The sequence below is a fragment of the Pipra filicauda genome, unplaced genomic scaffold (assembly GCF_003945595.2).
Source record: "Pipra filicauda isolate LSUMZ 115617 unplaced genomic scaffold, ASM394559v2 scaffold282_size1924045_pilon, whole genome shotgun sequence".
NCBI classification, from domain to species: domain Eukaryota; kingdom Metazoa; phylum Chordata; class Aves; order Passeriformes; family Pipridae; genus Pipra; species Pipra filicauda.
In genome coordinates this window covers 213,849-274,796 of record NW_024104401.1, presented here as the reverse complement: position 1 = coordinate 274,796, position 60,948 = coordinate 213,849, and the positions used below count along the sequence as shown (strand labels likewise).

Here is a 60,948-nt window from a genome sequence, read left to right as displayed (position 1 = left end):
GGTTTGTTGTCCCAAAAGAAGAAGTTTGGCCCTTGGATTATTTCCTTTAACCCAACCCAGGCCAACAGGAAAAGCCTGGTGGGAAGGGAAGATGAGGATGAATGAGCCTTTAGATGGGAAAAGGTGGAAATCACCTGGAAAGAAGAAAAAAAAATATATATGTATTTTTATATATATATATATATTATAGATAAACACATATAAAAGTCTGACCCAGCCCTGAACTTTTCTGGCAGGGAAGTGAAATTCATGAGGAATTTCCTCAATTCCAGCCTGCGATTCCACATTATATCAGTGGGAGCCACGTTGCTGGGGCCAGTCAAAGTGCCAGATGGCAACAGGGGGGTGAGGAGGGAAGGTGGGCCCCGCAGGAGGGTGTGGTGTCTTCCCTGCCCCACCTTCTTCCCTAAGGAATGTTAATCATCCCAGCTCCCAGAGAGCTCTGGGAGGTCTGTTTATAATAAAATCTTTATGGTGCTTGGAAGTTCGGGGGGTTTGTCCTTTCCCTGTGGCGTGGAAAGTTTGGGAGCGCTGGCAGCTCCAGAGAAGTTGTGGGTGTCCCACCCCTGGAAGAGCTCAAGGTTGGCCAGGGCTTGGAACCTGGGCTGGTGGAAGGTGTCCCTGCCCGTGGCTTTGGGATGAACTTTAAGGTGCCTTCCAGCCCAAACCATGGCATGAAAAACGGGGTGAGGTGGGGGTCCCCAGAAGGCACAGGCTGTGGGGGAGGTGGTGGAGCATCCTCCCAGCCTGACACCTCTCCCGTAAAAACCCCATTCCTGGAAGTGTCCAAGGCCAGGCAGGACAGGGCTTGGAGCCACCAGAGCCAGTGGAAGGTGTCCCTGCCCCTTTGCAAGAAACATTTCGGGATTTAATGTTTCCCAGATCACTACCCTCGCTGAGATTAGTCTGGGAACAAGGAATGGGCTTGGAATTTCTCCAGAGTGCAGGGAGAAGGAAAGGAGCAGACAGATCCATCTCCTTAATCCCCAAAGCCTCGTTTGCTTGAGCAACCAGCCCAAGCTGCCAGGTTTGGGTCGGGCCCAGCTGGGTGTTGCTCTGCAAAACCTGTGACACATCAAGGAAAAGCCTTTTCAACGAGCAGAGCAAAAGAAAAGATTCCAAAAAAAAAAAAAACCCAAAAAATCAAGTGGCTGGCAGAGAACCCAGCTGGCTCCTCCATCCATGGGTTTGTTTGTTTTCCATAGTTATCCGGGTCATCCTCGTTGCTCCAACGTGCCAGGAAAAACCCAACCTTCCTCCTGCTTTCCCTTCAGCCTCCGTTTCCTCCTCTACCTCCCCGAGCTGGGAAATACGAGCGATGGAGGATGAGGGATGAGGGATGAGGGATGAAGGAAGAGGGATTGAAGGATGGGCTGTTTCTCTGAAGGGGAGGAGGCAAAAAGAAGTGTTTTCCCCCAGGCCCTGCTGCAATTCCTTGGGAGCGTTTACAGGATCCATCCTGGCAGGAAGCAAACAGGCAGGGGCTGTGCCAAGGGATGATATCACGGGAATGATGGACTCCAGAGCCACTTGGACAGATCAGGGAGAGATAAAAGGGGCAACTGTCTGATTAGAGCAGAGCCCCAGCCCATCACCTTGAGAAGATATGCAGGGGCATATTTTGGGGAGGGGGAGGAGATAATAAATGAAATGTTGTAGTGACCCGAGGGCATCACAGAATCCGGGATGGTTGGGGATGGAACTTAAAGCTCATCCAGTCCCACCCCCTGCCATGGGCAGGGACACCTTCCACTAGCCCAGGTTGCTCCAAGCCCTGTCCAACCTGACCTTGGACACTTCCAGGGATGGGGCAGCCACAACTTCTCGGGGAATTCCATCCCAGCCCCTCCCCACTCTCCCAGCCAAGAATTCCTTCCCAATATCCCATCTAAACTTTTTTTCTTGACCTTGAGTCAAGTAGTTTCATCCCCTGCTCCGTTTGGAGCCTCCAGTGATGCCATTTTTGGGCACCAGAGATGCCCCCTCAGGCCCTGGGGCAGCTGCACCCCCCACTTACAACCTGGGCTGACTCTTTCCAAAGTTTATCCTGCTTTTCCCACCCAGGTGAGCTCAGCCATAGAAATACTGCCCCTAAAGAGGTCCCAAGATTTTTAGCCAGAACCAGAAGGGCTTATTCCTATCACTGAATAATTTCTATCCATGGATCAATCAACAGTGAGCAGCAAATTTGTCCATCCCTTGAGGCCACAGCCAGAAATATCCTATTTTCTTCATTCAGCTGGATTTTTATCATGATTTTTGTAATTTTTTACTCAAAAAGTAAAAGAAATGGGCTGGGGACTCAGGGTAGTAAACTGTAGTTTTTCCCAACAGTAAACCCAGGAATATTCCTTGTGTCCTAGGCCTGGCACTAAATTCCCTGTCTATAATATCCATCTCCACCATGCCCAGCATTTCCTGCTGACTGTGCTCCAAGAGGAATACTTGGACACATGGACACACACCAAATTATTTGGAGAGGGAAATAAAAAGCACCTCAAGGACTTGAAGACTGAAAAATATAAAATGTTCAGCCCTTTCTCCCTGTTTTCTCCACATGGAAATTTACCCCAACCATCAGGAGGTTTTTCCATGGGGATTGTTCGAGCTCTCTTGCTCCTGCATTTTTGTGATGCCCACAGGACAAGGAGAAGCCCTGATGCCCAACTCTGCCTGTGGGAATACAGCAGGGAAGATCCTACCGGGTGAATCCCACTCCAAGGGGTGCTGGGATGAGCTTTATGTCACCTCTGAGGAGGGACCACAGAGACCTGGGAGCATGGTGAGGCCAAGGTGGACCCCGGTGAACTGATCCAAACATCCATTATCTCCCGCGCATCCCTCGGGGAATTTCAGGAATTACTGAACAAGGTAAGTCCAGTCTGGATTTCTCATCCAGGCCTGGGCACAGGTTGCCCAGAGAAGCTGTGGCTGCCCCATCCCTGGAAGTGTCCAAGGGCAGGTTGGACTTGGAGCAAAGGAAGGGAGGAAGGAAGGAAGGAAAGGGAAGGAAAAGGAAGGAAAAGGAGCCCCAAAAGGCTTCATTCCCCATCCAACATCTCTACAGTTCTCTCTGGACCTGGTCTTGCCATCCCAAGTGTCTCTTCCATGCCAAAGGTTTCCTCAGCATCCTACTGGTGCTGGGGTCGATGGGAAAACCTTCCCACATGGCTGCTCTGACCCTGCAGCGTGGGGGACATCCGTCCCCTGCCTGGAGCTGCAGAGCCCCCCAACCCCATGCTGGCTGTGCTGGCCAGGAGGACACAACCATCCCCTCAGCTCGTGACCTTCCACTCCCCTCTAGTGGCTGTGGAGGCCGAGAGGAGCACAGAAAGGACTTGGCAGTGCCTCTTTTCCCCAGGGATGCCATTGAAGGGACAAAGACAGGGCTCTTCGGGTCCAGAGAGACCTCGTATGCCCACGTGCCACATCCCTGCAGGCTGGGCCGGGGTGGTGGAGGTGTGGGTCACAACCTGCAGCTTCCTCACGTTCAAAAAAATACAAAAATAAATTAAAAAACAAAAAAAAGTAATTATTTTTTTTCTCCCTATAGAGACAAGCTGAAAATAATGTGACTACAACTGGCTGCAAGGCATGAAATCTGTCATCTCCTTCTCCCCCACCCTTGTCTGGAGCCTGTAAGATTCCGGGCTTTCCGTTTTATTCGTGAGCTGAACTAATCCAAACGTGGCCCAAAGCCTGGAGAAGAAAGATGATGTTAATCTGATGCTCTGGCTGCAGTTCCCAGTGCTGTCAGCTCCTCACAGAGTTAAAAACGAGTGGATGAGAAGGGGGCTGGGCTGGGATAACAAACATCAGGACCCCCCTTGGTTTCTCCGCTGTCATCCCAAGAGGTCCTTTGGAGCTGGCTGGGATCCTTGCTGAGCAAACATCTCTGAGTGGACATCTTTCCCAAGCAGAGGGGTGGGAACAGGGCACCTGAGGCTTCCCGGGGGCTCTGGGGCCGGGTTTTTCCCTGTGTGATCCCTTGGGACTGGTGGGGTGCCTGGGTGAGGCCGTGCTCCCGGCACCAGAGCTGCTCCAGGCGCTGGTGGAGGGACAAGGAGCGACCCCCCAGCTCCTGCCCTCCTGGGTTCCACCTCCTGGCAGCAGGTTCTTTGCCAGGTGTCCTCCCTGATGGCCTCCCAAGGGCACATCTGCTGGGATGGCAGCATTCCTGCCTCCAGGTGGGGGGGAGCAGCTGTCCTGCCTGCACAGGGAAATGTTGGGAAAAACCCAACCCTGGAGGGGCACCTCCAGCTCTCCCCATGCCCCCCATCCTCCTCTGCCTTGGAAACAGCCATCCAAGATCCATTCTCCTTGGGAACATCCCATCCCAGGCTCCTTGCCCAGCACCCTGACCTTTCCCCCAGCGCAGATCCGGGGACCTTTGTCGGAGCACTGAGATTCCTCTTTTTTTTGTTCCTTCTTTTCCCCCTCTGGAAGTTGGGAAGTTTCCAAGATGAGTCAGTGTCCGCCTCTTCTCCGTAATTAGCACCCTGGGATTTGGGAGTAGGACTTCGGTGTAGTCCACCAGAATTAATCAAAGTGTATCTTGCATTAAATGAATGTTAAATGCAGCAAAACGGTCATCCGGCCAAATCCCTCCTGACTGGCACATCCTTATCCCGAGTCTTTTCTCCCTCTGCTCTTTCCTCCTCCTTTTTTTCCCTGTTTTTGGTCTCTTTTATCCTTCCCTTTTATCAGCATTTCCCACAGATCTCACAGCCTCTTTTCCTCTTAAAGTTGGCCCTTCTGAGGAAGGTTCCTTTTTTTTTCCACATTTTTTATTCCCAGCCCTTTTTCCTTGCGTCCATGAATCCATGGACGTGTCCTGTGCTGTTGGGAAGCTTTGGGCTTTGTCTGTTTGCTGCTTCACAAGCTTTTGACATCTGAAATCAGAGAATTATTTTACCATTTGTCAACAGGAATAAAACCCCAGTGACCCACCCTAGTGCTGCTTTCCAGTTCCCAGGAAAACCTCCTCAGTTTTAAGGGATTTCAGGAGCAAACAAACCCTTGTAATGATGAAATGTTTCTTCCCTGGAAGCAGATTCCCTGCCTTTGGATACCTGTGGTGTCTTGGATCCCTCCTGGATGACTGGCAAGTTCTTAAAGACCAACTTTAGAGTTGGAATTTCACATTCCCTCTTCATTTCAGCTCTGTTTTCAGCTCTGACTTTTCTAAAGCAGCAAAGCTCCAAAAACACTGATTTGGGATGAAAAATGAAATCATGGAAATGTCTGGTGAGCCAAAATTAATTAAAAAAATTACATTCTTTGTAAAGAGATATTTGTCAGCCTGAAATTAAATATTTACTTGAGCACTGAAGTATTATAAAACTTAAAAAAAAAAATTAAAATCAGAATAATTCCAAAGTTTTCATTTAGAAACACTTGAAATGGGCCTTCCTGATTTTTTTTTTGGTCAGATTTTTGTTGTTGTTAAAACCAACCTCCTCCTTCACGAAAATTCTTCGAATTATTGTATTGTTAAAATGTAAAAATATTTAAAATTTTTATCTAATAATAAATAAAGAAAAAAAAAAAACAACCGCCCACCTCTACTTACTCAGGCTTTTTCCATCTTCCCAAGGCCGCAGGAATGAGCTGCTCCCTGTGCAAGGCAAATGTCACCTGGAGATGAAGAAATCGAGGGCAGAATCTGAGAGCTGAGGAGTTAATGACGAGGAAGATGTTTTTTGGCATCAATTTGGGAAACATCTCAGTCCAGCCCAGGCCTGTAACATGTGCTGGGATACAAGTGTGAGCCTGAGTCCCACTTGGCACGTGCTGGAAGTGCTTTCCTGAGTCGAGGCCTGGAGTTTTAACCTCCTCAAAAGTTCTGGCAAAGCATAAAATGTGTTTAAAGCCCAGAAATGAAAACATGTCGTCGTTGGCAATAACCTTCCAGTTTTGAGGGATGTTCCTTTTATAGGCCAGAGACATATGGGAAAAATTCCTGCGTTTCCCAAATAACAACACACAGGGTTGGGAACGGTTTAATCTGAACCAGCACCGTGGGGTTGGGTCCTTAATGAGGTTTGGATGGAGTCGTGCACATGCTGCTGACCCTGGCTGGGATAGGGAGAGCCCTGGATGTGCCCTGATGGACCATGGAATGACATCCCACCTGCACCTACAGGTGTTCCAGCCTGCAGCAACCAGCCCGGGGCTGTCCAGGGGCTTGTGGTTGAGTGTTGACCTCGTGCCTCACCCAGGGAGGTCCTCAGTGTCCAGCTCTTCCCGAGCCAAGATCCAGGGCCATCCTGGCAGAGAGAGTGGGATTCTGAAGGAGAAGTCGCTCTGCTCCAAGGCTGCAGATGCTCTGCAAAGGCCTTGGCAGAGAGAGCTCGGGGGCAGCCAAAGGCATGATGGGGGTGCAGGCAGTGTGGGAGCTGTGGGGACACAGCTGAGCAGGGCCTGGACAGGATCCTCAAGGAATGCCTCCCCTCCTTGTGGGAACCAAGCTCATCCTCCCCTCCACATCTCAGAATGCTGAGGGGGCAGCTTCGGATGGGGCTTGGGAAGGAGCCCATTGGAGTTGGGAAGATAACGGGAACGCCCCAGCCAGCAGGACTTGGCTTGGGATTTTGAGTGTCCAGAGGAAAGCCCAGGCTCACAGTTCCTTATCCCCCTGCTCATCCCTTGGCTGCATTCCCACTCCAGGCTGTAACAGGCAGTGGAGCAGTGCCTTGGAGGAACTCCATTGCACGTGGAGCGACAGGGCCCCACAGAGCCTGTGCTTCCATCCTGGGCTGGGACTGCTCTGTCACTGGGAGGTTGGGCACTGTGTGACTTCCAGGACAGGATGCAAGCCCCGAGTGAAGAACTCACCCTCTGCCAGTGGCCAAAATCCACAGCCTGCTCTTCCTTCAGGCTCGAGAGTGTTGGTAGACCAGCCAGTCCCGGAGATCCTGCAGGGCATGATCCATGCAAGGCTTGTGTTCCAGCCCCATTTCAGGTGTGAAAGCCACAGTAAAAGTCGAGTGGTTTCAACTGCTGAGCCTTTGGAGCAGGGCAGAGATCTGAACCTCAACCAATCCTGCTTTCCTAAGGCATCACTTGGGAAAACTTCCCCTGAAGATCTGCTGTGGCACCAGGAGGTGTCCTAGGGCAGGAAAGGTGCAGGTGCTCAGTCCTTTTATGTCCTTTTGCTGTTGTTATATTTATCCAACGTGCTGGTTGGATAAACCCCCTTAAGCTCTCACTTAGGAGGGAACTAGGCTTCGACCCTGACTTGGACAATGCCTTGTCCTTTTCCCAGCACTCTGCCCCCCACCTCTCCTCCTCCTCCTCCTCCTTGCAGCTGTATCCACACGATGGCACCAGTCCCCAGGCACTGTCCTTCGTGCTGAGCTGGGCTGGGGAGGTGAGGATGATCTTGTGGGGAGGAAATTTTCCTTGACAGTAACCCAAGTGGGCTGCAGAAGCACTTTGGTTCCTGGCCAGGGGGATGCAGGAAGATCATGGAATGGTTTGGTTGGAAAGGACCTTAAAACCTATCCCACCCCCTGCCATGGGCAGGGACACCTTCCACTAGACCAGACTGCTCCAAACCCTGTCCAACCTGGCTTTAGATATGAATCCCAGAGCTCAGAAATCACCCACTGGCAGGACTGGAGCAGCCAAATCTCTTCACCTATTTTGGGCTGATCTAAATCACCTCTCCTTTGCATGGCAGAAGCCAAATTCTTTCCCCACAGCAGCTGAGCTCTGAAACTTCTCTGGAAACAGGAGGGTGAGCAGTGAGCACCACCACTGGCTAAGTTCCTTAAGAGATTGCAGGGTTGGTAAAGGAATACTGGGGCTCAGAGGCAATTTCCCAAGGAGAAACGCAGATGATGCTGAGCATTTCGGTTTGCTCTCTGATCCCAAGCTTTAGCCCACCTGAAACAAGCTGTGTTTCCTGCTTTTCCCCTTGTTTTCGCTCCAAAACCAAGCAAACACATGTGTTTTGGACAGCAGGGTTTGGTTTTGCACTTCCCAGCCCCTGGCATGTCAAACAGGGCCCTGCTGCTGTGGGAACACAGGTGGCAGAGCCATTAAAACCAGGCAGTGGCACTGAGGGACAACCCGGAGGTTTCCCATCTCTGCCACGTTTATTTTTCCAGCACTGGGAAATCGGAGCACGGGGAAGGATCCTGGTCAAAGCTTCCCAAACACCTTGGGGTAATCAGGAGTTGGTTCTGGGGAGATGAACTATCTCCCTTGTTAAAGGGAATGTAAAGGTGGTGGTGGGGGAAGTCATCCTGTTGGTACTAAATGGGAATTTATGAGCCGAGCTCCTTGAGGAGGAAGGGAGAGGGAGGCGGTGGCATCGTTTGGAAGTGAAATCATGGGCTTCAAGCCTGACCTTTGGCTCCTCCTGACCCCAACAGTAATAAAGGGGAAAGGGTCTGGCCATATAAACACATCCCAGCATGAGGCTGGGTGGGGTAAGATCTGATTCCAGCCCAGCAGAGCTGGACCAGAGGTAGCTGCTCCCAGTCCAAGTGTTGCTGGGGCTGGACTTCCCCATCCTGCCCCTCCCAGGGCTGGGATGTGTGTCCTGCAGCCACCTCTCAGAATGGGGCTTTTGCCTTCCTGTGTCTTTCTCACCTCCTTCCCTCGTGTCATCCCGTGGGAGGGATGGGATGGACACAGAGGAGCACCCAGGGCCTTGCACAGGATGGGAGCAGGGACACATCCACCTGGGGCTTTGCTCCCATCATCCTGGCTGGTTGTGGGGTGTGTGGAGTGAGAGCTCTGCAGATCTGATGGACATTTGGAGGAATGGAATGGGGAGGTACACTGGAAAATGTTTGTGTCCAAGGTCAGCTTGGACGGGGCTTGGAGCAACCTGGGATAGGGAAGGTGTCCCTGCCCATGGCAGGGGGTGGCACTGGATGAGCTTTAAGGTGCCTCCCAACCCAACCCATCCTGTGATTTTCTGAGAAGGGCTGTGGCCATGGAGCTCCCTGCCCAGGATTTTGGGTCCACTCTCCCCAGGAACTGCCCTTCCTGCCCCTTGGATGGAGATTCCCTCTCCCACGGCTCTGCAGCAGCTGCCTCCCTCGCCCGGTTCCTGCGGAGTTTCCACCAGATCCCGAATTTGGGAAAGCAAACCGCTGTCTGGCAGGGCCCTTCCTGCAGGAGGCTTTCTGAAAGCAGGGATGTGAGGAAATTCCATACTGGATCTCCCGGCCACGTGCGAGGCAGGAATGTTTTCCTTCAAACCACCGCCCGGGGCAGCCCCAAAGCCGTGATGAGCCGCAAACGACCCGCCGAGCGCACCGTCTGCGGGAGCTGGGGACACGGCCACGGCCCCGGGCAGGGGTGTCACCCCCCAGCCAGGGATGTCACACTCCAGGCAGGGATGTCACCAGGCAGGGATGTCACACTCCAGGTAGGGATGTCACCAGGCAGGGATGTCTCACCCGGGCTGGAAACAATGAGCCTTGGAATGGGGCGACAGTCCCCTCCCACAGCCTGGAGCGGGGAGAACGGTGCCCCCAAAGGGGTCCCTGAGGGTGTCCCCATATCCCCAAGGATGTCCCTATGGCCGCCTCTGTGTCCTCACCCCCCACCCCGTGTCCCCCAGGTTGTCCCCATGCCCCCCCTCCATGTCCTCAATCAGCCCAGACCTCAATCAGGTGAGGGGTTTCATTGGGTTTATTTATCCACGATGTCCTTGGGGTTGTCCCCAAGGGTGTCCCCAGGGATGTCCCCCAGGTTGTCCACAGTCAGCCCAGGCAGCTGAGGGACCATCTCATGTTTACTGGGGGGTACCCACGATGTCCCCAAGATTGCCCCCGGGGTGTCCCCATGTCCCTCCCAGTGTCCCCATTCGGCCCAGGCAGCTGAGGGTCAGTCTCAGGTTTATTGAGGGGATGCCAAGATGTCCCCAAGGTTGTCCTCAAGGGTGTCCCTGTGTCCCCAGGGGTGTCCCCCTGTCCCTCACAGTGTCCTCCTGACCATATCCAGGTTGCCCCCATGTCCCCCAGGTTGTCCCCAGTGAGCCCTAACAGGTGAAGGACCGTCTCATGTTTGCTGGGGGGTACCCACAGTGTCCCCAGGATTGTCCCCAGGGGTGTCCCCCTGGATGTCCCCATGTCTCCATGGGAGTGCTTTCTCCCTATAGAATATAATGGGGACAACAGTGACAATTAGGAAAAGCCAGAGTGATCCATGCAAGTCCCCACCCCAAACTCCCTTCGCACGAGAGCAAATCCCCGCTGATTTTCCACTGGAAGCACGAGCTCCAAGTGTATCCACGATCCAGGCTGGAGCAGGGATAAGGGAGGGATCCCTTTTGTAAGTGTTGGCCAGAGGAAATGGGACTTATCTCCCAGAAATGAATCATGTTCCAGCAAAAGCTTCCTGCCGAAAGATTGTTCTCCCAGCCTTTGTTTGGGGTTTGGCAGCTCGGGAGTTGCTGGAGTTTGCAAAACCAGCCCTTCCCACCCTCTGATCCTGGGGCTGGAATGGGAAATAGGGAATAAAGGCAGAGGGAATGTGGAAGGTTAAATCCATCAGTACTTCTGCTCTGAACTGCTGCAGGATGTGGAGCTTAAGGAGGAATTTCAAAGGGAAGCCACAGATAAAGTGCAGGAGAACTGTGTGTTCTTGGCAAACATACTTGTGCCACCTTGGAATTCTGGCATTGCCAGCTTGGAATTCCAGCATTGTCAGCTTTGAATTCTGGCTTTGCCAACTTGGAATTCCAGCGTTGCCAGCTTGGAATTCTGGCATTAGCAGCTTGGAATTCTGACATGGCCAGCTTGAGATTCTGGCATTGCCAGCTTGGAATTCCGGCTTTGCCAGCTTGGAATTCTAGCATTATCGTCTTGGAATTCTGGCTTTACCAGCTTGGAGTTCTGGCTTTGCCAAGTTGGAATTCTGGCATCGCCTCAGAGAAATCCCTGCCAGGTGCTCATGTTTCTTAGAAACCAGCCTCTAGTTCCTTTTTCTTCCCTGGAAAACCAGCCTTTTGGGATGGGGAAAGGACAATATCTCCTGTTCATGTTGCAGGAAATGTGGGGTGAATCCAGAAAATAAAAATAATTAAAGGAAAATCCATGGATTGACTGGAAAATCAATCCTTAGTTTCCTTCTCCAAAGGTTCCTTTGACAAGGTCTTTGCACCATTCCCATCGTTCTGTTCCCACAGTTCAGGAGGGGAGGGAGGAGAAAGCCCCCCCTTGCTTCCGGAGAATTTCAAATTCTTTTCTTCCCAACGGCAGGGAATTTTTCCTGGGAAGGCAATTCCATTCCTGGCCTGGTGGACTCCTTGCTCATTCCCAAACAGAGCCCTGAGGGGAAGCTCCATTGGCCCCCAGCAACCCAAGCTGAGGTGAAAGAGCTTTGTTGGAATATGAATTAAGCTCCAGCCTGACCCCTTCCGGGGATATTTTCATTTGAAAAAGCTTTAGGAGGCAACTGAAGTCTTTCAGTGAGGGGACAGGACATCAGAAAAGGGCTGAGTGCACTTTACCATGCCCCAGACAAATCCTGGGACTGCAAAGGAGGGGGGAATGGCCTCAAAACCACAAAACTCATGGAGATACAGCTCAGAAACCTCCACAGCCCTGAATTGTTCCGTTAAAATTGGTTTAAATGCTGGTAACAATGGAATCACGGAATCACAGGATGGTTTGAGTTGGAAGGGACCTTAAAGACCATCTGGTTCCACCCCTCCCACTAGCCCAGGTTGCTCCAACCTGGCCTTGGACCCTTCCAGGGAGGGAGCAACCTGTGCCAGGGCCTCTATTCTAATCGGGGTTTAGGGGAGCAGCTTAAGCCCAGCTTTGGTCCTAGAAGTGGGAGAAAGGGTTAAAGATGAGACCACAAACTTGGGATTTTTAATTCCTTGAGAAGAGAGCTCGTTGGAGTGTGAAGGGATGGGTTGTGGAAGAGGGTCTTCTGCGGGGATTGACCTTTCCTCCTGCTGGGATTGACCTCTCCTCCTGCTGGGATTGACCTCTCCTCCTGCTTTCCTTTGCTTCCAACCACCCCTCTGCTGCTGAAGCAGCTACTGGAAGAGGTTTTATCTGCCTGAAGAATCGCAGAGTCATTAAGGTTGGATAAGCCCTCTAAGATCATCCAGTCCAACCATCCCCCAGCACTGCCAAGGCCACCACTCACCCATTTTCCCAGATGCCACATCCACAGGGCTTGGAAATTCCTCCAGGAGTGGTGAGGTGATTTCACAGCACTTGGGATTTCTGGGTGTGCTTTTTCTCTGGATGTCCAACCCTGATTCAAGTCCCTTTGTCACTGCACTCAGTAAAGAGATTTATCCTTGTCCTGACTCCATAAGTTACTCCTGACAGCTCCCAGCTCCCTCCTGTCCCAGGTTTCTGTGGGATTTAGGTTTCCCTCACCAAGATCTCAGTGCTGAGGTGACCCCGACCTCTTACCTTTCCAGGGGGGTTGAATTTGCCACCCCAGAATGCTGCCCAGGTGGTCCCAGCCAATCCAACATTCCATATCTCCAAGTATCCCTGGGAAAAATTGTCAGCACTCCCCCTTTTCCTGATGCCTCCTTGCTGTCAGTGTGTGAAAACAGGGTGGCCTCAGAGGAAAAGAGATCCCAAGGGGTGACACTTGGGATTTGGATTTGTTTGGGGTTTCTTTTAATTGTTGTTATTATTATTTCATATGATCTGTACCAAGGACTGGCTGAAAATCCAAAAAGCTGAAGGTTTCCCCCCCCCCCCTTTTGAAAATGAGGGAGTTCTCTGTGCTAAACTGAGCTGGGGTTGAGTAAAAACTGACTCAAAACCCCCTAAATCAGTACATTTTACATCCCCACCTCAGTGCTTGGCTACTTTCCAGTGAATATTTTGCATGTTATGGGTGTTTTCTGTCACCTTTCAAGGGCACAGAGACCAAGTGATCCAGGACTGATGTTTATCCAGGTTCCACATGTGTGTAGGTGCTTCCATGGAGGAGCATTCCCATTTTTGGGATCTATCTGAGCCTGCTGCATCAAGGGATTTCTTGATTTCATCCTCTTTTGCACAAAAGTTTGTCCCTTCTCTTGGTCCCATAAATATAAATTAAATAAAAGTTAACATGTGTAAAACATATAAAATAAAAGTAAAATATAGATATTATGTATGATAGAATTATAGTTAAAATTTAAATATAAATATAAACATAAATGTAAATAAATATAAATAGTTATAAATATTATATAATTATTTATATTTATATAATAGAATATAAATAAAATATAAAAGTAAAAATAAAACAAAAATAAAACTATTTAAAATAAATTAAATATATAAAATAAAAATAAAATATAGATATTATATGTTATATAAATAAATTAAAAATAAAACAAAAATAAAACAATTTAAAATAAATAAAATATATAAAATAAAAATAAAATACAGATATTATATATTATATAAATAAATTAAAAATAAAACAAAAAAACTATTTAAAATAAATAAAATATATAAAATAAAAATAAAATACGGATATTATATATTATATAAATAAAATAAATATAAATATAAATAAAATAAAATAGAATATAAATATAGAATCAAATATAAATATACTACACATATTAAAAATAGAAATGTCAGACCCCTGGTAGCTGCATGACATCTTTATTTTTATTGGCAAGAGAAGCAGTATACACAGCAACATTGCAGTCTCTTAGCTCGTTAAAAATATCTCAATAAATAAAACAAATAAGCCACATATACACTGGAACAGAAAAAAAAAAGAAAAATAATAAAAATAAAAACAAAACAAAAAAAGGGGGCAGGATGAGCTGTAGCAAATCATGGAGCTATAAGGGAGAGGTGGCAGAGTGTGGAGGGCAGTCTGTGATCCAGGCTTTATTGTCACAAATCATGCAGGGAGCTGGGCACACCGTGGGCTTTTGTCCTTCTTTTCCTGTTTTTTCTGAGAGCCTTGGTCCTGTTTTGCCACGACTGTACAAGAAATCAGGGTCTGACTTTCAAAAAATAGCTCAAAAAAAAAAGAAAAAAAAAACAACACAAACCCAAACCCGCTACAGTTCAGGGGGAGTAAAACCAAACCCAAAGATGTCTCATCAATGCGTTCCTGAATTAAGATTTCTCTTGGTTTGTTGTTTTTTTTTCAGAAAAAAAAAAAATAAAAATTGGTGCTAAAACCCCAAAGCCGGGGACAGACGGACACGAAACCCGGCGGCAATGGACAGCCAGGAATGTCACTTCTCCTCTTCCCGCTGGTCAGCGGCTTTGGGGGGAGAGGTTGCAAACTTTCAGCCCGTTTGGTGCTGTTTTCTGCTCAGTCCGAGTGCTCCACCGAGAGTTCAGAGCCAGGGAGGTCAAGAGGGGTCTTTTGGACCAGTTGACTTGAGGTTTTTAAGGTTTCAGAAGCTACAAACTTGGATAAATCCCAATTCCACTTCAGTTGCAGACGCTGGACACTCTGGAGAGAAGGGAAAAAAGAAGAGAAGAAAAATAAACACACTGGACATCTTTCTGAGATGTGTTGTCTGGGAAGTTCTTTTCCCCTAGAAATCCAGCTGTGGTTCATATCCACCTGTTCAATCCTGCCCCTCATCCCAGAACGTGGTGAATCCGTGCTGGGAGAGATCCAGTTCACCAGGAGCATCTCCTAAGCCTGGGGATGGGAAATGCCTTAAGGAATGGGGAGATGGGATGCTCAGCCTCCTGAGATGGGCTTTAGAAAGCCCATCCATAGCTCTTCCCGCACAATCAGGCAAATCCTGCTGGAAAGGAGTGTTTTCTTTCCATACAATATCCAAACTCAAAAGCAACAACGAAAGAACAGCATAAACTTCCCAATTCCTTTGGCTTTGGGATGTGCAGCCCAAGTTTAGAGTCAAAAACCAGATATAATTTCCACCCACTGAGGAAAGCTTCCATTTAGCTGATTTCCATTTCCCTTTCTATTTCCCTTCCCTTCCTTTCTTTTTCCCAAACCTTCCCAAACCCCTCCTTCCATCTCCAAGTCATTAATTATCTAATTACATTCTGCAGACGAGCTCGGGGACCTGACAGGCTGCCCAGGACCACTTAGAACTGAGCTCAACTGCTGAGCTCAACTGCTTGGGGTGGTGGGTTGGGGATGCCCAGTCTGGCAGATGACAGGCTGGCCCTTTCCTAAGGCTGGCCAGGGAGGGATTCAGGGCAGGAAAATAAAATCCAGGGAGGAGGAAGATACCACAGAGCAATTTTCTGATGGGCTTTTCTGTTTTTGCAATGATTTTCTCCAGCAGGCAGAGGGAGGGTGAGCCCTACCAGCTACACGAGGCTTTGCTGTGCCCTGCTCTTCTCTGAGCTGTGAAAATGAGGTAAAACCTGGCAAAAAGCAATCCTGGGCTTCTCTATTCCCATGGATTTTTTCAATCCTGCCCAGGGGTGCAGAGGTGAGCACAAAGTTGCCCTTGGAGCAGAGCTGTGATGTGGGAGCTGATGATTTGAACCCCGGGACAAACACCTTGCTCTGCTGCTGCTGCCCTGAGGCATCTCGTTTCCAGTGGTTCTTTCTGGTTCACAGCAGCTCTTTTGGCTCTGGACTTCTGGAGAATTGGGAATTTCCCAGCAGTTCAGAGCTAGGAGGTGTTGTGGCTTCCCTGTTCTGGTGTGGTGATGCTCCACCCTGTGAGCAGTGGCCCCCGAGCTCTGGAATGGCTCTGCCATGTCCCCTCCCGTGCTCCCAGGGGGTTGTTTTGGAGGTCCTTTCCAACTCAAAACACTCTGTGGTTCTGTGACATTATCCTCTGACTCTGGCTTGAGATCCTCACGTCAGGAATCTGCTCCTTGAGTCCCGTCAGGGGGAACCTCCTGGCTGAGGAAGAGGGAAAATGCCCCCAAACCATCTGTGGGCTGCTCTTTCCTCCTCTTGTCCACACCACACCACAGCCAAAGGCTTCCTGGAGCTCCCTCTTCCTGCCCCTTGGTCCTGGAGAGCCCATCTGGAAGTGTCCCAGTAAACCCAGTGCCTTCTGCTGGCCCCGATCCCCCACTCCTCACACACCAGGAGGGGAAGCACGACCCCAGTTGCCTTCTGGAGCTGGAAAACGAGGCAATAGGACCCTCCTGGCTCCTTCCCCTCTTTAATTACAGAGATCAACGGAGATGTGGCACCTGGGGACATGGAGTGGGACCTGGCAGTGCTGGGTTAAGGGCTGGACTCGAAGATCTTAAAGGTCTTTTCCAACCCAAAAGATTTCATGGGGCCTACTCTGGAAAGAAGCAGCTGTGGATTTTCCAAGGAGGGGGCAGAGTTTTTTCCCAGCACTAAGGTGGTGTGGTAACAGCTTTCCAGAGCTTGGTTTTAATCCCAGCTCATGCACAGCTGGGATTGCCCTCCCTGCGTGTGCCTCAGTTGGGAAACCCCACTTCACCCCTTCCTGTCTCCCAGTGCCTGCGGGATTTGAGCCGGTGGTGCCCGTAAGGCACCTTGGGATCCTCCAAGGCATAGCTGGATGCCATAATTCCATATTATAATAATTAGGATTGCAGTATCTGGACTGAGAAGTGATGTACAGTGACAGCCTCTGCTGAAAACACATCTCACAGAATTCCAGGATGGATTGGAAGGGACATTAAAGCCCATCTCGTTGCCATGGGCAGGGACACCTTCCACTAGCCCAGGTTGCTCTGAGCCCTGTCCAACCCGGCCTGGAACACTTCCAGGGATGGGAACTACTTTCTTCTGGGATTTCCAAACATTTTTCAGGGATTTCCAAGCATTTCTTCGGGCTTTCCAAGCATTTCTCCCACCCTGTAGCTCGCTCAGACCCGATGCAGCTCCCTCGAATGGAGGGTTTCCTGCTCTAGTTTTCCCTGCTTTAGGAGCACTTCCCAGCCACATAAGGAGCATTCCACAGCCTGGAAAACCCAAGGGCTTCTGGCTTGATGGAAGGTGGCAGCAAAACACAGCCCTAGTTGCAGGAAATTTCACAACAAGTCCCCAAGGCCTTTGCTTATATAGGATTGGGGTGGTTTGGGTTACAAAAGGAGTGAAATCATTTCCATGACGTGGCCAAGAGTGCAAATGAAATGGGAAATGCAGGGAAACTGTTGGAGTTTGTTTGTTAGTTGGTTTTGGTGGGATTTGGTGTGGTTTTGTTGTTGTTGTTGTGTTTTGTTTTTGGTTTTGGTTTGTTTTTTTTTTTTAAGGTTTTTCAGCTTCTTTGAAAGTTGAGAATGTAAAACAAAGGTTCTGCCCCCAGGGCTCAACCTCTCTCCTTCCATGGGGGCTTCTTCCAGCCCAAATTCCTCCCAGGAAGGTTCTGGTCCACCTTCCTGCCCTGTTTTTGGGGGGTGGGAAGGGGCTCAGGGGGTGGGGGGGGTGAGGGGTGTGAGCACAGCAGCGGGGAGGATTTCAGCAGTCACTGAGAAGTTTATAAACCGTTTCCTCCTCCCTTTCCCTTCACCTTGGGGAAGGAAAAAACAGTGTGGTTTAGCCCAGCCCTGCTCAGTGGGACAGCACAGGGCACTTCCCATGGGAGCTGCCTTTGGGAACCTCTGGAGTTGACATAAGCATTGAGGTTACTGGTCCTCATCCGTGCTGTTAATTCAGAAGGATTTAGTACTCCAGGTGCTGCATAAAAACTGGTAAGATATTCCAAACCTGTTATAGGGTGAATGGGGAAGGAGTAAGTCTTGTGTTATTTCTGCTTGGAAATAATGCCTGGACAAGGCAGAGCAAGTGCCTCAGGCAGTGACCTCTCTGGGTGTCACCCAGGGCTGGAGAGAATCTACTTAGTCATCGAGACGAGGAAAATGGAATAGAGAGGAGCTCATGGAACCCCAGATTGGTTTGGGTTGGAAGGACCTTAAAGCTCATCCAGGGGCACCTTCCACTAGCCCAGGTTGCTCCACCTGGCCTTGGACACTTCAGGGATGGGGCAGCCACAGCTTCTCTGGGAATTCCATCCCAGCCCTTCCCCACCCTCACAGCCAAGACTTTCTTCCTAATATCCCATCCAAATCTCTCCTCTTTTAGTTTAAAAATTTATTCTGGAATAGCCCGAGCAGTGCTGGGTTGGGACACAGAAGGGGACTCTCCTGCTGTAGAAAATCAGCCCAATCTTTCATTCTGTGCTAAGCAGCAGCTGCCTTTAATATTATTTTTCAAAATAAATGAATAAATAGGAGCAGTTCAGTTATTGCATGATGTCACCCCCCTGGTGCCTCCTTCTCTGTGGGCACAGGGACAGGCTAAAACCACAGGGAACAATGTGGAGCGTGACTTGGGGGACACATGTGGGCCTTCCCAGGGAAAAGGGCTGGCATGGAACTCTGAAATGCCAAAGCAAGCGGCTCCAGGAAGAGGATTGTGCTTTTTTAAGCTTGGAAATGCCAAACTGGAGAGGAGGATGGATCTCTGTGTCTTGTTTCCCAGGCTGGAAGTCTGAGTTTGGGTCATGGTGAGCGGGAGAGCCCTGTGTCACCTGGGAGAGTGGGATGGATGGAATCACTGCAGGTTCCTGGCTCCTACAGCCATCCCATCCTCCTCTGCCCCCACTGCCATCCCATCCTCCTCTCTCCATAACCATCCCATCCTCCTCTGCCCCCACAGCCATCCCATCCTCCTCTCTCCATAACCATCCCATCCTCCTCTCTCCATAACCATCCCATCCTCCTCTGTCCCCACAGTCATCCCATCCTCCTCTCTCCATAACCATCCCATCCTCCTCTGCCCCCACAACCATCCCATCCTCCTCTCTCCCCACAGCCATCCCATCCTCCTCTCTCCCCCCCTCAGTTATCCAACCCATCCCCAGGTTTGCCAGCCAAAGGATGGACATTCAGACCTTTGTGGCAGCTTGAAGTGCAGAGGTCTGGGATCCCCAGGAGGGTCTTGCTGGGGACACAGAAATCCCCTAATCCCCAGGTTTTCCTCACCTACAGGAGGTGCTCCCTGCCAAACCCCCCTAATTCAACCCTTCATCCCATGCCCATGAAGCAGAGACCAGCATTCCCAGCTGTTTTGGGAATGACTGCTCTAAAAAAGCACATGGCATGGACCAGTGGGAATATCCCCGCTCAGGTTTGTCCACTTTCCCTTCCAGCATCCCGGGGTGTTCTGATCCGCTCCAAAACCTCCTGAAACTCATGCTGCTCCAGCTGAAAATCTTCCATGCCCGACAATGATTCCTCTTTTTTTGCCATTGTTTTTGTTTTCTGGAGCTGGGTAAAAAAAAAAATGTTCCAGCTGTTTTGGTGTATGGGAAGAGTGGAAAAGAGCCGTGCTCCGAAAACACCGACGGCATCCCCGGGACGGGGTGTTGGAGGCTGGAAAGCTGGAAGGCAGCATTCCCAGTTTGCAAAGCAGAATCCCACCTCGACCTGGAGGGAATTAAGGTCGTTTTGACCTAACTGTGAGCCTCCCAAAATCTCCTTTCCAGCTCTGCACGGGGCTGAGTGCTCCTGGGAGCTGGACGATCCAAACCGAAGGCAGGAGTCACAGGGAGTTGCTTTGGCTTGGCTTTTATCTCTGGGAAGCAGCAGGGATGTGTTAGGATGGAGGAGAGGTGGTGGCTGGTAGGAGCTGGAATCACAGGATCATGGAATCATGGAGTGGTTTGGGTTGGAAGGGACCTTAGGGATCACCTAATTCCAACCCCCCCCGCCAAAAAGGGCTCCAACCCGACCTAAACCACATGGAGAACTTCAGCTGAATCCCCCATGGATTCCATGGGGATGGAAAACACAGGGCTGTGTTGTGTTTAAGGCTGGGAAAACCCCATCTGCAGGTGTTGTATTCCTGTTTAATGTTTTGATGTATTCCCAGAGATTTTTATAGCAAAGTTGAAGGAAGAAGGGATGTGCTGGTCTGTGGATTGCTGCAGGATCACCAAAGGGATATTCCAGAATTCCAGACTGGTTTGGGTTGGAAAGGATCTTAAAGCCCATCTCATTCCATGGGCAGAGACACCTTCCACTAGACCAGGTCCTGGTCTAGGACCAAGCCCTGTCCAGCCCGGCCTTGTTTAAATTTAAATTGATCAAATTTGTTTAAATTGGAGCTTGTTGAATTGAAATATATATTCGTTTAAATTTAAGACTGGCCTTTTTTAAATTTAAAATATTTCTGTGAGTTGCATGGTGCAAAAAATGTAACTTTTTAGGAAAAATACCACCTTGCTCAGCAGCAGGACCTTGATTTTTGGGGGGTTTCCCACCACGAAAGCATATACCCAGCAGAAATCCCTGGATTTTTGGGGTGTTTCCCCTCATAAAACACTAAACTCAGCAGAAATCCTAGGATTTTTGGGAGGTTTCCCCTCCCAGAAGGCTAAACCTAGCAGAAATTCCTGGATTTTTGGGGTCTTGCCCCTTATAAAACACTAAACCCAGGCGAAATCCCTGGATTTTTGGGGGGTTTCCCCTCATGAAAGATTAAACCCAACAGAAATCTCTGGATTTTTGGGGTGTTTCTCCCACAAAAGGCTAAACCCAGCAGAAATCCCTGGACTTTTGGGGTTTTTCCCCTTATAAAACACTAAACACAGGAGAAATCCCAGGATTTTTGGGGTGTTTCCCTTCATGAAAGGCTAAACTCAACAGAAATCCCTGGATTTTTGGAGGGTTTCCCCCCACACTGGATTTCTGGGGTGTTTGCCCCACAGAAGGCTAAACCCAGCAGAAATCCCTGCATTTTTGGGGTGTTTCTCATCAAAATCCAGGCTTTTAAGAGCTTGGTGGATGGCTGGAGGTAAAACATCCTCCCTGCATCCAGCAACTCCTCAGTTTTTATTGGGATTCCTCCTCTCTGGGGATGTGGAATAAGGAACTGGAGATTGAAGCCTTTCCCTCTTGCCCTGAGACTGTTTCTCCCTCTCCAGAGCATCTTGTGCATCCTTGAGGAAGGTCAGGCCTCACAATCTGGGGAAAATTGAGGCAACGAAGGATCCTGGTGCCTCCTGCCCATGTGTGATCCCAGCCTTTGGAGCAGGATGGAGCCCAGGCTGCTGGAGCACAGCCACGAGGTTGGGACTGACCAAAAAGTGCCTCACCCACCCTGAAAGAAATCCAGGGCACGGAGAAGTGGAGTGATTATAGGTTGGACTCCAACTCAGAGGTCTTTTCCAACCTAATTGATCCTGTGATTCCTTTTTTTTTCCCCAAATAAGTCCAATATCAGGAAGCAACCAATGTTGACTGAAATGACTCAATAATATTGCTTTAAATCTTTTTTTTTTCTTTCCTTCTACTGCTGCAGAAAAAGTTACTGGTGCCCACAGCCAGCCAGAGAATTCCAGGATGGTTTGGGCTGGGAGAGACCCTACAGCTCATCTCATTCCACTCCCTGCCATGGGCAGGGACACCTTCCACTAGCCTAGGTTTCTCCAACCTGGCCTGGAATGAATGGATGGATGGATGGATGGATGGAATGAACCCTTGAGAAGCAGACATCAAGAGAAGAAAGCCAAGGTGGCCTCCATCATGCCTAGGGACCTGCCAAACACTTCCCACGGGAAAACTTACATTTTGGGACCCAAAACCCCTAGAAAAGGCCAGTTCTTCACCATTCCAGCTCAAATCAGTCACCTGGAGCTGGAGAGGAGGAGGGAATGCTGAGCAAGGAAGCATTTTGCTGCTGGGATGCTCTGAGTTCCTGTGTTGTGTCCTTCCCTCCTGCACAACCTCTGTACAGTCAGGAATGTTTGCTCCAAGGTGTCCCTCCCTCACCAGAGAATTCAAACAAATATAAAGCCAGCTCTAAAATGGGGGGAGGGGAGGGGGAAGCTTTAGACAGGAAGGACCCTCCTCCAAAGGCAAATTTCCCTCATCCCAACACTCCTCCACAGCCTGAGGGGGGCTGGGGGTAGCTGGGAGGGGAGGAGGCAGGTCAGTGGGAGCCCCTTGTTAAAACCTTGGCAGCACATGACTGGAAAAGCAAGGAATTGCCAAGAGGAGGAAGCTGCTAACGAGAAGTTGGAAAAAGGCAGGAAAAAGCAGTTTGGAAGGACTGTGGAACCTCCGGCTGCCTCACGGGAGCGACCACCAGCATCTCCCGAGCCACGGGAGGGTGAGGGGACAGGGAGAGCCACCACCAGCCCTCCCGGCTAGAAGAGCTCATAATGTCTCCCCTTGGCTCATCTCCACCCCCTGAGCCAAACAAACACCAGGCACAGAAGGTGTGGAATAAGCAGCAGGGAGTGGAAAAAAAGGCAGGGAACGGGATGTTCTTCTTGGGAAGTACACGGGGTTGAGGTGGAGAACCTGCACTGACACAGAGGTGGCCCTAAAGGGAGGCTCTGGGGCTGAGGAGGCTCAGGCCAAGGATGAGGGCACTCAAATCAAGGTTCTGGGTGGGCCTGACACTTCCTAGGAAAAGCCTCCTTCAGATCTCATCCTGCACAAAGACAGATTAAGCTGAGGGGGGTTTAGTTTAGGATGTGAAATGTGCCCGAGGTCCTGGCCTGTCCTTTCGGGGATAAACACAACCAGGATAAGAAGTGGACTCTAAAAACACCCCTTTGGGAAGAGCAGGGAGTTTTCCAAAGGCAAACCTCCTCCCCCTCTGCCTTCCTGCCAAAATAACACAAATTCGGGGACAAACACCTTCCCTGAAAACAAATCTATCCATCTGGGGCTTTACTCTTTTTCCAAGGGAACTCTTTGTCTCTGGCCTGCTCAGCCAGAAGCTTCCCTGCTCTCCCAGTTTTCCTGGGTGCAGCAAACCTCAGGAGCAGCAGAATCCCTGTGGGATGCTCCAGGACTGGACCTGCACCATGGATGAGACTTGGATTTCCCCATTTTACCAATCCCTGGATAGATTAAATTCTTTAGGAGCAAGTCTTGCTCTGTCCAGACATAGGAGGAGCACAAGGAGGAACAATTTTCATCTCCAGCTAATTTTCAATTATCCAAAATTCCAAATCTGCCTAATTTTCATCTGGGCAGCACAAAGACTCTGTAGTAACATGTACTCCTGGGAGTAAATCAGGGAGAGGATGATACCTGTGACTCAGTGGATTAACGCCAGTGGAATTAATAACAAGGAAAAATCCTGCTTTTAACAGAATTTATGGTTTAAACTGCTCAATTTAAATAAAATAATGATTTAAAGAAACTGAACAAAAAACCTTAGGGCCACCCACTAACAAGCAGAGCCATAAAATCCATGGAATGTTGAGGGCTTCTGGGAACGATCCCTGGGACAGGTAGGATTGCCTCCCGAACTTGGGGGGCTTTTTCATGTTCCACACAGTCCCTGACAAAGAGCAGCTGGAACACCTGGAGGCCAGATGTGCACAGCTGGACGTGGGCTGCTGCTGCCCATCAAGCCTCAGATTACATCACATTCCAGGTGCTGGGCTTCAGGAACGCTTGGAAGGCCGGGCTGGAGCCAGGGAAGTGCAAGCCCAGGGGTTTCTTCCCCATGGAAATGTCGTGTCCCCTCTGCTTGCAACACCAGCCCTCACAGTCCCCGTGACCTGTTTGATGCCAAATTTTGGGAGAGACACCCCCAGAGCAAATCTGGGGAGAGATACTGGCACCCTGGAGCCAGGGAAGTGCAAATCCAGGGATTTCTTCACCGTGTCTCCTCTGCATGCAACACCCAGCCCTCATAGTCCTCTTGGCCTGTGCGGTGCCAAATTTGGGGAGAGAGACCCCCCCGAGCAACTTTGGAGAGAGAGACTCCCAGAGCAAATCTAGGGAGAGAGAATCCCAGAATAAATCTGGGGAGTGAGATCCCCAGAGCAAATTTGGAGAGAGAGACCCCCAGAGCAAATCTGGGGAGAGACATTGGTATCCCATAGCCAGGAATAATTCCTCTGCATGATTGACATGATGGGAAGATGAGGTAGGTCCCCTCCACTCTGTGTTTGTACCACCTGAGACCCCAAAAAACCCACCAGCACCCGCCTTGGAATTGGTTTATTTTGGGATTTCTCCTCATGGTGCAGCTTCACTGTCTCTCTCCGTGTAAAGGAGCTCAAGGGATTTTAGTTTTCAGCAGATTCATTCCCTGCAAAACATGTGGTCCTTGAGGATAGGACTCTGGAAGCAAAATGCTGAGTGAGCCTTGGAGATGACTGCTGAAAAAAAAAGACCCTTTTTGTGGGCATTTGGAGTAGGAAGGAAAGTTTTCCCTTTGTTGCCTCCGGGGCAGCTTCCCTGAGGCATGGATGGATTTAATCCTGCTTTTACAGGTATGGAGCTTCACAGAGCATCACAAAAAGCCCTCAGTGGGAAGAATCCCCTGGATTCCCTATCTCCTTGCCCAGTGTCACCATGCCCAGGTTTTGGACTCCCATCCCAGGTGACATTCCCAGGTGTTTGCAGAGGAAAGGATGTTACTCCAGCATCATCCCAGTGGTCTTTGAAAAACATGCCCCTGAGTTCCTTGAAGGCCTTGATCCCAATGCATCCTCCTTTCCTACGACAGCAGGTGATGGTTTTTTAGGATACCCCCCAGGCTCTGAGCAAAGGTGGTGTTTAATCTCCCAGGACTTTGGGAAGGGATTGGACCAGGCCATGTCTCCATCTGGGATTAATCACCACAGCGTCATTAAAGTCAGGGGGCCAAATTCCCACTTGGAATAACCCACCTTCACTCTGCTACAGTCGATAAAGCTGCTCTGATCCTGTTTTATGACAAGAGGAGCCCAACTCCTTAAAATATATGGGATTGCCCTTGTGCACAGGGATTTATATTTTTATAGGATGAACAATCCTCCTGGGATAAGGAGCACTTGGCATGGAGTGAGGCTCTCTGGGGTGTGTGGGGCTGGGGAGAGCATCTCAGGTCATCTCCACTGGCACTTTGGGCACCCTGGATGGGACTGATGCCAGACTTTGTCTCTGGGAATGCTGCTGGTGACTTGGAATTTGAATAGTTTGCATTGGTTGTCTGCTAGTGCCCTGGGGCTCTTTCCCTCTGTTTTCCATGCTCTGGCAGCCACATCAGCAGGACACAAGCCTGGCAAAAGCCATCCTGGGTCCTGCATCTCTCCTGGGCCATTTCTTCCAGCCTTTACTCCAAGTACCACATACCCTTCTCAGGAAACTTAGAGAACTCCCCACCCATGCAGATGGAATGGCCATGCTTAGAATCACAGGCTATCCTGAGCTGGAAGGGACTCCCAAGGATCATCCAGTCCAGCTCCTGGCCCTGCCCAGGACACCCCAACAATCCCACCCTGTCCATCAGAGCATTGTCCAAACACTCCCTGAGCTCTGGCACCGCTGCCCTGGGGAGCCTGGTCAGTGCCCGACCACCCTCTGGGGGAAGAACCTTTCCCTGAGATCCAGCCTGAGCCTTAAACCAGGTTTCAAAACCTTAAACCAAGCTCCTTAAAGCCAGGCCTTCAGATTTCAGCCTCAACCCTTTCAGTTGTCGTTCAGGGTAACGAGCCCCTTCCTGCCCCGCCTCGGTGTTTGTGAGCCGCTCTCCCTCCTCTTTCCTTCCTCTCCTCCTTCCCTCACCAGCCTTTTCCCGAGGCTGCCTCTGCTTCCTGGGGGTGTCCAAGCACCTCCTGTGCCGGGCCAGGGGTTGGACTTGATGATCCTTCCAGCTCCGGGTGTTCTCTGCAGGCAGCTTTGCCTCGGGAGCCCTCGGCAGGACGAGGAGAGGCTGGCAGAGGTTTTGGAGTGTGCAGAGCACTGGTTTTGTTGTTGTTTTGTTTGGTTATGCTGTTCTTCAGAGTGGTTTTGTTCGTTTTGCTTCAAATCCGTCAGGATTCTGGGCTCAGTCAAGGATCTGCACATATTTGATATCAGAATTATTTAATGCTTTCCCATAGAAGAGAACTTAGACTTGACCTTCCAGAAGGGTCACCCCGCTGGCTCTGGGTTTGACATTTCCATGTGAAGGTGGAGCAGTTTGTTCCCTGCTCCAACCTTTTGAGAGTTGGCTTTTTCTTGAGCAAAACTGATGGAGAGGAGCCAACATTGGGGAAAAACGTGCTTCTGGTCAAGCTCTGGTGTGTGTTATGACATCCAGGACAAGAGGACATGGCCTCAAGCTGCACCAGGGGAGGTTTAGGCCGGACATCAGGAGGAATTTCATCATGGAAAGGGTTGTCAGGCTCTGGAATGGGCTGCCAAGGGGCAGTGGGGGTGGAGTCCCCATCCCTGGAGGTGTTCAGGAAACAACTGGAAGTGCCCTCAGTGCTCTGATCTAGTGACTAGCCAAAGGCTGGACTTGATGATCTCAGAGGTCTTTTCCAGCCTAAAGGATCCTGTGATTGTGGGAAATTCCTCGGCAGGCTCTGACTGAACAAGTGCTTGGATGTTTGTGCTGGTTTCCAGCTCTGCTTGGGCACCTTGGGCTGTGGTGGCTCCTGGGGGTGGGGGGAGAGGAAGGCAACAGCAGAGGGGCTGAGCTGGCCATGGCTGAGACATTTGGTCTGGATTTTTGTGGGTTTGGATGTTGCCATCAGGATCCTGGTCTCCTGAGGAGATGGGAATATCCCACAGGTCCCTGTGCAGGCTCTGAGCAACCCTGAATCACTCCTTTTTCCAAGACTCATCAGCCCATCAGCGTGAGCTTGGCCAGCTGCTTTATGGGCTTTCCTGAAAGTATTCCGGGGCTGATGCCTGATGCCGGGCAGGGGAGTGGGAGAGGGATCCAGCCCTTACTCACAACCTTTTCAGCAACACATTTCCAGCTGGGATGGTGCTCCGAGCTCCCCAGGATGAGTTTCCCAACCCACTGCTCTGCTCCATAAACCACCCCCCTGCAGCTTTTAATTCCCAATGCAACGACTATCTAATCAGTTTGAAAATCTTATTTTATTCTGCTTTAATTCTCCCCCAGCTTTCTGTACTGCTTTCCCATAAATAAATGACCCCCTTCACACTTTTCCATCCCACTGCTGGATTTTATGGCTTCACAAGGGGTAAAATGAAGCTGACCACACCCTCGCTGCTGCTTTTCAAAGGGGACAAACAGTCTCACTCCAAGTTCAAACTCTTGGAGGAAGAAACAGGCAGAGATGGAATCCCTCTGCTCAAGGAGCAGATAAGTCATTGTGTCCTTTGCTCCTCTGTGTTTAGTGGGGTATTTAATCACATGCCTCATGTCCAAACGTGGCTTTGGTGGGATTTAGCACATGCTCTGCTGAATCCCCAAAGCCCAGCAAGTGGCTCCCAGGAAGATGATTTGTGTGCAGCACTCGCACAGCAGCCCGGAAAAAAAGCTCTGGAAAATTGCTGTGCACGGGCCTTGGGAGCCTCGCCATCCTACCACAGGCAGACGTGTGCCTTCAGGTTTTTGGGGCTTCAGGGATGAAAGGAGCGGGTTAAGTGGAGATTTTCAAGCCGGTGACTCAGCTCAGCACCAGCTGGCTGGTCTTGTTTAGGTTTGCCAGCTGCAGGCTGGACTCGTTTGAACCTCTGAGCCTGAACTCCGGGAGGTTCCCACTGAGATAATAACCTGAGTTACTGCGGGACTGATGCAATCCCTGCTCTGGGGGGAGGAAGAGGAGCTCTCTTTGCAGCATCTGCTCCAAACAAAGGCTTTGTGCTTTGCCTTTGGCAGTGCTGCTCCTCTGGGAATGTCACGAGCTGTCTGGGATGGGCAGATCTGAGCTGAGCTGGTGCTCCTGGGAGTCAGGGGCTTGCTCGGAAGTTGTTGCTGGGTTTCTCTGCTTGGGTTTGCAATAAATCCCACAATGGTTTGGGTTGGAAGGGACCTTTAAACAGCATCTAATCCACGCCCCCCTGCCATGGGCAGGGACACATCCCTCTAAACCAGCTCCAAACCCAGTCCAACCTGGCCTGGAATGTTTCCAGGGGCGATGGAAACATCTGATTGACGCCGACCTGCTCCTCTGCTCTGTCCAACCGAGCGTTACACGTGGGCTTGTGTTTGCAGCACAGCAAAGTGTTTCTCTCCGTGTGATGTTCCCCAGGTCAAATCTGGGTGTGATGTTTGGGGGCTGGGTGGTACACTCTTGATTGAAAAGGAAGGTTTAAAGGCTAATTAGGGAATCCGATGGAATGCAAGGAAGGAAAGGGGGAGTTTTGGTCTGTCCTGTCTAGAGAAGTGTGTGGATTAAAATCCCAGAATGGTTTGGGCTGGAAGAGACTTTTAAAGGGGATCTAATCCACTCCCCTGCCATGGGCAGGGACACCTCCCACTAGCCCAGGTTGCTCCAAAGTCCTGTTCAGCCTGGCCTTGGACACTTCCAGGGATGAGGAAGTTCTCTATCCATGTACACCTGTCACGCAGCAGTAAATCATTAAATATAGGTGTGCATGTATAGACATACATGGAATATTGTAAAGCTGGTGCTCATCCATTAGGGATGATCCAGAGAGATTTGGAGAGAGGCTCCTCTTCCCCCTGACCCTCAGTTCTTAGGAAATGCTCCAGTAGATGTGTTTTTACCACATCCTCACCTGAAAGGTAAATGAGTTCCTTGAATTAAAGGCTCCCTAAAACCAGCAGTTACTTAAATCAACCTCAATAAATGAGGGAATGAAATGCAGCTTTAGCCAAAGGACTCCAGGAGAGGGGCTGGTTCTTGTGGCTCGATTTTCAATCTTGTGGGACAATTTCCCTGAAGTTGGAAGGCGAAATGGGAATGCTGGGCCACCCTCCTCTCCTGGAAGTGCAGGGATGCGCCCAACAGGAAGCTTAACCTGACATCCCACACGCTTTGGCTGAACAAAGTGATCTCTGCCCTTTCTGTACTTATTTATATTTTCAGTTGCCTGCATAATCTGGCCCTCTAGAAAGTCCCTTCAGGAGGTCACACAGCTGAAATAATAGCTAATGGATTTTTCAGGAATGGTTTGGGGCTCATTAAAGACTTTCTGCCTTCCCTTCCAAGTGTTTGCAAGCTGCTCCCCAGCTGGGTAGGGCTGGAATAAGGAAGCTGGCACAAGTGTGCCACGTCCCAGCAGCTCCAGAGACTAAGGAGAACTTCTGGCCTTGCTTCTCCATCCAGGGATATCCTTATTCTGCTCCCATCACCTCACTTGGCTGTTTCATCTCTGTTTTGGGCCCTAAGTCCAGAGGAGGAGGCTCTCTGACTTCTCCAGTGTTGGACATCCAAACCATTTCCATCTATGCCCCATTAATCATGAAATGGTTTGGCTTGGAAGGGACCTGAAAGATCTTTGAGCTCCATAAAAAGAACTGAGTTTATTCCTTTCACAGGAGTTGTTCCAGGCTCTGACTTCAGGAATTGGTGGCTCCCCAACTGCTCTGGGGGAATCTGGTCCCCTTTTCCATGTCTGTATGGGCTAGGATGGGATACTTAGTTTTTGGGGACTCCCTGCCTGGCCAGGGTGTCACCTCTGATGAGACCCAGCCAAGTCATCTTGAGGTTGAGGATGGATGCCCCAGGCACAGGAGAGTCAAGGGAATGCCTGTGGTCTAGTCCAAGGATCAGGCAAGCCTCTGGAGATGGCCCAGGCCATGCAGGGACAGCTCTGCCCCAGCTCACGTCCTCTCTTGGACTCCCAGCTGTGCATTTCAAACCTGAAAAATGTTGCTTTATCCCTACTTATGTTGGTCTTGTATATTATGGATTTGAGTTTTTCCAAGAGATTCAAAGAAGAACTAAATGCTGAAGGCTCTTGGAGATGAGTGTAGGCTGGAATTCTCAAAAGGATCAAGAAAACTTGGTGCCTTTCAGAAAAATCTCAGCTCTGGAGGGGCCCTAAATGTCTTGGGCTTCACCCCTCAGCTCCAGTCTGTCCCTTCCCTAAAAACAGGTCAGAGGAAGGTGGTCCTGGCTGTTGGATGCCGAGTCCAGTGTCATGCTGTGGTGGGAAGTGGGCACTGGACACAGCGAGGGCTCGATAGTTTTATGATGCTTTGGCTCAGTGGTGTCAGACCATGTCAGTCAGGATCAGACAAAGCCCTGGAAGAGGGGCTGGGAAACCATCTGGGGCAATTCTGACCTCCCTGGGGTTTGGTGGCAGCTGAGAGCTACCAACCTCCTGTGGGAGACCTTGGGCTGCTTCAGCTCAGCTTTGGGTTAAGGTTGGGACCAAGGAAAGTGGGGAAACCTTCCCAGGACCCCGAAGCCTTTCCTCCTTCCCTCTCTTTTGTATCCCTGGAGGGATGTGCTGTGTGAAAAGGGTGTTGCTGGCCCCTTGCTGGGAGGCTTTCTGCTTCCAGCCTGGCTCTGTCTTGACCCTGGTGCTCCCCTTCACCCCATCATCATTCCCACAGCCTCTGGGGGATGCAGTGCTCTGTGATCTGCCCAGCAAAAAAATCCCCCTGTGAACAGGCTCCTCATGTTATCCTGGTGCCTGGGCAGGCTTTGGGATAAATCCCAGCCTGAGCTGCTCATTTCCCAGTCTCCAAGGCCTTTTACTTCCTCTGCTGTTGGTCTCCTGGGCTCCTTCTCCTGCTTCCTCCCCCTCAGCTCCCTTTGTTCTCTCTGGTGCTGTGCTCCATTGCTTGTCTCTGCTGGGATGATGATCCCAGCTCTTGGATCAGATTCCCTCAGCTTTGAGCTGTGCCTTCTCCCTGTTTTAGGCTCCTCAGCGTCCATCAGGCTGAACTCAACACCAGCAAGGACAGGGAGATGTGAGCAGCTCTCTAAAATATCACTTATGACTCTTATAAAGGCCCCTCCTCACACACAGTTTCAGTGTAATGCCTTATTTCATCAATTAATGTAGTATTTTTAATAGGTTTTATTTTTAACAGGTTGGATTTTTTTTTAAATAGGTTTCCACTATTAGGATTTTAGGTGGAAAACTTGAACACATGAACTTGGAGCACAGTCCTGTCTCACTTCATGTCTGACGTTGTGGGGCTGGAAACTGCCTGGGAATGGGGAGGAACTGAGGGAAAATCACTCCAAGAGGTGTTTGGGTCTGAATTATCCACCAGCTCCCTCTGCCCTGAGTTTTGCATTTGTATGCTGACCAGAAGGGTGACTTTGGGGTTTTTTTTTAAAGCATCCCCATCTCTACAAAACCCTTGGTGCTTTGTGATTTAAAGCATGCCTAAATACTTAAGGCAAGCCCGATGTGGGCAGGAAGTGCTTGCTCAGCAGTTTTCCTTTTAATCATTGCAGCTTTTGGGACTCCAAAGCCCCCTTGGCCACTTTGCAGGATTGTGCTTTAACCAGAGACCTTGGGATGGCTCTGGCCCAAGTGAACTCCTCGAGATCCTGGTGCAGAATTCTCCTGGTGGTGCCCTGAGATCAGCAGATCCGGCCTTTCTCTCAACTCCCACTCAGTGCCTCAAATCCCAGGGAAAGCTCCCCTTCCGCTGCTACACCCTCGGCTTTGAAGGCAAAAAAAGGATTCAACAGGATTTTTAGAGAGGGTGGGATGGTTCAGCCGCCTTCCAAAATTCCCAGGGCTTCCCAAAGCTGTTATTCCCTGCAGTGTCTGCAGTGCCAGCCCTCTCCAGAGCTTCCTTGCCGTTGATCCATAGGCAGACCTGCAGCCAAGCTCATCCTCCCGGGAATGCTCCTGTCTGCGATCCTGCTCCGAGCTCTGCCCCACAGCTGAGATGCCCCTTGCCTTCAACCTGGGGCTTCTAGCCCCGAAAGAGCAGCACCCAAACTGCCCGTGGAGAAATAATTTGGGATGTAATGCAACTCCAGGGAGTGTCTGGGTGCACCGAGTGGGGGCTGGTGCCTGTTGAACCGGAGTCTTGCTATTGGTTTGAGCTCTGCTTTGTTTTTTCACTGCACAGCCTCTCGCTGCTTGTTTGGGAAGTCGTTCCTCCCCTTTGCTGCCTGGAGCAGATCCCAGAGAGCAGCACATCCTGCTCCTTTCATTATCTGCCCCACTTATGCCTTCTTTTTATTTTTCCCCCTCTCCAGGTCACTTGTTTTGGGTCACTTTATTCTCAGTTCTAACCCCACCGCGGGGTTTTCCAGCTTTGTTGCTTCTGTGGCTCAGGAGGGATGTTTTGTTCTCATTTATTAGTTTTCCTGGCCAGGATACAAAAGGTTAAACACTTTGGAGAAGCTTATTTACAGCTGAGGTAGGTTTCTAAATCAACAGTAGATTGGAGTGACTCACAGAGCTGCTTTAACCTTTTTCCTTCCGTTTTTGTCTCTCTCCACATCTGAAGGGCAACATCTGCAATTTAGATCTCTGGAATGAGAGGCTGTGAAAGGAATATAAATGTGGGTGCTCAGCCTGGCCCTGGTGCAGAGCTGGCTCCCATCTGGCAGTGCCTGGACCCCTCTGGGATCAAAGATCCCCTGGGCACCCTGGATTTTGAGGAGCTGTGGGGAGACGACCACCAAGGAGGAGGGTCTGGCTGGGCAGGCAAAAATCCAGTCTGGTTGTGTGTGAATCCCTTCTCGACGTGTAGGAGGGTCCTGTCTGGTGGGGAGGTGACAGGGTGGGCACTCAAAGTATTACAGTTTGCTTTTTGGAGGAGAAACTGAGGCACCGAGTTTGCACGGGAAGGTTTCGGGTGGGAGCTGGGAGAAGGTTCCGCCTGGTCCCTTCGTTTGGGTGGAGATGAGTGTGCCCAGAGTGGGCTGGGGGTGCAAGAAGAGCAAAGCCCACTGGCCCCATCACATCAGACGGTACAAAAGAGGTGGCAGCCTTAAAATTAGCCCAGAGGTTCTGGGATAAAGTGTCCCCACAAGGGACACGGGCTGGAAGGAGCTGGGAAGGGCAGGGCCAGCCCCCACATCCTGCGGCACTTTTGCTTCCCTCCAAAAACCAGCAGTGGAAAACAGGCTGGAGATGGACAGAGGAGATGGGATCCTTCATGAAGCATCACCTCTCAGTTTGCTGTCCTTCAAACCCCCCTTTTTGTAGCGTATCACTACAGACCTCCCTTTTCCCTCACAGCAAAGCAGGGCTGAGACATTTCCACTCCCAAACCGCACCCAAGCCCCTGCATTTCTCCTATTCAGCAGCATTTAGCGATTCCCTTCTAAGGAGTCTGTGGAATCAACCATATTTTAGGGGTTGGCCCTTTTTGTCCCTAACCCCAATACCTTCATTATGCTCCTCACAGCTCTCCTGTGCAGCTTTTGGGCGTCTCAGCTCCAAGGCTGGGTCTAATCCTAAACTGAGGTGCTGCAGCGCTGAAACCCTGTGGGGACAGCACCTCTGGGGGGCTCAGGTTGTTCTCCTGCACCTCAATCTTTAGATTTTAAAGGAATTTTAGAGGAATCCAGTCCCTCGGCGAAGGCACTTTCTGGCAGACCCAGCAACTCAGCACCTCCTGTGCCTGCAGGGTTAGACCTGACCTGGGAGGCCTGAGAGTCTTTCTGATGTTTAGACCACAAATTACCTTGCTCTCCGAGCCTGCCAGCTCCTGAGGTTTTCCCTAATGAAAGGACTGGGCTGCCCGACCCACTTGGAGTCATCATTTCAAATTTGGGTTGTTTATTGAAGTGGCTGTTGATAAAGGAACAGAGTAAACCTGTGCTTGTTGTGTTTGGAGCTCATTTAATGTCTCCTATTAAGATGAGGGCAGTGCAGCTTTAATCATATTCCTACATAAACACAGCAGAGAAAATCATGAGGTTTCTTTATTAAAAAAAAGAGAGTTTTTCTATATAAAAAAAGAGTTTTTCTCTATAGAAAGGCAGCTGTGACTGCAATGTGGTGGAAGCACCTCTGATGCCGTGCTCTGGCCCTAAATTAAATAACCTGTTGTCCTGATGATCATTAATGTGGGATGTACTCAGAGCAAAATTCCTTGCACCGGGCAGTGAGGCAGCTCCTGGCTGCTCCCAGGTATTCCCTGTGCTCCCTGTTAGACACACACCCCTTGGATGTGACCTCAAACCCACCTTATTCTTTATTTGATATAGTTTATCCTGCCCTCTAGTGCCAGCAGATGCTGAGTCAGCAGGAGCTCCTGTGGTTTTTCACCTTTTCCATCAACCAGTTCTCCCTAAGCCTGGGAATCTGCTGCCAGGATGGGGAGAGCTGCTAAATATGGGATGTTTGGGGACTGGGTACCTCAGTGCAGCCTTGGAGTAAAAAAAAACGGTTCCTTGGAAGGATCTTTGGGAGATGTTTGCAAGAAAAATGAGCTTCCTAAGGGAAATGGGAATCCACGTGGCAGGGATGTGAAGGAAGGATTTTGGGAGGTCAGGAGGTTTTTTCGGTGATGAGCTTAAAATTAAACCTTGAAGCCTGGGGAGTGCTTGGAGAGGGAGGGGATGAATAGGGCAGGGATAACACCTGGAAACAGGTCTCTTGCTTTGCTCCTGAAGAAAAGGAGGATAATTTTCTGTTTCAAAAGGTATCTGGGAGCCTTTTGCTTTGTTACCCTTTGCTGGGAAGGAGAGGAACATCCTCCAGCCATTCCCTGGGGTCTGCAGCTCCTCAAATCTCCTCCAATCTCGTCACAACTCCCTCCCTCCTCCTGCTGTGCTTCTCCTGCTCTTTTTAAGACTCCCCCAGACAAGAGTTTTAGGATTTGCAGTGCCAGGCCACTCTGTCCTCGGACCTGCTGGAGCTTTTGCCCAATTTCCTGGGTTATTCCAAGCTGTGGGGAGCGCCCAGCCCTGGACGGGAGGGGCAAACCCAGCCTTTTTGGGCTGAAAGCAAGGCTGCAGAAAACAGAAAAACAGCCTTGTACAAGTCTCCTCCCTGTCCCCTCATCTCAGATCAGAAGTTGGGGAAGGGGGTGGGGGGGAAACACCACAACCCACAAAGCCCCAGAGGTTGCCCCTGGTTCTGCTGGGAGCACTCTGGGGCAGGTTTTGGGGTGGCTTTGTCTCTTTAAGGTGTCTCCCAGAGGGAGGATCAGCCCGATGTGATGTGGCAGCTCTGGTAACTCCTCTTGGCTTTCAGCACAGCCCTTGCTGATCACACAACTTGCTAGTGAAGAAGGTCCAGCTGTCCAAGCCTTGGCAGGGATCCCCACCCTCTGCTCGCTGCCAAATCCTCTCTTTCTTTTTTTTTCTTTTTTTTTTTTTTTTTTAAATATATAATAAATGCTTAGTTTCCTAACAGACTGGGAGTGGAGCAACCTCCTCTGCCTCCCAGCCCCGTGTGATGCCTCCTGGACCTGCAGGAGCCAGGGGTGGTGGTGCCACATCCCTGTGTGGTGCCAGGATGTTGGCAGCCAGGGAGATGGAGAGCCCAGGGCATTCCAGGGCTTCTGTCCTGCTGGGAGGTGCTGGTGGTGGGGATCAGGGTTAAGGGTTGGGGTCCCAGCAGTGCCTGGTTGGGCTGGAGCCTGCCCAGGGGTGGTTTGGCATTCCCACTGTGGGCATTCCCAGGACATGGCTGGTTCATGTGGACATTGCTCTTTGTTGTACCACCGGGCCAGCAATTTATTCTAGAGTCTCTTCCCTGGTTGTGCCAAACCCCTGGAGCTGGAGGTGCCTCACCAGCCGTGTTTACATCTCAGAGTGCTTAACAGAGCGACTCCAAGTCCCAAATTGCCCCAGCAACCAACTCCCCTGAAAAGCTTCCCAGATTCCTGGCCTGGGCTCTCTGCAGAAGCTCCAGGAAACCTTCCTCTGCTCACTCCCCTCTTTCAGAAATGACTGAACCCCCCCTTGTTTTGAAACATTTCCACCATGTGGGCAACTTGAAGGATGTGTCTGAACTAAAGAAGAGCTGCAAGGCAGCCTGAGCACTGCAGTGGGTGAGTAATTCCACGGGGGGGTGAGCCTATGGATCTCCTATCCAGAAAGAGGGTTTGGATCTTAAAAATAATGCAAATGTGGCTGTAGTTATGTGAAAGGTTGGGTAGTAGCATTTCAAGGAAAGATGAAGGAAAACCAGCACTGGGAAACAAAAATACACTGCCCAGCTGGTGAAATGATGGAATTAGGAAATGGCTCTGAATGTGTTATAAAACAGGAGGTTTATTCTCTGTAGGAGCAGGGATGAGTGGGCTGATCTAATAAATGTACTTGGGACTTGCCCATGGACCTCAGGCATTGGGGTGTGTGGGGAAACCTTTCTAATTACAGCAGAAAATGAGCCATTAATGACAGAGATGAGAACAACAAACCAATATGAAAAAGGGGGGTAGATCTGCATTTAAAGCTGGGCATTTTTATCCCTGATTCCGACATGATTATCCTGAAAATCGGACGATTCTATGATTATTCCTAGCTAAGGAATAGCTACAGTTTTCCAAGCCATGTCTGTTCCCTCAACAACTTAAAAATATTTACCTTTTGCCACTAGTTGAGAGTGAAAGAAAAATATTTACCTTTTGCCACTCGTTGAGAGTGAAAGTATCGCCTGGTTTACAAAACAACAGCGCTAGGGAGAAAAACTTTGGGATTAGCTAGTGAAAATCAGCGTGTTTTGAGCTCCCCATTCAATGCTGAAAATGCTCCCCTGCATCCCCAGCCCTCTGAGCACTCTGGGGGTGCATGGAGTTATATTTTTGGGTCCTTTTGTGGTGCTTTCCACTACTAATTTCCCTGGCATGAACACATAAAGCCGTGTACTCCTTACGACTCGTTCACTGGGTTGGTTGTGTTTTAAATTTCCAAGGGGAAAAGCAAAGGGATGCTTTTATTTCCCTTGCTCTCGAGGCACAAATGGCGATTGGAAGAATTCCAAAAGCCTGAACCACTTCTCTGCCCCAAAATCCAAGTGAAAACTCAGCTCATCCCAGCGAGGAAGGCGAGGAGGACGCGGACGCTCCAACTCCCTCCTTACAGCCAACCTTCCAAAGCCAGGCGGGATAAAATAGATTATTTAGTGCTGGTGGCCACAGGGATCTATGAAACGACTCTTCTCGTGGCAAAAGATGAAAAAAATCCTGTAAAACACCAGGTTGTTCAGTGCCTAAACACCCCCCTGGAGCGGGAAGGGAACGCGGAGATCGCAGGGACGATTCGTGGCCGGCAAAAAGGAACTTGGTGAGCTCAGAAATTTCCCGAGCTCATCAGGCCAAATAATTTGGCAAAATGCAGAAAAATATGCACAAGAGCCACCTTATCTAATGTGTAAAAATACTGATTGATATGTTACGTGCACAGTGGTTTTTTTAAAGACTCATTTTTATCTCATCTGGCCTGTATTTATCGTGTGGTTTTGTGCCCCAGTAACTGGGAAGTTTCTGTGGGGGTGATTCCCCGGTATTCCCAGAGCTGAAAACGCTCTGCTTCCAGGCAGATATTCCTGCACAGGCTCCATTCCCACCCACCCCATGCTGTGGAACCCACTGGTGCCTGTTGGGCGAGCTTGCTTGTGTATTTAGGAGGAAAAAAGACTTGAAATCACATGATTTGGCCCCAAAAGTGCCTGTGGGATGTAATTTGGGGGCTGTGTGGCTTGGAGACAGCGTGGGACACTCCCATGAGGGACAGGGAGGCAGGTGCTCAGTTTGAACTTATCACAAACCTCTTTTCCCCATCTCAAACCCTTTAATTCTTGGCTCACTGATGCGTTTTGTTGAATTTCCATCCTGAGCATGTCCAGGGGGGGATTTTTGTGCTGCAGGACGAGCATCCGGAGGGTACCAGGGGTACCAGGATGCTGCAGTTTAGAAGGATCAAACTCCTTTCCTGCCCTCAACAAGGTGGTTGATTATCTTTAATTACCAGTGACAAGTTCTTTGCTGGGAAGCATCCGCCTGTTCATTTTTCTTCTGAGCCTACAATCTTATTTTTTTTTCCCCTACCATCCCTGTGATTTTCTGAGCTCCCCCTCCCAGCCAGAAATTCCTTCTATCCAGCCTTATCACACAGTGAGATTTCAGCACAATGGGCATAAAACATGGCATAAGGATCAGTCTGAAATGTGCATTTTTGTGGCTCTGCAAGGTCCCTCTGGCAGATTAATTTTATTAAGAGCTTGCTGTTGGGGACACTGTATGTGGATGTATCAGGGAACCCCCCCAGCCACCCAAAATGCTGCTTTCTGCAAGAAAGCCACTCTCTTCCACTCTACCAAATTTTCCAAGCTGGATTCACTGACTTTTTTAGCCTCAGTGCAGCCCTGATTCCCCCCCATCTCTCTCTCAGCAGAGCAATTAAGTTTATTTACGTTTAAGCACAAACACATGATTTTTAAAGGAGGCCTCAACAGCTAAAACCAAAAGCATAATCAGATAAATTACTGCAGGAGGGGTTTTGGTGGCTAAATTCATCCCAAAGCTAATTCATACATTTTGAAGTGTGTGTCTGGCAGGTCTAGTATCTCTAAAGGAAATGGTGAAGCTGCTTCTTGGGGGTGGCAGCAAAACTATCTTACTAGGAATTCAATTAAAGCTAGTCTAGGCTCACTGGACCTCTTCCAGTAAATATATATCAAGCTGAACCAGTGGACATCTGTCTCTTCTCTTCCCCCCACCCTCCTCCTCTTTCTCTTTTCCAAGCTGTGGTTAAAGGATGGAGAAGAAAAGCTGGGAGAAGAGGGAGCTTTGAGTTCCCCATGCAGGGCAGGAGGGTTATTTTCTGTTTGGGTGTCTGACCACTCTTGAGATCTGTGGGACAACGGGTCTGCCTGCAAAAGAAAGCCCAAATCACCCAAGGCTCACAAAGGAAGCTCATGGCAGAGGTCTGGGGGTGCCCAGTGCCCCTTTCCCAGGTGGATCCCGGTGAGGAATCCACGCCACCTTTCCCGGCTTTGTTTTGGAGGGTTAAATCTAAACAACGTCGTCGTCGTCCCCCCCCCTCCCCCCCCCGAAAGGCTCATACCTCGGGGAGGATCATCGGGACAAGTCAGGGATCTAAAGGCCACTCTGTCAGCAAAAGGACAGAGGATGGTTGGTGCTTATTGAATATTTTTATGGAAGTGGAAACAAAAACCTCCCTGCCCCATTTACACCCTTCTCCAGCACAAACCTGTCTCCAGGTTCCTGCTGCTGCTTCCCATGGTGTGATAAAGACTGAGTTATTTTTACCCCCTTTCCCAAGGGAAAACCCTCCTTATTGCTAAACCCCCAAAACCTTGCACTCTCAGGGTGACAGGTCACAGATAAAATTCACAGGGGGATCTTCTATTTTACCAGTTAAGCCCCCAAAATTCCCTGCTTTCAGGCAGGAGGAGAAGCACATCCCGAAGGGCTGCCAGAGCCCCGATTCCCACCTCTTTGCAGGAGGAGGACAAGGGAACTGCGCAGCTGCCACCGGGTTAAAAACCCCACCAGCAGGCACCTCATCCCGCTGTTTTTCATCCCAGTGGTTCCCGGGTCCAGCATGGAAGTGGTTAAAGTGATGGGTAAGGGCTACCCCGCTTTGATTTATTGGCTGGCTGAGTTAATTTGCTATTTGTGTGTGATTAGTTGTTGTTGCTGAGTGGTCATCTTCCCCAGCTACAAATCTAATTAAACTCCGGGCTGCCTGCTCTTGGGTCTGATTTTATTTTATCTTTTTTTTTTTTTTTTTTTTTTTTAAATCGCTGGCAAATATTTCTGCTGTTTTAATTCTTGAGAACTAATCATTAATTAGCACGAGGCTGCTGGAGGGTTTCTTGGGTTTTCCTCGCTTCCAAATTTGCCTAAAGAAGTAAAATGAGGAGCAGTGGGGACTCCCCAGCCCGCTGAGGTGTTTGGTGGGATCAGCAGAGAGCAAGGAACAGCTTTTTTTCCCCTTCCCAATTTTCTACAAAGCCTGGGGAGGGGGTTAAAAGGCTCCCTGGAATATCTGCTTCCCCCAGTCCCCTGATGACACGTCGAGCTCGCCGTGTTTCGGGGTTGTGGTGCCGTCCCTTTCCACGTTCGTGGCTTCATCCCACCATTCCTACGGCTCCGAAACAGGACATAAATTCTAGAGATTTCGGGCTTGGAGGTTTCAAAGTCGTGCTGAACCACATGGAAATGATTCTCAGGGCTACAGCTATAAAATTAATTATATTGCTGGGGGGGGGGGGGGGAAGTGACATGAAATGTCCCCACAAGAGATTTCGGCGGCGGTTCCAGGATCTGTCCCAGCTCTGTAAGAGCTCGCTGTGATCTCCAGGGCTCGTTTATCATCGCTACCTAGAACTCCATGAAATATGCCCCCCGAAAAGCACTAAAGGCAGGAATGTGAAGGGAGGTTGCAAAGGAGAAGCGTTTCGATCTTTCCCTTTGTTTTCACGAGGATGCTTTGAAAAGCAGAGCTCCTCTGCGGAGCCGAGCGGGTGCGAGGATGACTAATTTGGAGACAAATTAGGTCTACTTAGCCCAAATGTCTGCCTTGAATGTTCCCTTAATGACCCTTCAACGCACATCTCTCCCGATAGGACTTTCTACCGCAGCCCTGCCTCGGGCAAATTAAGCAACAACGTGTTTTTACCGCTTTTTCTAAGCGGTCCTTTGGTTTTGATTCAACTTTTCCCCTTCCCCGTGCGTGTCTCCAGCTCTTTCTGATGGTAATTCATTTATTTGTGTCCGGGCCAAGGCCGATTTGTCTTTTTGCGTGTCTCCTTCTCCGGAGCATTTTCCTTGCACCCTGTTTTTCAGAGATCCCTGAGCCTGAGCGTTTTTTTGGCTGACTCGCAGCGTGGTTGGTGTCTGCTGGGTAACAGATTTATCCTTTCCCAGGGAACGACACGAACGTAAACAGAGGCTCCAAAATGCCTTTTGCTGGGCTTTTAAATGCGCTGAGATGAAAACCCCCCGCTACAAACCCATTAATGTAAATACCAAACTTTACAATCCTTCCTGTCAAGGAAACTTATTTACATTTTTTGAAGGATGCGTCGAAAAAAAAATAGGGCTTTTGGGACAAAAAGGGCTTAGTTCCAGTGTCACTACACCCCCAGCTCACTGTGCTGCTCTCAGATACTCTAGAATTAGGTTTTGTTCCCAGGGCCAGCAGAGATAACATCTGTTTGCTTCTTTAAGGAGAAAATGAAATAGGATGCTGGTGTTTTATACTGGAAGCAGCCCTGGAAGCCTGAAGGGGCTGCGGATCGAGCACACACGTTGCATGTGGCTTCTCCAGCAGGGAAAAGATGGGAAAGGTGTTATTAGTGCCGGTGCCAGCCCAGGGGAGGCAGAGTGTTCATCCCCAGTGAGGGGGGTGTTGGCAAACTGGTCTTACTGGTGCGGGGGTTAGAGCTTCGTTGCCCTTTACGCTTTGCTCATGGTCCTGACATCCCAGCTTTTCCCTACTATGTCTTTTTTTCCGAGTGGGTGTTTTTTTTTTCAGTTTAGAACATCTCGAACGTTTTGAAAGCGAAAGAGGGAAGTGGCTGCGAGGGGAAGGGGCGCAGGTGCCGCCAGGAGGATGGGCAGGTTTTGGGGGGGGAGGAAGGCTCAACTCAAACATCCCATTGCAGCCCTTGAAGTGCAAAGCTGCGCCTGTTTCTCCTGAAACTCCAGGAGTGAGCTGTCTGGAATTCCATGGAGCAGAACAGGAAAAGCTCTCGTGGCCAGAGGAGCGACCTGCTGGCGCTCGCAGGGGCCAGGTGGCATTTTCCCAGTTCCCAAGGCTCTGATTTTCCAATCAAAAAGCTCCTCTGCTTTTTATTTCACTCACAGTCCAAGAGGAATGACTGTTCCTCCAAGGAGAAAACCTTTCCTTGCTTATGTCTCCCCAAAACCAAGGGAAAAGGGAGGGTGGCAACCCAGTCTGACCGGTGCTCATTCATGCTCCTTACTCCCTAGGAAAGGCAGGAGCTGATCCTGAATTCAGACAGCAGATCTTGAATTCAGACAGCAGATCCTGAATTCAGACAGCTCGTTCACGCTCCCTACTCCCCAGGAAAGGCAGAAGCTGATCCTAGATTCAGACAGGAATTTTGCCTGTCGAGGCTGCGTTTGCTCCTCCGTTATCCGCGAAAACTCCTCTGACCAGGACAGACCCGTGCCAAAGTCCCTGTCCCCCCCACCCAACTGAGTTTCCCCATTTCAGGGTACTCCTGGAGGCTCTTGGAGTGCTTTTGGCCCTGCTGGCAGAGGGGGTTCATGTGGCCACAAGCGCTCGAATTTGACACCGCTCCGCACCAGGCCATTTGTCAACAGCGTTTTCAACAGTTCAACCGCACGCGTGTTCCCGCTCACACAGCCACGGGAGAGGGGGGAACTTCGGCAGCTTGGGAAAACGACCCCTGGAGCAAAAACCGCCTCGGAACACCAAGCTGGAAGTTGGGTTATGGCGGGTTCCCCTTCCCTCAAAATCGACCCCAAAACGTGCCAGGGTTTAGTTCTGACTCGTGGGTCTTTTTCGCTCGGTTCGTGATTTCGCTCTCATCTAAAACCTGCCCCATCAGAACAATCTCAACAATCATCGAGGCCACGATTCTTTTTAAATCTAGTTTTCAAAAGCAGGTTTTGCTCTGTCCTGTGTGACAGGAGTGGTTGGACATTAGATAACAGATTTTTCAAGCCATCCTTGGCTTAATGGCAACACATCATTTGGGAAACAACAGAATAAATGCATTGTCCCAGCCCAGCACTTTGCTACTCAGCCAATCTAAACTGCTGAAGAAATATGTGTTTGGGACATTTTACATCTGTTTTTGACAAGAAGCCTGGGTTTTTGCGTGTGGGGTTTTTTTGGTTGTTTTTTTTTTTTTTTTAAATCTGGTTGCTGCAGTTTTTTAGCCAGATTAGCACAGGAAAAGGCACTCTGGTTTATAAACCAGGCTTAGCTTGATAAAAACCCACTCGACTTGGGCTTTTTGCAGATGAAACGAGGGCACGGCAGGCAAGAAACAGGAACCCGGCAATAGCCATAAACCCCACGGCAGCAGAGTCACCTATTTAGATAAAACTTATCCACAGGCAGCTTGTGCAGTGGGTAGAATAACTAATTTTGAGACAGACTAACATTTTGGGGGCCCCAAAGGTCCACCATAAGGTGGACACCTTAACTGCGGCAAATCCCAAGCCATCTCGGGATGTGAGTGAAACATTTACTTGCAGTGGTTTCTCGAATGGTTTGAAGGCTGTTTTACACCCCTAAGTCCTGGCTGAACGTTTTTTTTCAGCCTTTTCAAAGCAGGTACTGCAGTTGCATCAAGTTTTTTTGCCCGGGGTTTATTTTGTGTTTATTTAAACTGGTCGTTTACTGCTGTTTAAACAACGATGGATTTGTCCCTTTAAAAAAGCCCCACCAATGGGCTGGGATAAACTTTTCCTTCTTCAGTTCTCCACATGATGAAATTATTTCATTTTTGCATTGCCAGGGTGGCGGGGGAAATTTCCCTTTGGAGTGTTTGCTTGGTGAAATGGGCTCGTGGGCTCTGGTTTATGTTCCGAGCCCAGACAGCAAAGCCCGGCTGACACAAGGCAGAGCTGCTCTGCTTAATTAGCTGGAGATGAGGGTGTTATTAAAAGCCTTTTCCCCCCCCCTCCTTTCTTACTGTTTATTCCTCCCTCCCTGAATATTACAAAGGCAGCTGAAGAGGAAGTAGTTTTCTGCTAATGGAAAACCACGAGGAAGAATTTAGCGAGGAGAGTAAATAAGAAACTCCGTCCAACACCAGTCGTCGCTTCACTGGGGCACTTTGGGGAAGGGAAACCGGACAAATCCAAAAATTTAACGAAGTTTCTTCTATCTTTGGTTGCTTTTTGTTGTGTGAGGGGGAAGGGGCACAGCTCGGGGTTGCAGCTGACATCTGCTACTCGTTTCTTTTAAGAGAAACGCAACCTAGGGCGAATTCATCGCCGAACCCCGCGTGGCTCCTGGTCCCCCCAGCCGGGAGAGGATGTGGCGACTGCAGGACTCAACACTGGGTATTTTGGGGTGCAGGCACCCCTGGAATGTGGCAGCAGCTGTTTCAGATCTGTCCCCTCGTCAGCCTCTCGTGCTGATCACCTTTTCCTCTCCAAACCCTTCCCCGAGGCAGCGCTTTCTGGCAAATCTCACGCGGCGACGTTTTCCCCCTCTGTCCCTCATCATCTCCACACCGGTCCCCTCTTGCTTCCCCATCACCACAGAGCAAAACCACACCAATTTTAATTTACTTTTCTCCCCCCCCCAACGGGGCAGGTCTCATTTTTGCCCGCCTGGAAGTTTCCCGGGCGCAGGGGGGAGCAGGAGGGACCGACACAAACCAACCCCTTCGCCCCCTGGCATCCCCGTGCCACACCATCCACGCCAGCCTTCCCCAGGGCTGGGGAAGGGCCAAAACCACACAGAGCATCATCCAGGAGAAGAGAAACAGGTACCTACCCCGGGGGCAGCCGGTGGCTAGTGGGAGGCTGACATGGACCACGCTCCCTCCATCCTCCACACGGAGAAGGCATAACTGAGCCTCTCGTGAGCCACGTAACTGCAGCTCGTCATCTTACTGTCCATCTCGTCGCTCTGTAGCACCTGGTAGAGGAAGTCTATGTACCTTGCTGCCAGCTTGAGGGTCTGGATTTTACTCAGTTTGTCCGAGGGCAGCGTGGGGATGATTTTCCTCAAGGCGGCAAACGCTTCGTTGAGCGACTGAGTCCTCTGCCTCTCTCTGACGTTGGCCAGGATCCTCTGGCTCTGCAGTTCTTCGTAGGATTGGGAGCTGGGACTGGACTTCTTCCCCCTCTTGCCTGGGTTGGGGCTGCCATCTTCACTGGACTTCTTACTGTATCTTCTCTTCCTGCCAAATCTCTTTGGCTGCCTTTCCAGCTCCTCTTCACTGGTCCCCAAGCTATCCACTGGGGAAACAGGAGAACTGGAGCTTTCTTCCATGCTTTCTGCAAGAAGAGGAGGGGAAGAGCTTTCCCCCCCCTCCTTATGTTATGTGAGTGTGTGTGTGTCTTAAATGTGCTTTAAATTCCTGAGACAGATCCTTTGGAAAAACAGGAGGACTCTTTTTCTCTCTCTTTTTTTCCCCCTTTTTTTTTTTTTTTTTTTTTTTTTTTTTTTTTTTTTTTTTTTTTTTTTTTTTTTTTTTGCTGACCAAACGTTTTCCAGGTTGCTCGAAGGGCTCTTATTTCAAGGACTGGGGTTGTGCAAAAAAATTGAGGTCTCGGAGAGAGGAAGTTATTCTAACTTTTTGGAAACTTTAGCTGAGCTCAGTTGCTAAATAGTTGTCAGAAGTGAGGGAGGTGCGGGGCTCCCTCCTGATTGGCCACTCAGGTCGGTGGGAGGAAGGCTTTTCCCCTGCTAAACTTTCACAGTTTTATGTTACACTTAACTAAAATCTTGGGAATGCACCTCGAATAAAAGATAGCTGGCCTGTGCCACCCCCTGCCCCCAGAGATGCTGAATCTGCAGGACCCCTCCAGCACAGCCTCCCCCCCAAAAGGGTTTTCGGGGTGCTGATCTGCCTCCTTGTTCTCCCAAGGGTCCCATTCCCAGATCTGTGGCCAGGCTGCAGCAGTTCCTTGCCCAAATCAGGGTGCAGAGTGTGCCCCATTTTTGCAGGATGGGCCCCCATTTTTACAGAATGGGACCCTATTTTGCACCATTAGGGGCCCTATTTTGCACCCCTGGGTGCTGGGGGTCTTGCAAACCCCCTGTCCTGTGGGGATGGGGTGAGGATCTGCCTCCGGGTCCCACAGGGTGACCTCAGAGTGGCAAAAGCTCCCCGGACACGTGCTCTGGGCTGTGAAAAGGGTGGAAGTTTGGGGCCAGGTGGGCAAAACCCCTTCAAGGTCCTATTTGTGGGGGGCAAGAAAAGATCCTCCTGGACTAACCCAACCCAAAACACGGATCAGCTGGAAATGGCTTGTGGAAAACCCCACGGAGAGTCCCTTGGAGAGGCGACGCTGACCCTGCACCCCATCTCCCTTTTCTCCCCAGTTTTCCCCCCCTCCATTAAATACTAAATAGGGAATTTTAGGGAATCAGGAGCCGAGGTAGGTAGGAGGACATTTTTTCCTCCAGAATATCCTGCTGTTGAATTTGTGATATCCCAGAGCATAAAAATCATGGGAGCGGGATTTTTGATCCATCAAAAAAGAAGACGACGGGTCTGTTTTCCCTCTCCATCACACCGTGGGGGGAAAATGTGGGAAAACTCTGCTTCCTTCTGTGGAGTTAAGGCAGAGCAAAATCAGATTTGGACCCCTGATTTCAGTCACAGCCCAAATTGCAGGAGCAGGCGCATTCCTGAGCAGCAAAGATCATGTTTTCAACCCGGAGCAGGGAAATAAAATAACCCAATAATAATAAAAAGGAACAAGACAAAAGAAACTCGTAAAACGGAGCTGTTGTATCAGAAGAGTTAGTTTGGAGTGGCTTTCTTTTGCAAAGTTTTCCAGTAGGTATCAACACTCATTAATGGAAAAAATAATGTGTGGTTTGATTGGAAAGTGTTCCTCGGTAGGAGAAGGAATTTTTGGCTTGCCTGGGGCTGACTCCACTACTGTAGGTAATGTTTATAGTGGAAAGACTTCCCCAGGCAGCCCCCGGGGACAGGCTGTGTTTGCTTTCCAGAGGAAAGGTTTTCAGGTGCAGCACAGAAGTCAGAAAGCGAGGCAGTTCTGCAAATAGATCCTAATCCAATTTAAGACCCCAGTGAGTCAGGCAGGACGGGTGTCACTCCCGAAATCCCGCTTTCCAGAGGGTTTGGGGCTGCTGGACAGGTCCGAGGGGTGACCCTGCATCCAAGACCTGGAATTCCATGAGTACCAGTGGGCTGGGATGGTGTCCACCAGCCCCCCAGGCCCCAAGGCAGATATGACCCATTGTAAGGGGTATTTGCTTTGTGCCAGAGGTATTTAGGAGTCTCCTCAGTAAACGGAATCATTTCCAAACCTTAAGGGAAGCCGGAGTGGCACCTTTCCGGCTGCAAGGAGACCAGTTTTCCCAGCAAACAGGTTTCCAGGACCGTGTTTCCTGTGGGTTTGCAGGGACATGTGAGCACGAGAGGACAGGTGGGATGTGGGGCTGAGCACCTGGAGTGCCCTGCCCCAACGAGGTGCCTGGAAGAGGCTGCTCGGGAAGGAAGCAGGGATTTGTTGAGCTGTTTGAGAGCACCAGGAGCAAGGGAAGCAGATCCCAGTTTGGGAGAGCTGCTGTTGCTGCCTCTCCTCTCCCTCTGCTCTGCCAACATTCTGCATCTTTTTAAGGCCCTGCCATGACCACCAAAAACAGGGTTTGATTTCCCAGGGAGTGAGGCACTTCCATGGGGTGGGATTGACCCTTCCAGGGGTTGGAGATGGAGGTGGACTGTGGGCATGGACCTCAAAGCGCCCCGTTCTCAGCTGGAACACGGGTTGTGCCTTTGGGATAAGCACTGGGCCCATCCCACGTAAGCAGGACACACAGAGCTCCGGGACATCACCCTGGAGCCGTGATGGGAAAAGGACGTGACCACGTGGCGTGATCCCGGTCCAGCCGAGCTCCTGCCGCTCCTGGAGCTCTGGGACGCGCCTCTCTGGGCTGAGTATCCTCTACACTGAATAAATACTATTAAATTAATCAATGAAATAAAGGAATGAGACGAATGAAAGAAATAAACGAAATAAATAAACACATCAAAGAAACCCTGCCCAGCTCCTGCGAACGACACCGAAGGGGGGGTTGCACGATGGAGCGAGGCAGGATTTCCCCCTCGGGGGTTTGTTGCTGTGTAACCTCTGCAAGTGCAAAGCTTTTTAGTTTTTAGTATCAGGCAGGATTCATTAAGGGGAAATTTATGGTGGGACTTGGCTGGGGTGTGATTCTGGAGCCTCGGAGCCCGGGGCCGTGTGTGTGTGTCCGAGTCCCCCAGCAGAGCTCGGTGCCAGAGCCGAGCGCCGTGTTGACAAAAGTGCAAATATCTTCCCCGGAGCAGAGCAAAGGCACGGGCCACGTGTGCGCAGCCCCGGCTGAAACGTGAGCCGGCCCTCCTGGAGGAACAGGGAATTCGGGGAGGTTTGTGGGGGAGGCAGGAGCGCGGAGGTACCGCCGGCGAAGGAGGGTGGGGTGGGCGCATCCTTCCCTCTACCTTCCCCTGCTGGGGAGGAGGTCGGGAAAGAAAAACTGGGATGTAAAGTATGGTTTTGGTGCAAGTTTAGTGCCTTGTTTGAGTGCCACGATCAGGCTCCTACAATTTTTTGTTAGAGGGAAGTAATGAATCCGGGCTGGGATTTAGGGGCAGCACTTGTTCTCCATAGGAAGCCTGTGGTCCTGCTGTCCCCGTGGCAGGGCTCGGCCAGTAAATCACCCTTGGATCCCTCTGTGCTGCAGAGGAGAAGGTTTGGATTTCTGCCTCCTGCCACCCTTCCTTGTGCTTGCTGTGGGAAGCAGGCAAAGGTGCCCTGATAGCAAAGGGAATTCAGAGCTCTTCCAGTTCCCCTCTGCTGGGGAAGCTGCCCGGAATGCCAATTTTTGGAGCAAACTGGAAGAAAAAAAAAGATGCTCTTGTGTTCACTGCCTTCCCCCTCCTCTACCTGCTACAGAGAAAAACATCCTTTCTCCTTTCAGAAACATCCCAGTTCCAAATTACATCAAGCACTGAACCTGTAGCCAGGTCTAATTTCCCCCCCATACACACTTTTTAGAGGTTGATTCCTTAGTGCTTGTGCAGCAACCACTAAAAATGATCCCGTGTGTGCATTTTCCATGTGCTGCCTGCTCCCTGTGGGCTTTGTTCCCTCATCCCTCGTGTCTCTCAGCCGGATATTCCCAAAGCACTCGCCCTGCAGTGACAAGTTTATAATCAAAAGCAAAGGAGCAGCAGAGATAAGAGGCAGGAGAGAGGGAGGGAGAGGCTTTAGGGATGAGAGGGTTGGAGCGACGCACTTTTCCAAAGTAATCGGATACGGGAACGTCGGAGTTTTGTGCAGGAATGTACATCTGGTTCTGAACTGTTACCAGCTGATGTGCCCGCTCTTCCCTTCTGCTTCCTCTCTTCCCAGCCCTTGGAGCAGCAGACACCAGACAGGGAGAGGCTGCAATTCCCACCGCAGGATAATCCTGGCAATAAATGCAACCAAGGGCAAGGTGTGCTTTGGATTTCCAAGGTGAGGAGCAAGATGGCTTCTCTCTCCTTGGTTTGGTGGATCCGCCAGGCTCCCTCAGCTTGGTGCTTGAGGAGGCTGGGAATTTTAGGCAAGACTTTACAGGGTAATGACAATAAATGACAATAAATAAAAGAGATGGGAAGGAAGGTCAGAGGTTCGATCCCTGCAGGGGCCATTCACTGCAGAGCTGGACTCGATGATCCCTGTGGGTCTCTTCCAGCCCAGAACATTCTGATTTTCCCAGTGGACACCTCTTCCTCCTGAGAAAGCCCCACAGGCCCTTTGTCCATGGCAGCTCCATCCAGGTTTTGACTAAGCAAAGTGTGAGTTTCAAGGGCCATCTTCTGGAGAAGAGAACTCTGGGGAGACCTTGGAGCCCCTTCCAGGGCCTAAAGGGGCTCCAAGAGAGCTGGAGACGGACTGGGGACAAGGGATGGAGGGACAGGACAAGGGGGAATGGCTTCCCACTGCCAGAGGGCAGTTAGATGAGATATTGGGAAGGAATTGTTGGCTGTGAGGGTGGGGAGGCCCTGGCACAGGTTGCCCAGAGCAGTTGTGGATATCCCACTGGAGCATGTCTTGGAGAGGAGAGGTGCTTCTGAGTCCTGTCCACTCCTGTGGGAAACACAGAGAGGCATTTAAAGTTATGGATACACTAAAATCAGGCCTGAATTTCTGACCTGAACCCCCTCTAAATTAGGAAAGATCTCCGGTGGCTCCAGCAGCTGTTGGGTTGGGATCTCAGGCATTCAGCTGTTGGAGGACCTGTTCCCATCTGCACATCCCAGCTCTTGCCAGCAGGACAAGGGTAATTGAGACCAACCACAACTCTGCCTGGGTGCAGTATTTCAGATATGATCATTGATTGCTGGCAAGGTTAGAAATCCGGGAAATTTCCCTTTGGGAGCATTGGAACGATAGTGTGTGTCCTGCTGCAGGAAGAAACCACGAGGCAGCACCGTGGTAGCTGTGGATTCTATTGGTTCTGTTTTTAATGACAGTGCAAGGCAAAAAGAACTGGCTTTGGGGAGAGTAAAAAGTAGCAGCTATCACAATTCCAAAAATAACATTTCTATTTTAGATCATTTGCCTGAGGCCACCACTAATTGCAGATCGGAGTGGAATGTCTCCCTGGGAATCCACGGGGAAGGCAGAGTTATTTTTTTTTCCTCTCTTTGGAAGGTGGAATATTAATTGTGACTGAAGCAGTAGCTTAAAAACCTGGGCTGGGAAAAGTGCAAATATTGTTTCATGACCTGGGAAATCAAAGCACGGGAAACATTTTGTTCTCCTTCCTTTTACACCTCTTGAAACCCACAGTCAGTGTGAATTTGTGTGGCTGGAAAACCCACCAAGAAAAAACCCCAAAGTTCTGTGTCTTCTATTCCTACTTTTCATTAATTTTGAGGATTAACCAGGACCCTGGAGGTAAATCGGCCTTGATTTTCAGAACTTTATTAAGTTTTGAGGTGAAAAGAGAGCAACGAGGCAGTGCAAAATTAAAGCCCTGGTGTAATTTTACTGCCGTTGAAATAAATGGTTTTCCCCATAAATCCAGAGAAGAATCTTTCTCAAAGCAAAGTTTCAGCTGTTGAGGATGGAACTGAACTGTCGACTCCAGAATTTACCCACCAAGGTGCAGCATTTGGCAGCTCAGGTGTCGGGTGGAGGGAAGCCAAAATGAACCAGGACAAGGATAACTCTGCCTGGAGAAGGAAAATTCCTCCCAGGAGTTGGATGCATCTGCTGATGGCACCAGAACGGCTGTGCTGGAGCCCACTGGGCTTTTGGGAATTGTCAGGATTTGAAGAAATCACAATTTTGAATGCCAGGGCAAAACAAGGGGAGGTTTGTTAAGGTTTCTGAAGCGAGAAAAACTGAATTTCCCAGGAGAGGAAGATGGGGTCAGTTAAAATCAGTGATTTATAGGGTCTTTGGCCAGCTCTGAACCAATGGGATGCTAGAGATGGCACCTGAGTTCCCTGTAGCAGAAAGGAAGAGTTCAACTGCTTTGGTCATTGTCATCACTGGATAAACTCAAGCAATTGGGCTCAACCCCCCCCCCCCCAAATATTCCTCTGCTTAAAACAGGGAGCTCCACCCTCTGCCTCCAGGTTTGGGTCATTGGTGCCTTCCTGTCCTGTGTTTAAGTGGCCTGAAGAGGGAAGGGGTGTCGCCTTGGAGAACCCCCTGGGTGGCTGCTGAGCTTCTCTGCAGGGAGATGAGGAAACACCCGACAGGATTAGTTATGGAGGGCAAAAATGTTTGTTTTCTAAACAGGACAACATTCTGTGAAACCTGCCAACATTCCTTGGAAAATAGGAGCCCTTTTGGCAAACCAGGCACTCCAAGTGTGAGTCCTTTACCTCCTGTTTAGGTGTCTGCTGCAGCAATGGGCTGGTACCTTCCAATCATATTTCTTGTGATTTGGTTTCACTTTGGTATTTAATTTGATACTGAAAGGGTGAAATCTTTCATTTAAGGAAGAAAAATATGAGTTGCTTGGCAGCTCCACACACAACATCAGAAGGGAGAACCAAACCTGCTCAGCTGAGAGAGGAAATGATTTTTCTTAGACTGATTAAAACTTTTGCTTTTCTCTTTGTCTTTACCAACACCTGTTTAACTCAAGCACCTGAATAAACTTTGAGGGGAGAAAAGATAGTTTTGTTAAAGGCTCAACTGGACCCCCAAAAGATCAAATTCCACTTCTGGGACCCTCGGCAAATCCAGGGGAAAGAAGGCTTTGACATTCCTAGTGAGATCTGGTGAGAAAAAGCAGGAAAGGCCCATCATTGCTTTCAAAAACTATCAGGTGAAAAAGCCCCAAGCCAAACAAACAAATCCTCAAAACTTAAGGATGGTTGAATTTAAAAGAAACAACCCTAAAAATCATAAATGAGTACAACTGGGTTTGGATAGGTGTTCCAGAAATAATGTTGTTTCCTCAAGAGCAACAACCTTTGCCTGTGTTGGACTGTCTGTTGGGAATCCCGAACCACAGCACAAACCTTCGGGATGTAGTTCTGGATGTCCAGACCCCAAACTGCCGTAAAGGAACGCGTGTGGTAGCTGGAGCATGGAGATGAAATTATCAGGGAAGCAGCTGCAACCCTCAAAGGCACAGGAAGAGCATTCCTGCAAAACAGCCGTGGATTTGCACGTGCAGCATCAGGGAAGATGTGTGTTGGGATGAGGGAGAAGGGAGGAACTTCCCAAGCCTGCTGCCTCTAGGAGCCAGGGTATCCTTCCTCCTTCCATTGATGCCTTGCTCTAGAACATTCCTGGTGTTCTTGTTTGGACAAGAACACATTGATTGCTCAGTGTTATCGTAGAACCACGGACTGGTTTGGGTTGGAAAGGACCTTCAAGGTCCTATGCAGTGCCACCCCCTGCCATGGGCAGGGACACCTTCCACTAGCCCAGGTTGCTCCAAGCCCTGTCCAACCTGGCCTTGGACACTTCCAGGGATGGGGTATCCTCAGGGCTCCTGAGCCTTGCCATGTCAGTGGGATTGGATGGTGGGAAGCAGAGCTCCAGCAGAACTGTGAGAACCTGGGCTCCAATTTCTGTGCCAGCTGCCCCCATCCTGCAGCACCACCGAGGAGAGGTGGGCTGGAGAAAGACTCCTGGGGGTGAAGCTAAAACGTGGGTGCATTTTGATCTCTGCAGTAGAGAGGAACACCCTTTTGGTCTTCAAACATAAATTATTGTACTGAAATGAAGGGGGGATGCACATGCTCAAACCTTCTCCAGGAGGACCCCAATTTGGGAGGTGAGCTGGGCAGCAGCTGCAGTCTAAGGAGATGGTCTAGCTTCCATCCTTGAATTAAACCAAACCCACTGCCTGGTAGCTCTCTTTGCCAGGAGGACGAGCACCACAACCTGTAGTGGACTGCAAAGTGTTGCATTTTTGTGTGTTTTAGCTCAAAAGGGCTTTTAACTTGCATTTAGATTTTGAAGGAGGAGCCAGACTCGATGATCCTTGGAAGTCCCTTCTGACTCCAAATGCTCTGTGAGCTCTAAACCATAGCTGTCCTCGACCTGAACCTCCCCCAACTTTTTCATTATCAGCTGAGCTTTGCCATTTATTTTTTCTTCTGGCCTCAATCCTCCTGTGATGTTTCATTTCCTTCTCTTCAGAGCTCTTGGATCGAGTTTACTGTGGGTCCCGCTGTCAGGTGACTCCGAGTCTGAGCCACAACTTGCAGAGTCAGCAGAAAAGCTTTCTGTTGCTCTCTGTGGGCCTTTAACAATTCTGCCCTCCCAAGGGGGCTGGAGCGTGGATCCAGTAGGTATTTGTGGGGTCTCGCTCTCCTGAAGGGCCAGTAATTCCCTGCGATATTCCTGTAGCCCTTTGATCCATCGCAGGTGCCCCGGTTGTGCTTTGAAGCCTTCAGAGAGCCCCATATCCCGCACTTATTAAATTCAAATTCTCCAGTCGCATTTCCCTGGAAGATACATAAAAATAACACATGGAGGAAATGGAGCTGGAAGATCCTTTGTGTGAACTGGCTTAGATTTTGGGTGCGGGGAAGACACCGAAATGTCTTTGAGCTCATGACAGGACCATCTGTGTGATTTTGATGGAGTCTGACAAAGCAAAAACAGGCCAGGGAGGTGGGAGGTGGCTTCAAAGCCTCGATTTTTGGGATGCTGCTGGGCAGCCTTTCATTTAGGGGGAATTTTGGAAGCACCAAGGTGGAGGAGTCACCGTGAGTTCTGAAAACAGATGTGTCTGGTGGGTTTTAAGGCAGCTCTTCTGTAGTTCTGCCCTCGTTGGGAGGTAGATGGGTTGGGATAAGGGTGATGTCGGACTGGCTGATCTCAGAGGTCTTCTCCAACCTGAATGATTCTCATTGCTCAGCTGGTGGAGAGGGAAGGGTAAAGCAGTGGGATAAAACATGTGTTTGAGGATGGTAGAGAATAAAGTGGGAGAAGCAACTCATTCTGGGTGGAAACTCACATCCCAGGAGGAGGACAGAGGATCCATTAACTGCTGGAAGGACTGGGGAGGTGAAAAACAGTTTAGAGGGTCCCTTTACCTCCTGCTCACCTCAAAGAGCTGCTCTAGAGTGACATCCTGGCAACAGCACAAATCCACAGTGAAACTGGGGGAGTACTTTCAGTCACTATTTTCGGGGCTTTTTTGTGAGGCGGGCGGGGCATTTCTGAGAAATTCCAATAAAACCATCTGATTTCCAGGCAAAGTCCTCTGCAAGCACCAAGCTTCCCAGAGCTCACCCCCGCAGAACTGTGTTCTCCACTGGGAAGGTCTCCTCAGCTCTGGGCTGGCCTCACCTTGGGAACTGTGAGATCTGGGGGGCTGAGAAAGAGTCAAGGCCTCCAGTTCCTTGGAAAGAGCTCTTTCCAAACCTTAGTGGGACAAATACCTTCTCGCTTACGAGGCACAGCCTAAATTAAAACCTAGAAACATCAGTGTCTCACGGCATGTTGTGCAACTAGAGCTCTGATGTTTTGTCATTAGAGCTGCTCCCTGGTTGGTTTTTGTGTTTTGGGTTGTTTGTTTTTTTTTTTTTTTTTTTTTTTTTTTTGGTTTTGTTTGTTTGTTTGTTTTGGTTTTGGGTTTGGGTTTGGTTTGGTTTGGTTTGGGTTTTTTTCACTGGGGTCTGATTTTTTTCAAAGCTGCAAAACTGATTCAGAAAGCAAATAGAAAAAAAAAATAATGGTTTGAAAATACACAGCTTGTTTCCAAGGAAGTTGAGAACTTCCTAAAGGAAGTTTTCCACAGGCATGAAGAGTCTGATCTGGGGGAAAGCAGAAGCGCAGTGCTGCAGTTCTTGCTGCAAGTCTTGCAAAAGATCAATCTCCAGCCGGACCTTGCTGACACAACAATTTGGAAAGTGTGGCTGCTCTTTTATTACAGTCTCCTTGCTCTGTGCAAAAACACTTCTGGAGATGAGGATTGAGGGAGGTTTTGTCCAGAAATCCTTGCAAGGTTGGTGTTGCCTTGGGAATGTAACGTGCAGTTGAGGGACGCATGAGGAGGTGGTTCTCAGGTGCTTTCTTGTGCTGACATGAACCTGCCAACAGGAGAATGGCCTTTTTCTGGGACAATTCTGGGACAAGCAACCAACTCAGATGTGCTCAGATGCTGAAGGACCACTGTTGAACCCCATCACCCCCAGACCTTGGGCACATCTCTGCGTTGACACCTTTGATCTGCTGCGTGGCACAACGCAGAGGAGTGAGATGGGATGGGTTTTTAACTCCCAGTATGTGTTCCCAGCCTTGTTCCCAGCTCCATTCCCAGGAGCACTGCTCCCCATAGGCGGTGGGGTAGGACCAGCTCCCGGTGAGTGCAGCAGGAGCAAAGCGAGGCCGGCATGGAGCAAAGCAGAAATTTCCAAGCCAACATCTGTCAGGCACTCGGCAGAGATAAATAACTAAATCAGAGGCCAGCAGACACATGATGAAATCCTTCCCGGCCTGGGAAGGGGGAGGGGGATGGTAATCCAACGTGTCCTAATATTTTCATTCCAAAGCCCAGCGTCTCAGTGACACGCACGCGTGGAGCTCTGCTGTGCCAGATGTTTTAAATATCACTGAACAGGCCAGGTTGGGCGTATATTTGATATCCTGGACTGGACCAACCACTTCATATGGAATATGAATTGGCCTTGAGCTCGGTCTAAGTGCTGACCCAAGGAGAGTTTTGCAAAAAGCATTTCTAACCTGAGGAATGATAGGCTGGGCCTTGCGCTGGGGGGAGGAGGGCGGGCGGGTGGACTCTTGACCCAGATACAAATCTCTGGGGTTGGAAATCAAGAGGCTGTTGGACAGCAGGGACCAAAACATCTCGCTGATAAGATTTGTTCTTTTTTTTTTTTTTTTTTTTTTTTTTTTTTTTTTATTTTGTGGTTGTTTTTGCTGGAAAATGCGTCTTGCACAAAAATCAGGAACATTGTTTTTTGCAAGTTGCAGTTTTCCATATTTCCACCCTCGGTAAGGGGGAGTAATGAAATGCTGACATGTCTATGCTTTAATTCGGGAATTAATGTAAAATTCTTTCGGATCTCCCACATTTTTTTCAGGGAACAATTAAATATGGAAGAAATCTTAATTCTTGTATTTTGATTTCTTACTACTTAAAAAGAAGTGAACCCAATCCAAAGCTTCCTTTTGAAATGTTCACATAAAGATTTTTGAGAAAACCAGAGAAATATTTCTGGGGACAAGTTCACTCACTCCTTTACTTTGCTCCTTATGGCTTTTCCTTTGGGAGGGTCTCCCTGTCAGCAGAAAGCAGAAAAAAACAGGGAGTGGAGAATATATATTTTTTAATTATATTATCAAGCAATTCCTGATTCTTTCCCTTTTTTCTCTTTGAGGGAAAGAAGGATGAATGATCTTGTGAGAGAAGCAGGGCCTGACAGGTCCTTTCCCCTCTTCCCCCCACCCTTGGCAGGGAAATGGAGTTCATGGCGAGCTGGAAATGAAAGCACCATGATGGGGAATTTTTTGGGGTGGGAAAAATCAGCTCCCTTGCCTGGGCAGCCCTGGTGTTTCTTTACAAGACGTGGGCTGGGACCTGAAGATCTCGCAGGGCTCCTTCCTGTTCCCACGTCCGTGCCAGGAATCGGCCTCGGCGGGAGGATTTCGGATAACGTGTCCTGGGAAGATGGGAGCTGGGGGGGGGATGGAGCTCCCTCTCTCAGAGCCGGCCTGGCTCTGCAGCTCCAAGAGCTGGGAATGCTGCTGGAGTTGGCAGAGCCGCGCGTGAGGATCGCAGCCGATGACTCACAAGGTGCTGTTTTCATGGACACTTTGTTGGCTACAAAGTCACTCTGAGGGTTTGGATTTTCCCTGTGAAATCCTGGACGTAAACCGCGTTGTTTTGCCTCGAGAAACCCGTTTGTTTTCAAGTTTGCTTGGCTTTGGTGCCATTGGGACCTGCAGGACTCACTCGTGGTTGAAGTCTGAGTTCAGAGATGCGAAGATTTGCTGTTTCCCTGGGTCTTTTCTTCTTTTCTCCTCAACTTCTGCTCAGGGAAAGCAGTACAGGGCAGTGGTCGGAGTGGCTTTGACTGCAAAGCCTGTGTTTTCGGCAACGCAGAACCAGAATGGAGACAAAAATCATCCTCGCCCTGATTTTTAGCCTGATTTTTAGTTGGGCAGCTCAACTTGATCATTTGGTGTCCTCTTTGCTGTGATAACTTGCATTTCACACCACAGGTGCAGAAAGCACCACGAGGCAGAATTTGTGGGCACTTCTTCAGGGCCTGTTTTTTTGAGCCAAGCTGAGGAAATACAGGATTGGCCAAACCGTGTGAATCCAGTGAAAATTCAGGCTGGCCTCTGGGAACCATTAGTGCTCTTCAGTGGTTTAATGCAGAATTTAATGCCAGAAGGGACTGTTTGATGGTTTTGACCTGTTTATGGCAGGCTTGGCCTGTGTCTAGTCTGCTAAAATTTGCCTGAAATTTCCCACTCTTTCATCTTTCCTTTTCAGCTTTACCCATTTTTATTTCCCCTCCCCCCCCAGTTATTTTTCCTTTTAATTTTTAAACACTACCCCTCTGCAAGGTCCCTGGGAAATGATGGCATGCCTGTGGTGGTGGAGATGTCTCACCTGGCCCCCTCTTGAGCCACGACTATGTTTCAGGCCACACACCCAACATGACAAGACCAATCCTGTGTCCTCCACTGCAGTGACTCAGAAGGACAAGTTCTTAAGATATTATGTCCCAGGACTGGGGCCAAGAGGGTTCAGACACCACCTGCACCACTGTTGTTGTCTCCGTCCTCAGCTGGAAATCTCCTAATAAGTTGATTCCAACCACCAACAAATCCCGTTCAGATAATGCACATTTCATGGTAGTTTCCAGTGTTTCAGCCTACAGAGGATATAAAAAACTCCTTTTGTTATAATATAGCCTCCTTGGCAGCCTGTAACTCAGTGGGAAAGGCTCTGGATTCCTGGAGGAGCGCACTGTGTCAGCGATTTTTGGGGATTTCAGGGAGCAGGAGGCCTCACTGGGGAAAAAAAAGGAAAGACCGAGGCAAACTCTGCTCTCTTTTTCAGATGAATCACTGGAAATGAGGTTGGAGATAAAAGGCTGAGAGTCAGGGGTGTGAGAAATGTTCTTGTCTTGGCAAATCCGGTGGGAAGTGGGAGCACTGGGTGTTTCATTTCCAAATGGAAATCCCAGGGAGTGAAGGTTCCCTTGTCATATTTAATTTCAAAATATTGCCATAGTGAATATTCAAGGGAGCTGAGGCTTCCATGCTCACTTCTCCCAGGATTTTTGGCACCTTAGCAAAGTGGTGGCAGAGGGACCTTCCATCCCTGAGTGGGGACACCCCGACAGGAGATTCCTGGTTGCTCCCAGCACTTAGGACACTTTGGAGGCTTCTCTGGTCTCCTCCTGTCTGCTAAACACACACAGAGTTGTCCTCAGCCAGGATTTCTTCCATCCAGGGGTTTTCCATTCTCCGTTTTCCTGAAGAACATTTGGGGTTTCGGTCGGGATTTTTTCTAAATGCAGCCGATCCAACCCAATGGAACGTTCAATGATGTTTAGGTTTTCCAGGGAATTTAATTCCCTTCACCCAACTGGCTCTTTTTGCACCTTTTTTTTTTCCTGAAAGTGATCTGCTTTCCTTAGAAATTTGATATCATCTTGAAAAATACCTCCAAAGGTGGTGGGAGGAGGTAAAATTTTTTCAAATATAAAACCTTCCCTTGCAAGTTTAGAATTTTCACTGAAAATCTAATCCTCACAAATGATGGATTTGGGACAGAAAATTTTGACTGGTTTTTTTTTTCTTTTCTTTCCTTTCTCTTTCTCTCTTTCTGTTTCCTTTTCTTATTTTTTTTTTTTTTTTTTTTTTTTTTTTTTTTTTTTTTTTTTTTTTTTTTTTTTTTTTTTTTTTTTTTTTTTTTTTTTAGATTTTAAATTGTAAACCCACACAGAAGCTCTGCCTTATTTCCTCTGACCACTTTCATAAAGAAAATAGAGAATTCATGTAGCCAGGCATGAAAAGAGTACTGCATCCTTTTTTCTAAGGATTTTAAATTGAATGGCTTAAATTTTAATACCTCAAAGGAGAAAATTAAAAATACAACTATAGAATGTTTCTTCCTCTTCCTTCTTTTGCCCTGTACTGATCTGCACAGAAAAGGGGTCTTCTCAGACCGAGGCTGCTTGACAGGTGTTGTGAGGGTCCACCAGAGAAAATATTGCAAAATAGGAAAACTTTAATGAAAGTTGAATCTGGTAATGGTTTATTTTTAATGTCCTTTGTGCTTTTCCTTGTACCTGTGGCTTGTAGGGTGGTGAGCCTTGGCCGATGTTCTGAGATGTGTCTGTGTGATGCTTGTAAGTGGGAAAGGGGCAGGTGATGCCTGCTCTGAATATCAAATTGAAAAGAAACTTGAAATGCCATTAAAAGGTGGAAGAAGACGATTTTAGGATGGGCCTTCCCAGTTCTTCTCAGGGAAGTTCTGCAAACCCCTAAACTCCTCGGGCAAGTGCCCTTCTGAGTTGTTTTTGCTGTGATATTAAAAATGAAAGAGAAAGATCCTCCAAAATATTTCTTTGCAATAAAGGGCCTTCTGTCAACAACAACAACAACAACAACAAGACAATTCAAAGGAATATTTCAGGCAGCTGCTTTTAATTAACTCATGTGATCGACCAGGGGAAGAATTAAATTAGAGCTAGTTGGTTTTATTCTGGGTCCAGTTTACCTACGGGCCAGCGATGGGAAGAGGCAAAGCCTCCATGGAGGGTCCCGGGGCGTCCTGGAGGCTTGGCAAGTCTCCCCCCAGCTCCCAGCATCTTCCAGCTGCTTTCACTGGTGATTTGAAATCTCGGTTTATCACCTCCATATCTTGAGCCCAGTATTTTCTCCATGAATTCACTTTTAATCTTCAGCTGGGTCTTTGGGCTGCCTGGCACAGAGGCTTTACAGCCCCACCGTGAGCGCTTTTTTGGGGGAGATAATTACCCGAGTTCAAAGTGCCCTCAGCCAATAGTATTTTGGGATTCATGCAAGCTGTTTCATAATGCTGTTTTGAACCCTGTTGGTGGCATAATTAGGATTTAATTAAATACAGGAATAGAAACATGTTGTTCATTTGACCATCTGGGAGTCAATGACTACAGTGGGTTCCGAAGTTTCTCCGCTCCATGCTGGTAGTGAGTGTTTCATATTATTTTCCATCTCCCCAACCATCCTTGCACGTTTTTTTCAGAGCCAAAGCAGATATTCTGATCCTGAGGGGATGATCATCCGTTTCTGCTGCTTTTAGGGATCGACTGTAGTGCACAAAGTCAAACCTCAAGTGCAGCAAGAGCTGCCGAGACACCAGGGAACCGGGAGGCCAAAGGGAAGATCTCTTAACCCAAAGATAAAAAGAATCAAGGAGTGAAGCTTTTGTCCTCTGTATTTTTTTTGGTGGTGAAATGTCCAAACCAGCAGTGCCCAGGCTCCCATAATAATATTACTATTAATATTAAGAATAATAGTAATAACGCTGCTCATTTTATTTTTCTCAGCGTCTTCCTACCGAGACCCCGGGGAACGAGGAGGTCAAAGGAAAGATCTCTTAACCCAAAGATAAAAGGAAACAAGGGGTGAATGTTTTGTCCCCTGCATTTTTTTTTTTTTGGTGGTTAAATGTCCAAACCAGCAGCACCCAGGCTCCCATAATAATATAAATAATATTAATAATAATGATATTATAAACAATAACACAGGCCATTGTATTTTTCCCAGTGCCTTCCTACAGCACCTGGCACGAGGCAGCCCAAGCCAAGCCCCCAAAATGCCCCTCGGGGCCCCAGCATGGCTTCTTCACAAAGCAGAGCTCCAAAGACGTTGAGCTGATGTGCCCAAACTGGGCATTTTTCAGTTTGACACAAACAACTTGTGAGTTGGTGTTGAGAATAAGTTAAATCGAAGGGGAAAGGGTGGGGCCTTTCCTAATTAAAACTGGGTTTATTTCGGAAGCTTTAGAAGGGAAATATTTGGATTTCAACAGGATATTGTGAGGCGAAATTTGGTTAAATGTTGTGTTTATAAATAGTGTAAAATTCACCCCAAGCCAAAACTGAAAGGTTTTGTTTCAGATACAATGAAATGTCGTGTTTGATCTGAACTGTTCTTTTCCTACTGTTTTCTGGCTGAAGGAATAAAGGGGGAAAAAAAGAAATTTGAGTTAACTCAAGCAATATTTACCATTTTTTGGATTTTTTTCTTGGGAAGAAAGAGCTGGGGTCAACACCAAACTCCACAACAAACGCTTTATAAAGCTCTTGCTGAAGCACCTATGAGAGCACAGGAGAATTTTGTTGATTC

The 60,948-nt window shown here is 49.3% G+C and overlaps 1 protein-coding gene across 1 annotated transcript; it reads right to left on the bottom strand.

The window, feature by feature from the left end:
• Positions 1–13,976: 13,976 nt before the first annotated feature.
• On the bottom strand, positions 13,977–44,522 carry TWIST2 (twist family bHLH transcription factor 2). The gene is made up of 2 exons (XM_027735122.2): positions 43,916–44,522; positions 13,977–14,418 (listed from the first exon to the last, which is right to left on the bottom strand). Exon 1 carries the CDS (start codon positions 44,414–44,416, stop codon positions 43,934–43,936), a length of 483 nt encoding a protein of 160 aa, XP_027590923.1. The 5' UTR covers positions 44,417–44,522; the 3' UTR covers positions 13,977–14,418; positions 43,916–43,933.
• Positions 44,523–60,948: the final 16,426 nt, after the last annotated feature.

Excerpts from the sequence above, each read along its gene's own strand:
- TWIST2 (XM_027735122.2), bottom strand. The coding sequence starts at position 44,416 with ATGGAAGAAAGCTCCAGTTCTCCTGTTTCCCCAGTGGATAGCTTGGGG.